General features: G+C 43.5%; 1 protein-coding gene across 1 annotated transcript; it reads right to left on the bottom strand.

Moving 5' to 3' along the window:
* Positions 1-24,400: 24,400 nt before the first annotated feature.
* On the bottom strand, positions 24,401-50,451 carry LOC104404470 (ventricular zone-expressed PH domain-containing protein homolog 1-like). Its single transcript, XM_010012905.1, has 6 exons — positions 50,412-50,451; positions 48,938-49,077; positions 44,882-45,016; positions 39,364-39,481; positions 29,500-29,636; positions 24,401-24,637 (listed from the first exon to the last, which is right to left on the bottom strand). Exons 1-6 carry the CDS (start codon positions 50,449-50,451, stop codon positions 24,401-24,403), a joined length of 807 nt encoding a protein of 268 aa, XP_010011207.1.
* Between the last annotated feature and the right edge of the window lie 14,182 nt (positions 50,452-64,633).

The following is a 64,633-nucleotide window of genomic DNA, read 5'->3' as shown; positions in this document are numbered from 1 at the left end:
AGCAACGCACGTAACTCTGGGTCTGCAGATCAGGAGACCCTGACCGTGCTGCAGCAGGGGATAGCTCAAAGAAGAAAGCCCAGGGCCTGCAGGCTCTGCTAGAGGGAACATGTTTGCAGTTAGCCAGCCATGATAATTTCATACATGCCCATGGGACGCCTGCTAGTCAGATATGCTTATCGGTGCTGTCCTGGCCTTGTGGGGCAGGCCAGGAGCTCTGCAGGGAGGGTAAGGTTGCAGCACCTCAGCAGGCACGGGCAAGGTTTTACTATTTTTTCCACTGGTTCAAGGATGAACCTCATGGTCTGATCAGATCATGAGGTTGCCTAACCCCATGGAACCAGGCCAGGCTGCAGTATAATAGTTGAGCAGAGCGGAGTAGTTCATTGCTGCCAGGGTTGTGGTAAAAGAGCTTCAGATAAAAGCATTTTTAGAGAGATACAAATGCAAGGTTTTTAATCAGGGGCAAGAAAAATGGTGCAGAAACCTAGCCTGCCAGGCTTCCAGGGGAATGGCATTGCTGAAGGAGGCTGAGGTGCCCGTAGTCTGCTCTTCCCCAGTGCGGGATGTGCAGTAGCTGGGTGTGGCGCCTGCTTTTGGGTCACGCTTACACTGATAAGTCAAACTTCACTAGTTTTACAAGCAAGTCTTTTAGAAAGATCAAGTGCACAGTACACAATGTTTGCTTTTTAGCTTTTTTTTTTTTTTTTCTTGTTTGGGGGTTGAGAGCCGGTCTGTAACTACCACTGAAATAGTGGTTCTTATAGAAATGGAACATTTAGCTGGGAGGTGCTGTACTTGCAGGTTCGTGACTCAGCATGGATTTTAGTTGTGAGGTTTAGTGTGCTCACCCGGTATTGCTGGTCCTTTCACAATCTCCCTCCCTTTAGCCATGTACAGTGTGGTCACTGAGGTTTTAAAAACAGTTTTGTATAGATAAAAAATCACACCACCAACCTCGAACATCACTGGCTTACTTTACTAGCATAACAGTCATCTGTGTTATATTAAGACATCCAAGAAGAGTCCAGTGCACCCACAAGGCTAGCACGAAGCGTCTCTGCCATGGCAAAACCAATTTACAGTCCACTGAATGTACTGAAGATTAAAACAATAGTATTAAAAAGGGAAGCTGGGGAAAAATTGCTGCAGTTGGCTCAGTTCTCTAACCCTCAAATTACTCTGAAGATGAAAATACCAGGTTCCTTGGTACCTGCAGAAGGCAAACAATGCTTTCCATTTTCATAGCAGTTAGCAGTGTGTGCCAAATGGGCTGGAAAGAAGGAAAAACAAGAGTCATGCAAGCAGCAGGTGTCACTCATTGCAGTGGAATTTGCCTACCTTCTGTTTTTTCTTCCATGCACACACCCATCATTCATTAATTTTAATTTGTTCCAGTGTTCCAGGTTACACTTCAGTGTTTTAAAAACCTGAAGAGAAAACGTATTTGCTTTCTTAGGTGGCTCAACCTGTCCCTACCATTCTTACCAATTCTTGATGGGTTTTGTGCATGTGTTTTTGAGTTCACAGCAGTTGAGCAATGCATTGTCCCACAGCTGTTACACAATTGGAAGTCTTAGCTATATTAGAAAGTTTTGCTGTAACGTGTTTAAAAATAAAGAGTGCAAACAGCCTGCAGTAGCCAGCGAGCTGGTACCTGATGGCTCCAAACTGGCAAACACGGAGTTACATTAATGTTTCAGGAGGTGGTACCCACATGAGTGGTCCGTGGGCTGTAGAAGTCCACCCAGATGTGCACTGTAGGCAACTTAGACCTGTTAAGGAAGCAGCAGACTAAGTTTGAGCTTTGTTGCCAGGATGTGGTACACTGATAGAAAACAATGGCAATCATTAATTCACATTCATGAATGTGAATGCATTAATGAGCCTAATTGTTTTGTGCCCTTTGTCCTGGAACTGTACAGTTTGTGGAAGCTCTTTCTTTGAATCAGTTGTACGCAGATAACTACTGGCATTAAAACGGATACTAAAATACATGTGTTTGGTGTCATGTTCACGTAAAGAGCCTACAGTCACATACAACATCTGCAGTGCTGGTGTCCAGGCAGATTTGGCAGCAATGCCGTGTTGCCTTCAGCCTTCCCTAATCATTCTTCCTCACCTTCTGTAGCAGCTGTGGCTGCTGATGCTCCCACACTGAGCAGCACAGGGCTGCCAGAAGGCACTTTTGGAGCAGGAGCCCCACGGCTGGCCCTCTGGTGGGGAACAATTCCCCAGGTACACGCAAGCAAATAAATGCACTTGGGACTTGGATACAGCAGCACATCACGTGTTCTGAATCTGCGGTGTCTGTCCCGCAGCCCTACCTTTGCACATTTCTGCAGCATTGTGTGATAAGGCTGTTGGGTTCTTCCATGCTTCCAGTTACTGTTACAGAGTCCAAAGCTGAGCAATAAACTGCATTGGCAGAGGGTGGCTGAGTTAGAAAGAAGGCAGCACCAGCTTCCGAGTGAGTCTCATGGGAAGGGAATTTTCGGGTATCCTAAAACCCCTCTCCAGTGGGCAATTGGACTACCTCAGTGCCTAAAATCCCCTGAGAACTTTACAGGTGTGTCTGCAAATGTTTCATGGAAGATAATAAAAGAACAGGTTCTTAGCAAAGAACTATTAATTGTAACATGCAATTACCTTAACAGAATAGAAAGGATTTGTTTGGAAAAATAAGTATCTGTGATGACAGTAAAAACCTATTAAACAACAGATGTCAGTATGTAAGAAAACAATGTGATAGGAAGTTAGGTAGTAAATTATTTTGAAATGAGCTGAGAGCTGAAAGTTTCTGCTGTCATATCAAATAGACCAGATTAAGAGAACAGAGACTATGGTTAGATTGATTTACTCATTGCATTCAACTAAGTTTTTACCTTGGAGATTTTAGAAAGTTGGTTAATATTTTTGTTTTAATCAAATCATTTAGGAGATTAACTTCAATTCTTCTGAATCTGATAAATTAACTGAGAATCTAGAATTATCTGCCATCTCAGTGATGAAAATAGGCATTATCAGCTCTATAAGGATTTCTGTTTGCAAGTACGCTTCCAGTAGGGGTTGAATCCTGGGTTTGCTTTGATACAAAGGAGTCTGGCACCAGAAGACTTGGCAGTGAAATTTCTCAGGCTCGAGAAACAGTGTTTCACTCTGCAAATTACGACTTGAAGGGGAATTAGTTAGGTACCTCTATAAAAGATTTATAGAGACTCCAATTTTGGACTCTTAAATTAACAGCTCAGAGGAACAGCGAAGATTATTTGAAATCGTTCCGAGAGGGTGGTTTCTTTAAACTCTTACTCACTGGTTTTGCAAGAGAAAAGAGGAATTCAGTAGCGTGAGTTACATCCTGCAGTTTGTACCGTGAATAACATGGTGTGAAACTAGAAGTGTATTTATGAATACAGCCTTTTATAGAAGTGTTTCTCTGTTTCACGTTAACTGATTCTTTACCTTCCACTCCTTAAATCTCTCACTCTGTTGGTTTCAGTGGCATTCCTCCTGGTGTTACTCATTTCTTGCTTACTCCAGTGAAGCTACAGCTGGTGACTGGCTTAAATCTTTTATCAAAAAAGGGTTAAAATACTGTTCCTGTGTGAAAGCAAACTCTTTTTATCCCCAAGGATGCTGTCATCTAGAATGTAAAAATATGCTGCTGAACTGGAATATTTGTGTTCTTCAAACCTTGTACTTGAGTTACAATATTTGTTGCCTTTTGCTTTCTTCGTAAAGCTGTATTTCTGTAAAAGTGTTTTACAGAGTTTGCAGAAGACTTTAGTGCAGACTGTGCAGCATTTGGATGCCAGTTGAAGCCTGTGTGTCTCATTTTTGAATTTATGGACTCAGGGGCTTCAGGTGTCCCGTGACAATACACACAAATTGTTTAGCCTTTCATCAAAGAAGCACAAGGCATTTGCAACATAAGTAAATAAAGAATGCTCACCATCTATGAAAATCAGTAAGCTTTTCCTATGGAGCTCACCAGCTCACCTATTTGCAAATGGTGGTTTGATGCATTTGCAAGTTGAATATCATGCTTAAAGTAATTTTAGTTCAAACCTGTTTTCCAGCACATTTAAAACTCGAACCTGTTTTTCTCATTGGGACACACTGGTATTAAAGAAAAAGTGTGTGGAATTTGGTTTATCAGACCTTACCATGGTCAGACAGCAATACAGCAGCAGCAATCATAGCCAGACGTAGACCAGCAAGAGCTCGTTTCATCTGCACGCACGTTATGTGCCTTAAGTACGCTGATTGGAGAAACAGAAAACAAGGTATGTGTCCAGCTACAACTGATGCTTGAAGTTAGTGCACCGGCCTTTGAACTGCAGCAGGGAATTTCTGAGAAAGGGCAGGGCTGGCAGCAGCAGTGCCATCACCACAAGGACAGGCCAGTCCTTCCCCCTCTGGGGCAAAATTGCCATTCCCATAATGAGGAGGCAGACAAACAAACCCTAACCTGTTTGATAGCACCTCGAGGTGGAAAACATTAGGTACATTTGCTCCAACAACTCTGACAATGGGAGTGCCAAACGCTGTCAGAGGGATTGGAACATCAGGTGACTGGATAGTGATGCCTTAAACCATGGCAGATTTATGCCTGAACACATGCCTGTCTGTGTCTCTAAAAGTCCCAGTGCCCAAAATGTGAAGATGCTGACCCTTAAGGCTAGACTGCTGTGCTTCCACATCTTGTGAGGCTGGCTGAAAGACGTTTAGCAGGCTTAGGTCTTCCACAGGTCATGTTTATCTATGGCATGGGCCTTGTGTGTTCACAAGCAGCTGGAGTTACATGTAAAAGGCAGACAGATCTGTGAAAGTATAACCATTGCTTTGCAACGGTAATGATAATTACCCAAAATGTGCGACAGCTATACACTGATGTGTCTGCTGCCAAGTAGTTCTGAGAAGCTGGCGGTTTCTGCTGTACATGGCATTTGACTCAGCACTATTAGATAATACCCAAAACTATGGAGGGCTATTGCATGAAAAAACAGGCTATTTCATGTCCCAGAGGTGTGCTGCAGCTCACAGTCAGCTGCTCCAGGCAGAGCTGCCACCACAGAGGCAGGTGGTGAGTTCTGCTCTCCCAGTCCCTTGGGGCAGCTTGCCCCTGGATCAGTAACACCACCAGTAACATCAGTAACATCTTTGGGAACAGGGAGATACCCCCAACCAGGCTTGATGTTATCACCACCAGCTGGTCACCGTACACTTTAAAGAAGTGGTAAGCTTTGCATGCATGCCTATGCAAACATCTGCCTCAGATCCATCCTGGGGAAGTTACCATGGGACTGATAGTATTTCCAGCTAAGGGTAAGAAAATTGGGAAAACAGCAAATGGGAGAGTATGACACTGAGCACAGGACAGATTCCCCAAACGCACAGCACAGCCTCTTGCTTCAGTGAGACGCTTTTGCACCCTGTGTCATCGTGCCAGTGAAAGCCCTAACTGACAAAGTGCCTGAGTTTGTCCTTGCCGTGCAGTCCTTCAGTGCTGACCCTCCTTGGGCACAGATGTGGTTCTCACAAATGTGTCACAGCTGAACAGACTGGTTGCTGTAGGTGTATGAACAAGGAAGCAAGGGTCAAGATATTAACCTGAAGTCACAGCAGAGCCACTAGCACAGAGCATGAGCAGAAGCAAGCACTGATGGAACGGGAAAGAACAGGCTGTATCCTGAAAGGCACACATCAGAGACAGATTTAGCTCTGGCTCATGCAGGAGGATATTTGTCACTACAGGGAAAGGCCTATATTATTTTTAAGGGTTGCATCATGAGTCTGCAGCTTTAAAGGACAGGGGAGGGCTTACCCCACTCTTGTGAAGCAGAGTTATGCACATGCAGCCCTCTGAAACCAAGGAGTGTGAGTTGGCACATACGAGTCACCAAGTTACGCTGCAAGTGCAGTATCTGATTTTATTGTTACTAGTTGCTACTTTTGTGTCCTGCAAACCCAGCATCACACATGCTGTCCTTATCTTGTGCCACACAAACCGCAGTCTAACTAGCAGACTGAGCCCAAGCGAGTGTTTCCTATTAAAATCTGCTTAAAGATTGAACAGGTTTACCCAGGAACTGTCTACCAGGGTCATGCTTTATAGGCTCAGAGCATCAGGAACCTTGTCTTGTTTTCTGCCCTTCTGGATTGTGTTAGCAGCCCTGGTTCAGTCAGTGAGACACTTCAGTCCAACAGCCACCTTGCTCTGCAGCAGGAGGCAGAGGTGATGCTCCCAGGCTGACTTGCAGTCTTTCCACCCGCTTGTCTAGGCTCCTCAGGCACAGCGAGGCTGTGAGGCATGTTTGTGAGCCTGAGAGAAGCTCCGTGCTACAGCAGTGAGCATGCTGAGGCCGCGGGACCACATCCTGCTGTGCAGGGGCCGTGGCTGGGGAGGTGGCCATCTCCTGAAACTTTATCTGATAGGCTGCAGGCACAGTATAGAAAAGATCGAGCTGCAAGCAGCCAGCAGTTTCACCAGGTGTTTCCCCTACACAGATACAGTCAGAACAGAAATGCTTCATCTCATGTAAATATCTAACAAACCTCTCACCGCTTCATCTATTTGCATATTTGTATTTACTGAAGTGTGGATCGGTGCAAAATGAGTATAAGGCAGGATTAGCATCAGCAGCACTCTCTGCACACAGGAGTTACCAGAAAAGGCTCTTGGGCTGTCTAAAACTTCTCTGAAAGGGGTGTGAGGGTTATCCAAGGGGCTGCACACCCTCTTCTGCTCTGTGACTGGTTTATTGCAGCAATAACTTCCACAGCTCTGTTAGCCTGAGGAGAATTCGTGTATATAAATACAAAAAGCTGCTTTTTATATTGAACAAATTGTTATTACTGCTAGCATCCAAGTACTAAATTAGCAGTTGGCAAACAGAGGAAGGCACAGAGCAGGGAGGTCATAGTGCTGGAGATGAGTTAAACATTGCTGGAGGTGAGTTAAACATGTCAGCTGGCCACCTATAGGAATTGCTGTATCTGCCTGTGAGCTGTTCAAGCCTTTCTTCATGGGTCTGCAAGCCCATGAAGAAAAAGCATTTAAAGCATTTTCAAGCGTCTTACTAACGTCAAGAGGTCTTTTATTCTATTTTTACCTCCTCAGGGAATGATTCAAAGCAGAAATACCAGGTCCATCAGGTTCTTGCCTCTTCAAATCTACTCCTCTTTCAGCAACATTATTTCTCCTTCAGCACCCAAGTAAAATCTTTACTGAGCTCCAAGTCAGTGGCAAATTTCCCACTGATTGCAGTGAAGTGTGAAATTCTGTCCTTGTGGGCATAGTGGGGCAGCTTAGAAAATAGCACAGCCTCTTAGAGTTTACATATCACATTGCCAAAAGTAACTCATTGGATAAAGTGGAAATTTACTAGGAAGACGCCTTTAGCACTCCTGATAGAAAGAGGCAATGCTAAACATGCTGCTCTTCATTGTAGCTTGTGATCTGAGCTATGTGAAAGCTCATATTGTAGCTCACAATCCCATGTGAAAGAGATTTTAATAATACACCTTGCCAGTGGTTATTGAACAAGCCTCACTATACTCTCTGAGGTTAACTAGAAGCATGAAGTTAATTCCTTTAGCCATTTACCGGTGATGAATTTGATGTGGCTTTGTTTATACAAGGCAACCCTTTCTGTGGGCTTTGTAAGTAGTTGTTTGCCATCTAGTGGGTTGATGCGATTTCACACAAAATCGTTAGGATGGTTATTTTTGTGTCATCCCCGACCAGGCACGGCAGGACAGGCAGAGAAGGGATGCTGGGATACTAAGAGCTTCACTGGCAAATGGAGAGGATAATGTATGGGCAAGATTTTCCTTATTCTTATGACCATCAGCAATATTAAATGCACACAGATATTGCCACTGATAGACCACAGGACATTTGCAAATAGAAGAAACTGGTAATTTGAAGTAATAAGTTATAGCTGTCATCAGTAAGCTCCCTGTACCCATAATGCAGAGATAAAACTGGCATATAAAAATAGACAGGGTGTATGTTGCCAGGCATATGAATGTAGACTGTGATACCAACATGCCAGGATATTTTCAGTACCAGTTAATTAGAAACAAGGGAAGACCGGAAAATTCATGTTAGCAGATCATTTGTGAGCATAGGTGGGTACAAATTGTTCAATGATTGACATAAATAGGGATTTCTACCATTAGAAGCAAAGTTTCCCCATACTGTATAATAATGTATATTGGAGTAAGGCTTTTGTTTAGTGTAATTCTCTTTAGTCTCTTTAGATTGTGTAATTCTGTCATTTTTGGAACAGATCAGAGTCTGACCTAGGAGATTCTTAAAGATATTATAAGCCTTATTTAGATTCTAGAAAGGCTGACTGTCATTTGCTAGCTCTCTAAATTGGTGAAAAAACCCAACAGGTTTTCAGCAAGTATATTAACACATCTTATACATTCTCCAGCGACCACCTTAGAAGCAGCTTGGCACCAAGCACTGCAGCAGGAAAAGCTGGAGTTCCCAAGGGGTTCACCTTTCCACTTGCACCAAACTGGGCACAACCAAAGAGGTTTGGCCTGAGCTGCAGCTGTTTGTTGTATCATGGGTAAGGCAGAAAAGCAGCAGCCTGGCTCTCTACCCCTGTGTAGGTGGCCCACTGACAGCATCCCTGCTGTGTTCAGAGGGATAAGCATGCTCCTTGAAATATCAGGCTGTTTTCTTACGCAACCCTTGTGTCCATAGGCATTTCAGTTTCTTCTGTGTTAGGCAGTTTGCAAAATTGATATCCTATTTCATAGCAAACAGAGCAATATCTGCAAAGCCCTTTCCTACACTTTAAGAGAAAGAAATACTTTACAGTAAATTACTGAAGAAAGGCTTTATTACAGGACGTTTTACCCGGCAGGAGGCAGCAGTTTCCTACAAAACCAAGCACAATTTAGGAACTTGATCTTGGTTAAAACTACATTTTGAAGTGAATTGATCGCGGGGTGGGGGAAGTGGGAATCATCAAAACAACACTCATCATTTGTCTCCAATGACTTTGATAGAGGCTTATCCAGGAGTTACAAGTGGATCCTGCACTAAGCCTCCACATAAGCAGGGTGGCAGAAGGTGCTGAGCCAGCTACATGGAAAGGGTGAAAAGCTCAGAGATCTTTAGAAGGGAAATTCCACATGTATCCTGCATTAGTTGCAAATAGGACAGTACTAATAATTTATTATGTCAGATTCAAAATGCGCTAATTTTGATTTTGCAGCCTTTTTTGCACCTGCAAGTGTTACCAGCAGAGTTGGAAGAAAGACCTTTTGACTTTCTTTTGTAGCAGAACAAGATTTATGCTGATTCTACACTCTTGAAAAATGCCTGACAACTGATTTTGGTGTTGCCGTGTAACCCACAGAAGTAACCAGCATAATTAATTTGTTCCCTTTTAAGCTAGTTGCATACATAATTATACAAAAATTCACAGTTTACTGTAACTATAATTTTTACTGCACTGGAGCTTAATGGAAGACCTAAATGATTCAGTCAGCTGAAAACATCAGAATCTCACCATATTTCTAGATGGTTGTGATTCTCCCATGCCCACACCACATCAACCAATATGATTTCAGGTTGGATGTATTTCACAGGCTGTGCTCTCCCAAATATTGACTCCTTCTCTCTAGTGACTCTGGAGCAGGATGAGGCCTGCCATATAGGTATTTGCTCCTTTGAGATAACTCCCCATGCTTTCAAAGCTCAATGCACAGAACAGTTAAAAACCAGGACTGCAACTCTCCTGCTTCCCTCACGCAGCCAGAGGAACAGTTACTGTGACTGAGAAACACAGCCTTGCAAGAAGTTAGGGTCAGCTGTTCTACCACCTCCATAACTCCAGAATGGCTGAATCACCTCAGAGAAAACGTTTGTGCTGCTCAGCATCCTGCTTCTGGCAGTGGTGGGATTCATTTTGAAGAGTCCAAGACAAAAGGAGGCCTCACAATGGCTTTCTTCAGGTAATTATCCAGCAAATCCAGGAGCTTCATTGTCTGCAGCAAAAAACCTTGTACTTTTGGGTAGGCTTTTCCTGCTGGGCATTTCTGGTTTGTGAGCCTGCATGACATTTTATCATCCAGCATCAACAACCACTAACCAGCAAACCCTGCCCACACTCCCCATACCCAACTACCACAGCTGCCCATTTTATAGCTCCCTGCCACCTGCAGTTTATTACCTAAGCCCAGGCACTCACCTCTGTATACCCACCTCAAGTTCAGTTGCTCCTTAGGAGGTGAGAAAACCTGGTTTGCTCAATCCTTAATGGGAACTTTGCAGACGGTTTTGGCAAAGTCCACCTGACCGCTTTGCAGTGCTGTTTTTCCAAGTCACGTTTTGGGGTGCAGCTGTGATTAAGGGAGAGTGTGCTGTGTAAGCTCACACAGCAGACCAAATCAGTTAAAGATGTCTCCAATAGGCTGTCCTGTGGCCCACCAGGCTTCAGCCTGCCTGAGCAATCTGTAACGTTTAACAAGCTGCTGAAATACACTGGTGGACAAAAGGCATTTCTAGACTTCATGTCAAGCTGTATTTGTTAACCCAAAATGTAATGATCAAATCAATGTGCATATATCTGGACCTTCCTAGAATTGCCAGGCCTGGTGGAAAATGCAGTGAGTCCATAGTGTTTCATGACATTCTTTGCAGGAGGCAACTTGTTACACCAGCAGCTGCAGATGCACAGTAAACTTAGCAGTACTTATGCCTCCTCGATGATTTATGAAGTACACAGAGACACATTCCACCTAGCCACATCCCACTGAGACTTTGCTCATTGTTTCCTTATTCAGAATTATATGAAGATCCATGAAACTTCTTCCTTTGCTCTTTTCTCTCTCTTTTCCCTCACTTACTACCTACGGCTTCATACCTGTTACAGTGGTGTTCTGGGGGATGCCTGAGATAACTTGGTTATCTCAGGGAAGCAAAGAACCTCTACCACTGTGGGGACACTTTATCCCATGGAATCTGTAAAGTTGGTAGAAAGGAGCTGGAAAAATCAAACCGGTGTTCTGTTGGGAACTCCTCAGTCTGGTGGATCACACAAAATGCCATCAGCGTAATGAGACCTTCTGCCAAAGATGCCATGCTGCATTATTGCTAGTGCCCTTGCAGCCATCTACCTGCTTGGTGGTACCTTCTGAAAAGCTACATGGCAGTGGCTTCTGTAAGATCTGTCCTTAAGAGCCTCCCTACCAAACAAATAGACAATGTCCACATATAAATGTAGGCATCTCTGCCAATTCTGGCAAGCCTGATCTTTCCTGAAACAAGTAGGTGACCGCTGTGTCACACTTTAATCCCATGTGCTCAGGTGCTCGCTTTCCCATCACCTCCATTAATCATAATTCAATCTTTTAGATAGAAATAACAGAGATGAACTTTTTCAAAGAAAAAAGTAAAGAGGAGTGGACTAGAGAAGGTGACTGATACAGCTATAGAAATGGAAAGAAATTGCTATACCATTATTAGAGACACAGATTTAAAGAAAGGAGATTGAAAGGAAGAGGCAAAATATGGCATACAGAAAGTCATCAAATTCTGCTCGCAGCCATTCATCTGGTTGAGGCTCTTTAGGTGAGGCCTGGTTTACAGGACTTGCAGCTGACAGTACTTTAGCTGAGATGCGTGTACATTGTGAATTCTTCAGGAGCTGTGAAAGTTTAGAAAGCCCATTAGCTGTTTTGTGAGGTGGGGGGAAAGACCTATTTTGCTCATATTTCAATGGACTTAGTTTGCTGTTACACTGGATGGTATGAAACTCTGTGCTACTCCTTCTGACTGAAATGGTCAGAATTAAGCAATAGAAAAGTCCTGAAGATCCTCTGGCATTTAAGTGCTTAGATGCAACTTCAGATTTCAGATAAGCCTAATGATTTTGAGTCATCTTCCCTCTGACTCTTTTGTGGTGAGTCAAGGAGCTCACATAACAGCTCCCATTTGCCTCCCATGCTTGCTGTGAATGCCCCCAGAAGCTTTCATAGTGCCTGCTGGGCTCACGTGTAAGGAAAAGGAGGCAGGAAATCTTAGTGCTGGATGACTGAATTACTTAGGTGCTTTCCAGTGCCTTCATGCTGCTATTAGAAGATTTGTGGATGAGGACATTGAAACAATCAAACAACACGTGTTTAAACAGTGGAACTCATAGTCACAGGATGTTGTGGAGGCCAAGAGTATGGATGGCTTTAAAAAGGATTGGGCAAAATCTCATTGTTAAACATAGTGTTTGGGAAGAAGCAGCTGGTGTTAGAGGTCTTTGAAGCGTTTACTGGTGATAGCAAAGAGGATGATGCAGGAAGAGGGTCACTTGATCTTATCTTCTCCTACGTTCCCCTTAAGCATCTGCTACTGGTTGCTGTCAGAAGCGAGATGCTGGGCAGCTGGTTTTCGTCTGAGACCATTGATCCACCCGTCACAACCTTCCCTACAGTTAACAGGCTTATGGGCTTTATAGTTTAGTACCAGTACTGATGCCTTACACATGGGTTTTATTTCTCATTTCATAATAGTATGTACAACAGGCTGCTGATAAAATCGTAATGTTTTCCGTCATCCGTCCCCACCTCTGTTGCATTGCCCCTGTCAAAGACAATTGGAGCAGCAGGAGGCTGCAAGTGAGAAAGTGAGCTGCTGTGATCCGGAGACTTAATAGATAGCAGAAAGGGAAGCCCAAAAGCAGAAATAAGCTTTTTGAAGAGCGCAACTGCTTTTCACATGCATTCCCCTTAGCGATTAAATGGTCCGAGATACAGCCAGATGTGAAGCAATCAAAAGAGCTGAAACAGTTTGCAAAAAATAATTTTGAATATGCACCTTCTATTCAATTTGCTGCTTTTTTGTTTATCCACAGGAGTATCTGGAAGGCTGCAAGGTGTTTACCAAACTATTGATGAATTCTGGCTGGAATAACTTTGCAGAGGCAGATGTTTCTCCTTATCCAATATTTACTTTTTTTTTTGTATTATTTTTTATTACCCTGTCCATCAGCATCAGCTGTTCTGGCAGGAAGCAGAAGCATCAGCAAATGGCCAGTAGTATGTTTGGCAAAGTGATGAGTGTAAAGTAATTTGTCTCCTAAAATTATCAGACATGCTCAAGGTAGGTGCAGGTGTCCTGCGCTGAGCTGTAAGCAATTCTAATTATGCTTGTGGCATCTGAATGACTTTGGCTGGTGCAATGATATGAGGGTGGCTCCTGTGGCTGCTTCTTGCTGCTCTCATATAGCAGGAGGAAGGGTGCTTCCTAACCTTTTGCCATTGCCCCATGAAGCATTGCAAGGCTCTGATGGCTCTAACCTTGGCATCAATCCAGCAGGACACCTTGGTGGTGTGTTAGTGAGCTCTGCCGGGGCTCAGGACTCAGCCCTGCTTTGGGGGAGTATTTTTGGTGTTATGGAAGACACGATAGGCAGATTTGCAGCTAAGACAGCGCTTAGGTTATGGACATGCATCTTTCAGAGTACCCAAGGCCTGAGCCTTGCTGATAGAATTTAGGTTTGTCAGAGGTCCCCTGGTGTTTCAGATGCGTAATTTACCTCTTTAATTAACCTAAGAGTTCTACATGGTGCAGTGCCAACTGCGGGGCAGGAGAGCTGTGGAGCTCCTCTGAAGTCCTGTCTGTCCTACTGATGGAAATCTCAAACTGACTGGACCCAATTATCCTGGGGACATATCGTGCTGGATACAGATCTGCAAGGCATATGGTGAAAATACAGTGAGCCCGATAGTGTACAACATCCGGCAGAGAGCCAATGTAGCAGTCACAGTCCTTTAGTCACATGGGATGTGTGGAGAAAGTGCTTTTGATTTTTTATAGTTTAGGTTGCTGTTGATGTTTTAAAGAAATACCTTGTAGGTATTAGTGAACATTGTGCTTTCACCATTTCTGTGAAGCCAGTGTTGGTCCTGATCATTTGCTAGCATGGCAGTGGGACTTCATTGAACCAGAGGCCAGAGCAGGTTAGCTAAAAGCATGGCTGAAACGAAAGGGACCCTGTTCTTTATTTCCTTATAAATTCCTGATTTATTTTAGATTCACTTCCTCCCTTCAAAAGAGAAGAGCGGCTGTACAGCACTTCTGAGGGGCAGCACGAGAGCACGGCAGTCACACCTCTCTGCCTGTCCCTGCTCTGTGTGTGTAACTGAACTTTAGTAGCGCTGGCATTCGTGGAGCACTGCGGTTCTTCATGAAACTTAACAAGTTGAGGAAAATAAACCAGACAGATTCCAACATATTAAACCCAACATAGAACTGCGAATGTTTCATCAACAAGAACGAGGCATCACTAAGGTCTAACAAAGAGAGCAGAATTGAGACCATGTAGACAAGAAAGGAAAGTATTCAGGATCCATGAAATGGGAAAGTGGAGCCTGGCAGGCTGTGCAAGTGCATGGCCAAGAGTCAGCACTGCCCTCGGTGTGGCGCTGAGCCATCCAAAATCTGGCGATGGCTTCTCTGTGTCAGAACTGAGGTGCAGTCATGGACAGCTGGAAAAACATAGGCTGCTGTTGCCTAAACACCACCTGCATCGAAGAAAAGGATCTTCACACTTGTGTTCTTCAAAGGGAAAACACCACCACTTGCCATGAATGTTTTCCCTTGGGCTGGAAGCCCCAAATCACAACCAGGGAGAGACCTCTGGTTGCAGGTCTGCTTTGCACCTTGTGACACATGGCCTTGTGACAAATGGCCTTTTACTGTTGTTTACTCTTAAATAAAGCGTCATTCCACCAAACACAGGTTTGTAGCCATTGACAGAAGTGTTATGTGGCAAGGCACTCATATTTTGCAAAAAGTAAGTAAAAACAAAGGACCCTCTTACAGGGACATATTTTCCATGAATAACTGCCAGTAACTAGAAAACAGGTTTTTTGCTCCTAACCTGGAGGCATTGCCGTCCCTTCTGTGATCATGCTGGGGTTTTTTTATGATCTTTAATGATGCACTGCACACTGAAATTAGGAAAAAGGCATCCAGGGGTGACTGTGGGCTTCAATGCCACCAACCTTAATGAGCCATCTTCTCTGCAGCTTACTGCCAGCAAAAGCATTGCCTGGATTTTAAAGACCCCTTCAGATTCCAGTTTCCCCACACTTTAACTGCAAGACAGACAGAAATCACATATTGAATTTGATTTCCCTATTGAGAAGGAGCCAGAAGAAGTGAAGGGCAGGAATGGAGGGCAGAGATAAAAAACTGGGCTCTCAAACAATAGCTATTGCTTAAACATGCTGGTATTTCTGTCCTAAAAAAGCCAAGTGATTTCAGCATGTACTAAATGTTGCCGTTAATTAAATGCCAGAATCACTCTGGGAGGCTTTATATCCACAGAAGGTGGACATGTGGACAGCAAATAAATCTAAATCTTTTGATATCTTGAGGCTGTGTGAAACCTCTCAGGGCTCTGTGGGGCTGGAGGAATCCCTCAGTGGGGCTGGGACCAGGACCGGCTTCTACAGCATTGCTGAGGCAGGACAGAGCCCCTGGGCTGGGCTGGGGTCCCAGGCAGGGTCAGGAGTCCCAGCTGAGGCTGACCAGGGACATCCAGGTCCTGACAGACCAACCCCAACAGAATCATAGAATCAACTAGGTTGGAAAAGACCTTTAAGATCGTTGAGTCCAATCTTTACCCCAGGACTGCCAGGTCCACCACTAAACCATTTCACTAAGGCCTCATCTACATGGTTTTTGAACATTTCCAGGGATGGTGATTCCACCACTTCCCTGCACAGCCTGTTCCAATGCCTGATGACCTTCTCTGTGAAGAAATTGTTCCTAATATCCAATCTAAACCTCCCTGGGCTCAGCTTGAGGCTGTTTCCTCTTGTCCTATTGCTCGTAACTTGGGAGAAGAGACTGACCCCATCTCACTACAACCTCCTTTCAGGTAGTTGTAGAGAGCGATAAGGTACCCCCTGAGCCTCCTCCAAACTAAACAACCCCAGTTCCTCAGCCACTCCTCATAAGACTTATTTTCCAGACCTTCCACCAGCTCTGTTGCCCTTCTCTGGCCCCGCTCCAACACCTCAATGTCTCTCTTGTAGTGGGGGGCCCAGAACTGAAGACAGGATTCAAGGTGCCAGTACAGGGGATGATCACTGCCCTGGCCCTGCTGGTCACACTATTTCTGATACAGGCCAGGATGCCATTGGCCGCCTTGGCTGCCTGGGCACAAGCTGCCTATGTTCCGCAGGCGTCCATCAGCACCCCCCGGGTCTTTCCCATACCAGCCACTCTGGAAGGTAGTGGCTGGAAACCCCTGTAGCACTGCATGGGGTTGTTGTGACCCAAATGTAGGACCCGGCCCTGAGCCTTGTTGAACCTTATACCGTTGGCCACAGTCCATCGATCCAGCCTGTCCATATCCCTCTAAAGAGCCTTCCTACCCTCCAGCAGATCACTCCCATCCATCTTGGTGTCATCTGCAAATTTACTGAGGGTGCACTCAATCCCCTCATCCAGATCATTAATGAAGATATTAAACAACACTGGCCCTAACACCGAGCCCTGAGGGACACCACTAGTGACTGGTTGCCAACTAAATATAATGCCATTTACCACCACTCTTTGGGCTTGGCCATCCAGCCAGTTTCCAACCCAGTGAAGAATACACCCATCCAGGCCATGAACAGCCAATTTCTCCAGGAGAATGCTGTGGGAGACAGTGTCAAATGCCTTACTTAAATCCAGGTACACAATGTCCACAGCCTTTCCCTCATCAACCAGGCAGGTTACCTTATTGTAGGAGAACAGCTTGGTCAAGCAGCACCTGCCTTTCATGTACCCAAGCTGACTGGGCCTGATCCCTCTGTTTTTCCACACATGCTTTATGATCTCACTTAGGATCATCTGCTCCCCAGGTTGAGCTCCAGGTCATTTCAGTGAAGTCGTCAAATAAATCAAGTCTGATTTTGCTTCTTTCTTCACCTAATTAGACAACAGGGACATGTACGGTATAATTGAGCCAACACAGTGTTACTGTAATTTGACATCTAGTTAATCAATGTCCAGTTCTTCCACTGGTGCATTATAAATATTTACTAACCAGTGCAGGCATGTTTCTGTGGGGGAAAGAAAAACAAACAAAAATCATAAAATTTGTTTATTTCCTGCTTCCTCCTAGCATTTCAGGATGAAAAGCCAGCTGGAGTACTGTCACTGCCCCAAAGCACGTGAAGTGACACTGCAGGGTGGCCACATCCTAAGCATCCCATGAGGTGGCTGCCCAGTGCGTGTCGCTGGAGGCATGGGTGATGCTGGATGCTGGTAGGAGTGGGAGAGGCAGCTTTTCTCACTGATACCCTCCTCACTGCAAACCTGGTGCCTGGAGTTTGTCAATGTGGAGGAGGGGGTTTGTGTTTCTGCAGCTGGACAAATCCAGTGATCGTTGGAAGCTGTAAAGGGACCACTACCACAGGCAATGATTGGAGTAAAATTCTGGCCCTATTAGAGTTAACAGAAGGTTTGCATTTGACCTCAGCTAGGCCAAAGATTTCACCCAAGGAGTATTAGTCATCAGTATCGAAATGAATTAGATGACCTGTCAACAAGAAGCAGGCAAGGTTATTCCCAGTGGCTGCTGAGCTCGGAATTGGAAAAGCTGGAAAAATAATGTCCAGCTTATTCCATTTATACCCACAGTGCATGCGCTGCCTGTATGCAATACCTAAGCATTTATCGCCTGTTTTATTCTGTTCCTGTCAAACACGCAGGGGAACGCTTTGTTCAGGGAGGCAGGAGGGAATTGTAGAGTAAAGTTTCCTTGGAAAACTTCCCAGAACTGGGCTCAGCTCTCATAAACAAACCCTGGCAAGGCTTTTGGTGTACAACCTATGGTTCATATTTCTAGGAAATATTGTCAAGCAGAGCTACTAACAGCCTCATGGAAGTGCACACAGCTTGGAGAGCTTACTGCCTGGCAGGCACGCTCCTGCAGTGCTTCCTTGGAAATTGTTGCTCAGTTGCTTTTGAGAGTGTGATCCACTTGAGACTTAGTAAACACAGCAGAAATGTCCCAAATTTTAATTTGAGTTTTCAAGCACAGGCAGTTAGCACTGGGAAGGAAACAACAATTTCATAAGGAGGTTTGTGGAAGACTGCTTTTGTTTGTCATCTGACTCCAGAAGGTATGATCCTGCCATCTGGGCATAGAAATATCCACTTGGGCACTAAGAACTGACCAGCGCAATGCAGGCGTCAAGTGATCAGAAACAGCCATTTGCAAAATCTTTACAAGAAAGAATACAAGAATTTCTCAGGGAATAATAGAACAAATATATTTGAAACAAAGAATAAGCTGCTTGTGAGCAACAGGAAAATAGATGTAGATAATTTTTTTTAAGAAATCAATGGTTACATATAATTTGCCTGGATAAGTATCATTAATCTTCGTATTTATCTCACAAACCTTTTACCATGGAACTACCTCATTCTCTGTGTTTCCCAGGGCTGTTGGAACCAGTGGTGTGACTCGTGCTACAGCTCAGCCTGTGCAGCAGGTTTAAGTGCCAGTGTAAGCTGCTCTTGCTTTACCCACTGTGCTGCCTGTTCTCCCTGAATGTGGCTGGATGCAGCAGAGATAAGGCAGAGAAACACGGCCCCACTGCTCCTCTCCTTACAGCCCCAGGCAGTCAAACCATGCAAGCTGTGGGGAAGTAAGGAATCTCTAATATCTATATTCTGGAGATGAGAGAAGAAGAAGAAGGGAGCCAGCAGCAGCAGGGGTCCTGCACTTTGCATGTCTTGGGTGCAGCAGCTGCCCTGAGCACTGCACAGTGCTTGTGGGGTTCCTACTCCAAGCCGGGCAGGGCACAGGTCAATCCTCATGATCAGATGGATGTCTTAGTGATGGAGTCCTCACAGGGTCATGGGTCTGCTGGGGGAGATTCATCTCAGGCTTACAGAGATGCAAACAGCCATAACCACAAAGAACACAGAAAGAAAGATGGCCATGAGAGCACAATTTTGAAGTAAAAATGTCGATGCTGTGCCATAACAGGAGGACTGGATGACTGAGCCCCAGCACCACAGCCAGGACCCTGGCCTGAAGCTTGCCTGCTTTCACAGACCCCAAGGAAATGGCACCATAGCTGCACCTGGGGAACTGGAGGGAGTGTGGTACCTGATATATCAGGTGGGTTTAGTGTCCATACGGCCAGGGTTGGTATTTATCCCTCTCTCCATAAAAGCAAGGCTCCTTCCCTCCACCCAACACTGCCTGAATAACAGGATTCTTCAGCAAAGGTGAACTTACCCCAAACAGAGAGACAATGACATCTTCTGTACCAAAAGTTGTGCAAGACGGAAGGCAGATTGTTTCCTGGCAGGGAAGATCAGACGCTCGGCAGAGTCCCAGCACTGCAGCCATGGAGGGCGTTTGCATCCCTCTTTCCAAGAGCACTGCCACACACACTGGCGTGCCCAGGGACCCTCCACTGGGGCCGCAGGGAGCTCTCTCGTCATCTTTGCAGAGGGGAGGATGGTTCCTGCAAACAAACCGAGAAAATGCAGCACAGCAAGGACTGCCAACATGCTCCCTGTTCCGAAGGCGGCTGCTCTTTAAATCTAGAGTGTTTCAATGCATGCTATTTAAAAAGGAACTAATAAAAGCTATTTATATGTTTGCTCAAGAAGAAAGTTTGCAACAGTGGGATTTTTTAATTTTCATTTTTCCTTAAAATCCCCCTGCTCTCATTGTAACAAGATTGATGATTTCTGTGTTTCTCCTTTTAGGAGGATGACTAAAATAAGTTGTCAGCTGAATTTCTCTTTTATTTTATTGCAAGTTTATGACAGGAGAAATGTGGCTAAACTTCTTATTTTGTCCAATTATTTTTTGACACAGAACCCGGGGTCTCTCACAGCTATTCGTTCTATATTGTTTCAATCACATTAAGACTGAAAGGAAGGATGTAAGCGACTAGTGATGGCCAAGTGCTCATGACAAAGCCTTGGGACAGTGGGTGAAGCAGAACTGTGTTTCCCCATACATGAGTTTCATGCTTAGACCTGGAAATCACCTGATGGTGAAGTGGATGCTCAGCCCTGAATCACACATCCCCATACTCTGGCAGATAGGTGACGACATGCGTTTGTACGTAGATACACACGGATCAGCAGGTGCATTAAATTGATTATGTAATGCGTAGGTAGCAGATTGAAACTTGGCATCAATGTTAAGAAATACAGACCATTTGTCTGTAAAAAATGCTTTTAGTGGCTGACTTACTGTATCATCAAACTCCAGTGACATGCCTCAGTGGGGGAATTCAGTGTTTAGTATAGGATCTAATTCTGGAACTTCAGAACATAAATCCACAAGTCCACACCTATGAATTAACTTCATTCCTGTTAGACTCAATGGAATTTCCTGTGGGTAAATTAAGGATTTATTGTCCCAGGTATTGAAAATTAAATGACTGAAATCTCCTTTCCTCATCTGCCAGAGAGGTCATGGAAATTTCCCATCATATATATCTTCTTTACCCTTGTACTGCTGCCTTTTAATTGAGGTTTGGCTCCACGGCTTCATTTACACCCAGGGGCAGCAGTCCAGTCTGCAGACCTGCATTGTTTGTATGGATGTAATACACAATTTACTGTAGACTTCCTCTTCACTCTTTACATGCTACATGATGTCCTGGCACAAAGGATGTCTGTATCAAGGCTGTGTCATCTCTGTGCATGAGCAACCCTGGACAAACTGTCCCATACCGAGATAACAGTAACTAAATAGTCACGGATGAAAAAGGCGCATTTCCTGCAACAAACCCATGCTTTTGGTCTTCAGCATCAAGCTAGGATTTGACTTCATGTGTTTTAGAGGTTATAAGTATTGTAATAGTGTATTACTGGCCCAAGGCACACATTGCCTGTTTCCATGTAAGCAACAGGGAGCCAGACTCTGCCCAGCCAGGCAACCTATGTAGATGTCCATAGATTTCCTTAGATAGGCGGGTCCTGGGTGGGCTTTCAATATTTCCTGTAATGAAATTTAGCTCTAACAAAGTTGTTCTGATCACTTTGCTACATCCTGTGATCTAACATCTCCACATTTTAGTTGTTACAAGAATTTTCAGGAATTTGAACATTTCAGCATCTCTCTGGAGCGCCAAGAGCAGCAGGAAGTCTGGAGCTGGTTAAGGCATTGCACAGGCCATTGACAGAGGTCTTCTCTTTCCTCTCTGACATCTTTAGCGTGAATGCGAATTTATATTTCAGATCTACAAACCTATGGCTGGCTTTAAAGCCCTCTCTGATTTTCCATCATCCAGGAATGCTTCAGCAACCGCTTTGTTCTCAGCCCCTGGCTGTGTGCTGCGATCTATCGGCACTTCCCTTTCCAGTCAGCATGGGAATGTTGGAAATAAAATATTGTGTTTTCAGACCAGGACTTGCTGACCTCTCGGGCTCGGATGCCGGCTCCATTGTTTGATACGTGTTAGAAGCCCAGGCTGGAGACACACTGCACAGGTCCCCAGGGCAGGAGGTCGCCAGGGCTGGAGGAGGACTCCAGTCCATCAGCACTGGGATGAACCAGGTCTCGGGAAATACTGGACACCCTCAAGCAAAGCAGAACAAATGTACATGAACTTCTGCAGGAGTCAGGGAAGGAGCATAAGGAAGGGATTACCAGTTTTGTTTCACTGTCTCCAAGATGATTTAGGGAAAACATGGAGAGTTGGAAAAGACATGATTTGGGATTGGTCTAGAAGGTACTCAGTGGCCAAGGAGGAGGGGGAGGGCAGCTTGGCGGCACAGGCAGGGAGATGGAGACCTCTGGGCTGGAGGGGTGGTTTGGAAAGGTAGTATCAGAGCTACAGGTGGACAGCGTGGTGGCACCAAACAGGTACATCATCCCTGCCACCAGAAGGTCATCACTGGAGCCTGATCACCCCAGATTAATCCAAACCAATTTTTAGCTTGTTTGCTTTTATTTTCCACCCTGCACTCACAGCACCCTGCCCATGTGTGGCTACAGCAGAACCACAGTGCACAAGGTCTCAGCATTTTTCTGCCAGTTCCCTACTGCACCGTGGTCCCCTGGGGCCTCCATGAACATCATCATCAGGTCTGGAAAATGATTAAAAATAATGGGGAAAAAAAACCCCAAGCAAAGAAACACAGACATCCCCACAAGTGCAAACAACTAAAACGGGCACAGAAATAGCAAACAACCTTTCAAAGTTTAGCATAATTTTAATTTCACTGTAAATGGAAATTCATTGCACTGGTGCTGCTCCAAGGTCCATGGTGTTTCTGCCCAAAAGGTTTGATGGTGCTTTAATGGATCAGGTAGAGAAATACCTCTGTGGAGCCGCCAGCTCTGGCTGCTGCGAGGGACTGGGAAGCCCTTAGCTCTGACCTGGCAGCAGAACTCAGGGGCCCCTATGGTACCATAAACTACTTTTTTTCTCATTCTAATTCAAGTTAATGCTTGTTACCATTCTAATTCAAGTTAAAAAGCATCTTACCTGTAATGTACCAAATTACAGTGCTCTGGCAGCCAGAGAGGTAAACACGAACAACACTTGGTGCTTGCAAGTTATCAAACTCCAAAGATACGAATATTTATATGGCAAGCTACAAGACTCCAAGTTTCAGATCATAAACCCCACTGAACAACCGCATCAAGGAAGCAGACACCAAACCATCAAGTTAAATCATTCAGATCCCACTCCCTCCACACTTCCTGCAGCCCCTGCCCATGGGCAGGGAAGGCAAGGGAGATTGCCTGCAGCTGGCTGGGCTCCTGGAGGGAGCCGAGCATCCAGCCCTGGGTGCCAGCCCTGCCCCAGCCGCTCTCCCAAAGCAAGAGAAGTTCAACACAGGCAGAATAACATTTCTGAGCTGTCTGGAGCCCCATTCTCAGAGCCACCCACCAGCAGCAGGGCCACGGAAATCAAGAGATCTGGCAACATTTAGGATCGTGGGAAAATCAGGCTATGAATTCAGAGGTATACAGTCATTCAAGCTGTACCCCAACGGCGAACCCTGATATGAGACATAAACCTTGTGACCACAGGGCACAGGCTCGACTCAGCAGCACCAGCACTAGCTTTACTCAACAGACTTTAATCGGTGTTTATTTTCCAGATCATTCCTCTCGCTCTTTGTACCCCAAGTGCTTTTGATGACACCTGGCACATCCCCGCTGTCACAGCTGCCCAGGCACCATTGCCACCCTCACCTGCCTCTGCTGCCCTCCAGACCACAAGCCAACACCAAAACTCACCCTGCAAACACTACAGGAAGTCGACAAGAGAATATTTCTGAAAGCAGAGCTGTGCTCTGCAAGCAGCTTTGAAAAAAGCTGTCTGCTCCCTCTGCTACTGAGTGGAAGACACCAATTACAGTAAAAAGCATTATACTAATTTTTTCCTGATTTTTCCCCCCCTCTTTACTCCACCTTTTTGGCAGCAACCTTTTGCAAAAAATAAAATACATTTTCATTTGAATTTGTAAAAATTCAGATTTTATTTCTGCTCAGCCTTGACTGGTTTCTGAGTTCATTTCATCACTCACAGACTTCTCATTCATTATTTCCCCCTCTTTTCCTTTTTTAGTTTCAATCTTTTCTACAGAACTTCCTCCACTTTGGAATGATTTGAGAGTGACACAGAAAAGCAAACAAACTGGGAATTTTCTGGTTTTGGAGAAAATTTGAGAAGTTACAGAATGGAGAAGACAATTAAAAAAAGAATAAAATAAAATAAATTTTAAAAATTACATTCATATAGGAAGGGGAGAAAAAGGAGGAAAATCGGAACAGTTAAATATTTTAAATTATTTTTCATCAGTATTAAATCTTTCAAATTGCTCAATTTCAAACCTGAAAGGAGCAGCACAGGCTCATATAAACAGTAAAAGAATAAAGTACACTGAGATTAAATAAGAAGGAAAATTACCTGTTTACATACAGACAGAATGTGACTGAGGAAAGCAGAAAGTCCTTGCGTGCTCGAATGCTCTCAGCAGCATCTACAGCCACTGAGACCTTGTGCCTCTCAGAAGCAGCGGTTGAGGGGCTGGGGCTCAGGCATGTTTCTAACCATGTTTCCTAGCTTGCAGGCCATTAGGCTGAAGAAAAAAGCTGCATTTCACAATGCAGTGGAAGCTGCTTAGACCCCAGCAAATGTCCTGGTGCCAGGGAGCACTCCTGGATGGTGGCACTCCATGACCTGCTTGTGTTAGACCTCTTGCTGCACAAAGCTCTTCCTGGGCCACACTAGCACATGCTCTTACCCAGTTTCCCGTGGTCCAGGAGCCAGAGGTGAAACAGGTCCAGGGTATGGGGTATGGCAGTGGGATGCTCAGTATCGGAGTGGTCCCAGACACCCTCGGTTTGCTGGCATGGCCATGGAGGTGCCAGGAGCTTTACAGGTAGGTAGTGGCCTCTCGGCTCTCCCTCTCTCTAGCCTGTGCGACAGCAACGTTGATGCACTGAAGCCACTCCTCAGCATTCTTCTCGTCTTTGGCCTTGAAAACATAGGTTTTGCTGTCAGTGAAGATCTCAAAGGCCCGGGGCAGGCTGCGGTCCCTGCGCTTCTTTGCCACCACTCTAACACTCTGCACCTTGCTGAGCTCAATGGGGCAGTCATTGGGGTCATCCTTCTGAAACACAGGGAAGACAGACAGAACCGAGTTCCTTTGGTAGAGTTTCCATCGTCTTAATAAACAGGTGATGTCTCTAGAACTGGGCTTGTAAATTTTGCTCGTGTGGGCAAACGCACTGATGGAGACTTCCCAAAAGAGCCTTAGGGGAGTTAGAAACCCTGTTCCCATGCAGTGCCACAGTCCCCCATGTGGGCTGTCATGGCCTACTGCACGCAACAGCCAAGGGTCCACGCCGATGCCCATGAGCTGTTCCCCTCAGCATCTGCACTTTTTAGTTCCTGCTTCAGCTGTTAACACAGGCTTAGATTTTCCTTTCTCTGGCTTTCAGTAACGGAGACCTCTGTTAATGGTGCCAGGCACAAGGCGTGCCAATGGCAAATGCTTCATAGGTACAAACATGTGGACTGAAGAAGGCTATCTTCTCTTAAGCAGTAATAAGTTGTTCCCCTTCTCAGAGTCTACACCCAAAAATGGAAGCAACAGCTCCTTTTATTGGTTTTGAAAACAGAACAGGTACCTTGAATCTGACCCAGGAATGTGAAGCATTTCTCACTGAGGAATGGAAAATACAGGACAGCTCCCTTGCAATTTTGTTTGAAAACATGTAAAATAGGTATGTCTAGGAAATCTCAGCACTGTTGTAGGAAACATGATGCAGGGAGCATAAGAGAGAATTGTACAAAATCATGGAAGTTTCCTGCAGGAGAAGAGGTTTGTGAGCTCATAAAAAAATGTACGAATTGGGTCTCCAGGTGAGAAGTTTAAGCCAAAGGCCCTGATTCCTCAAGCATATTGTTTTTTCCTGTTCAGCTTCTTACGCTTTTTACTAAGAGGAATAAGGCAGATTTTCCAGAAGCTTTCTGCTCCTATCATACTGGAAATATCTGGACTGTTCTGTGTAAGAATTAGAGATTAATTATCTTTCAGGAGCTGAGCATGACCCTGAACAGGCTGCAGTATGGGAACTGCAGTCTCCAGAACTGCTCTGCCTGCCCCAGCTTTGTGTGCTCTGCCAGGAGGTCAGGTCTGAAACGCAGGACCAGAACTGGGCAGGGAGACTTCTCCTGCAATAATGTCTCAGTCCTTCTGGGAATGAACCAGGAAAAATTTACTGCTCTAAGGAAAAACTCATCTGAGAAGACCTTCCAAAAGAAATGCCAAGCCCAATGGCTGTGATTTCTCTCTAGGATTTGATAGTCCACTACAATTAGAATCATGGAATCATTGAACCAACTGGGTTGGAAAAGACCTTTAAGATCAAGTCCAACCATTACCCCAGGACTGCCAAGTCCACCACTAAATCATGTCACTGAGGGCCTCATCTACACGTTTTTTGAGCACTTCCAGGGATGCTGATTCCACCACTTTCCTGGGAAGCCTGTGGTGAAATTTTTCCAGTCTAAACCTCACCTGGCACAGCTTGAGGCTGTTACCTCTTGCCCTATTGCTGGTTACTTGGGAGAAGAGACTGACCTACACCTCACTACAACCTCCTTTCAGGTAGAGAGCGATAAGGTCCCCCCTGAGATTTCTCCAGACTAAACAACTCCAGTTCCCGTAGCCGTTCCTTATAAGATTTGTGCTCCAGGTCCCTCACCAGCTTTGTTGCCCTTTTCTGGGCCCAGTCAATGTCTCTCTTGCAGTGAGGGGCCCAGAACTGAACACAGTATTATGGGTGTGGCCTTACCAGTGCCTAATACAGGGGGAATTACCACCAATCTGCCATTTTTCCACATCCACAACGAATATTCAGGATGTGTTTCCCAACTTTTGGAACAATTCTGTGTTGCATACATATGTATTATTTGTAGTCAAGGTCTCCTGCATTCTTGAAGTGCCATAATTTTCGGGCAATTACCTCCTTTCTGACTTGGCAAAAGAGGCTAGCACAAATCCCGCAGCAGTGCCAGCACTGGGTGAGCACAAAGACCCCTCCAGGATATGGGAGGTCCCTGGGCTGTGAATGGCAGTGACAGTGAAGAACCATCATCTTCCTAGCATGTCTCTGTCCTCTGGCGCTGCTTCTGCACATTCTGGGATGGGGCATTTATTCGTCTGTCTCATTCTTTTTTTTAATCAGGGGCCCTATTCCAGACCTGAGAAGTTTCCTTTAGATGGATAATTTTCCACTAAAATCTTCAGTTCTGACAAAACTTCCCATGAATAATGAAGTTCATCTCCACATTCACATGGGAACATATGAGCCATCACGGATTGCCTGTGCATGACAATGGGACCACAGCAGTGACCCACCCTCCCCTGCTTCCACAAACACCAGTTAAGGCTTTATCAACAAACTAAGATGGCTTTGCACTGAAATCCAACCTGCAAGAAACATGATTAGAGTTTTATCACAGAAAATGCAAAACAGCAATAGATCTGATATCCAAAACTTTGTACCCTGTGAACCAAACCCTTACAGTTAGAAGCCTAACTAGGAAAAATTATATACTCCCTTCCTAACAATCGTATGATTCTATGATTCATTACCATGCAGTGTTTGACCTCAAGTTGCTAGAGAAAGTTGACTGTACCCTAGGCACATTTCTGTGGAAGGAGTTTAACACAATTTTCCAGGAGTTTAGAATTTGGCTCTTTCTCGGACCTCTTATGTTTTGCTTTTCTTCTGCCTCCCCTTTACCCACTGGCCATACAGTTGCTTACATAGAACCAACATTGTTCATGTGGTTACTCAGACGAAGGGAAGGTTCATGGTGGGACTCCAGGAATAAGCAGGCACAGCCAGCTGGCCACCTCACAATACATCCTCTGTCTTAGGTTTGAATTTCTAAGTGAGCAGTGCGTAAAATCCAAACACCCACACAGCACCCAGCCCTGCTCCACAGCGCCAGAGATGATGGGACAGAGCTGTCATGCTCTGCCAGGCAAGCACCGTCTGGCTTTGATGACCAAAACAGGCACCAGATGCAGCTGGGCAGGAGTGTCTATGGCTGCTTCAGCTGGCCACAGCCTGGAGTCCTGCATCTTGCTATGCTTTTGGCACCTGTGTTCGGCTGGCAAGGTGCAGGGCTGGTCCTGCCACTGTGTGCCAGAGGTGCATAGGAGCAGACATCCCATGGGGTCTGAAAATCACACTTTTATTGTCCAAACCACTGTGTCCAGGCTTCATACCTCCAGCCCTGCTTAAAACGCTTAAAATGTTGTGTTTGTTGTCTGCAATAGTCAGCCCAGGGCACATGTACAACCTAAACCGGTGGGCTCAGGATTGCTTCAGGCAGCAACCCAAGCAGCAGTTAACATTGGGACTTGACTCTCAAATTTAGGCCAAAAATGTAGAAGTAACAGGATATAAAATATAGAAGTAAAAGGATATAATGCACCAGTTTAAAAGACTGATTACTCAGACACAATAACCATGCTGCTGTCCCCGGGAGGCTGGACACCAGCCTGCTACACTGACGAACCAGTCCAGGTATTTGTGTTCAACTTTAAAAAGAAGAAAAGAAGCCTTGAGTTTGCCAGTTAAAAAAGGGAAGTTGATCTGTTGAGCAAAATCTGCTGTTCAACTATCTGAACTGTCAGCTTCACCCGCGTGTGACGCATTGTGCATTCCCTGCATGAACAGGGGGAGCACTGAGAATGCAAATCTAAGGAGGTGATTGCATCCCAGGAGTAATCAAGGTATTCTGATGTGCCTTATGCCTGGCTTGTTTGGTGAGCTAATTAAAGCCATTCCGTTAAATACATTTCTATAAGCCAGTCAACTTGCTAAATAATGACAATTATTTTGACTCTTTCAAAAGTGAGCATCAGCCAGTACTGAGCTATAGTTAGGGTACATACCCGGGTTAAACTGTCTTCAGAATCTCAACCAAAACATCAGAAAAAATCACTAGAAAGTCAGGAAAAGGCTAATAATAATTTTCATTGTGAAAAGCTGAAGAAAGTTATTTTCTAATAATTGAGAAATAATAACTAATGAGGACTGGATTCAACTACCTGCTCTTCCATGCCCTGGGACACACTTGTCTCTGAGTCCAATCAGTATGAATTTCAAACAATTCCACAGGCATTTCAGCAGAATTTCTCTGAATTTAGATGAAAGCAAAAACCTCCATTCCTTTGGGAGAAAAACATTTCAATAGCACCTTGCTTTACACACACATTTCCTGCACAAATAACACCAATTATAATGCCATCATCTCAAGAGCAGTTGCTAATACACAAAAGCAGGCAAGACTTTCAAAAAAGGTGAACCATGACTTGATTATGGAGACTGCCCTGAGGTGTTCAGAAGGACCGGACTTTCTTGCCCCTGAACACTGCTGGTCCCATGAAAACTGGGCACCCAGAAATGACAGCTCACTTCTGAGCATGTTGGCTATGGCTGCTACGTTCCTTGCTATCCCATGCCATGCACTTTGCAAGTGGAAAAAATACATTTACCTCAGCAGAATTTATTGGATTTGTGTTTATACAAGGAAATAAAGAATCGTTGGTTGAAAGTGGAAATGATTTTTGAACCCACCGTAATTCCTTCAGGAACAGAAGCTTTTGCAATATCTGTGAGGTGACCCTGGGGTGCCTCGAGGCAGAGGGATGATGCTCAGGCACAGGTCACCAGTTAGTAGGGTACAAATTACAGCATCACAGTATTGAGCCCTGGGCATTTGTTAGCTGAACGAGAGCAGAGCCAGTGTAAGACTGGGCATTTGAAAAAATTACATGCTTTTGATCCAGAGAGAAAAATGTAACTAAAGATGGTGAGCAACCCCTTGGCTGAAGTTGGCCATGCAGCATACAGAGACCACAGGCAAAGCTGAGAGGTAAAAAACGCTGGGAAATGGTGTTAGGGAGGACAGAAAGAGAGAAATCAAATTGATGGTTTTCTGACTTACAGATTTTCCTTTCCGAAAAAGCAGCTGGTTGCCAGCCAGGGTGAAGTAGCGAGTTTTCCATCTTTTGATAAACTTCCACCTGACTTGCTTCTCTTTAAGCTTGCCTTCGATCAGAGGTTGGCCATCCTGATTTACAACTGGGGAGGTGAACATACAACGAGGGGGTTATTTCTGTCCGCCCTTTCCCTCAGCCAGAATCCAGGCTTTTCCTGTGATGCAGAAAAGGTTTTTTGCAGTTCTGCAGCTCCAAGATCACATTCCTCCCAACCTCAAGCATTCAGCTGTCACTTCAGAAAGACATTTCAGCCCTTAGTCATGTTTTGCTTGGGAGGCCTAGCAGATGGACCTGACAGCTCAGACTCTTCTATCCATCACTTCTTCTATTCCCTTAGCCATTGTGTACTTAACACCACCATTACACCTCCCAGTTCTTCCTCAGCCCTGCAATAATAAGTTATAATTTCATGGAATTGCCTCTGATGCTTTAATCCCCACTACAGAGCTCAGTACAATATTCCTGCAGTATTTTGGATAGGAATATTTTGAGGATATCACTCTCCATTACATGCAATAGCTTGCTTCATTACAGTAGCAAGCCTATGGAGAAGGAATTAAAAGCCAGAAGCAGGATGTCCACATGGGGCTGAGGGACTAGGCGCCATCCCACTGGAACAATTGCCAACCTCTCGTAGGTAACTCCAGCCCAGATATGTGACTTTTTGCTGAGAAAGGGGTTGGTGACTCCAAGGGCTTTGTCTCCCAGACATGATGCTTCCCATCCTTACCCTCCCAAGACAAGACTTCTTCCCTTGGGAAAGGGATGTTTGTTATCAGCTTTTCCTTATCCAGTGTTCAGGCAATAACCTAGCTCTACATTCTGTAGAGATCACTCACTGTTACATCTTCATTATTTTTTCTACTTCTCTCTTCAGGGATATTTCGAAAGTCATTTAACATTAGCGATCCATTTTGTAAAAATAATCCTTACAGCAAACACAGAGTTACTTACATCCTGTAGATCTCATAGCACCGACTGGTTGGTAATGAGACATTTTCTCTCACTTTCACATTTTTAGAATAACACAATATATTTTGACATCTGTATGGCAAAGGCCTGAGCAACTCACAGCTCAGCCCCAGGTATCCATCCTGCTCCCACAGGAGCAGTCAATATCTTTTCATCATGTTCCCCATTGAGGACATTGATGTTTTTACCATCTTGAGGCAAAATTTACTTACAAACTACTGTCGTATCATTGGCCAATAACACTGCCTGGCCTGTACCCTCGCTAGTAAGAACTAAACCAGCATTTCTGCCACACATGTCGCAGTCCTTACAGAGCCTATTTTAAATCCGGGATGGGTAACTGCCCAAGTCAAAGGGGAGGAAAGAGAAGAGGGAGAGACACAAAAGCTTCTGTCCCCCAGTGACCTGTGCTGCAGTGCATTGCCCAAGAATAATCTAAAATGCAATGAAAATTACTTAGTGTACAGTATCAGTGTTCAATACTTGCAAGTGTACAGTACAGCTCAATACTGTAATGACTGTAACTAGCATAGAAGCAGAAATACAGGCACACCCAGCTACTTTACCTTCAGCTCAGCCATTTCCCAATCCATTTATCTTCTACAGTGTTCTGAAAAGTGGCTTCAATTTCCCTTAGGAAAAAATCTTATGTTTGTCACTATAGATTTTCCTTCAACCAATTCCCTTAAAAATACAAACCAGATAAAGTCTCTAGGAAAGGGAAATAAACCCTTCTTTTTATCATATTATAAAATTATTGCTGTATTTAAAGTTACTTTCAGAATTCAAAGTACTGCATGCATATTGGGAAGCCTCGCACTTTCATTTACAGTGTATTTGTAAGGTGGTGGCCACCTCTGCCTCCAGTCCCGTGACCACAGTGCTCACCTGCCATCGGTATTCACTGGCCCTCAGCTTGAAGCATGTGAGGTTCTAGGAGCTGGAAGAGCATTCCCACATTCTGCATGCAAAAAGGAATATTGCAGCACAAGAAAAGTCCAGCAATCAAGGGGATCACCATGGGCTATAAACCACATCCATAGAGCAGCCTCAAGCCACCACCCTTCACATAAGGAGCAAACAATTTAAAAATCCTCTAATATCATGGCTGGGTTTCTTTTTTCCCTTCTATTTTTTACACTGATAGACAAGTCACATGGTCTAGTGTGAGGCATCTCTGCACATGCAGGGGGGGTTAGAACTAAACGATCTTAAGGTCCTTTCCAACCCAAACCACTCTATGATTCTATGGATGGATCAGATAAACTGAAGAGCAGTCCAAGGCATAAGCAGTCTAAGAACAGACGTTTCTTGATGTGTTGTTTGACTTGGAGCCCTTCCCAGCACCTGTCAGATGGTCAGTTATCCTATGGCTGTCAGTACCTTAGCTCAAATGCTTACTCAGTAACACAAATTCTTGAAAGTGTTCACTACTGCCTGTGCATGAGCCTTTCAGAGCCCTGAACATGGTAGGCTGGTGCCATGCTGAGGACATGCGGTGAGCAGGGTGGCCCAGCACAGCCATCAAAGGTAGCACCTGGGGTTTCAAAGGCTTTATAGCGTTTTGGGCACATACTTCTATTCACTATCTCCTGTCTGGTAGAGGAAAAACAAACAATGCAAATACAGTGCATCAGATTTAGATAAAGAATGTATTTTTCCCCAGCACTGTTTATACTGGCAGAGAGGCAGGCTTTGGGGGTCTTCAGTGTGTACTATTACAATTTCCTCATGAAAAACTATAAATATTTATGTCTCTCTAGACAGAGAGCTTTTGGAAGGAGATGGAATGAATGAAAAGGGTGGTAGCCAAGTTTCAGCTTTGAACTGCAGATGTGATTTCCCTGATAATAACCGGACACACTCTGCTCCTCGTAGCCTGCTTCAGCCCTAGCTTGATGCAGCAGCTCTTTTCTGTTCATTTTCATGCCAGTACCAGCACGATATACTGTCAGAGCTGGCACAGGACAAAGTAAACAGGCTTGCTTTCTCCCTGTGTAATTTTTGTCTCTGCAAAATGTCACAGATTTACAGGGAAGCGAGTCTGGGGCTGCACCCATTTCACAACACACTCTTTAGCAGGACGGCGCCGTGTTTTACAGTGTGCCGGAAACATGTCCTTGGAACAGAAGAGTTGGTTTTTTCTTTCTAAACAGTTCTCTAAGGCCGTATCAGAATAATACACAGAGTAACTTTCAAAGCATGATGACAACTGCATAAACATCTAGATAGAGCAAAAGGAGGGCTTGATATGAAAGGGCAATTGCTCAGTGGTTGGGTCTAGTGCATGTACCTGGCTCCCAGTCCCATGGGAATGGCTTTGATAACAATTCCAGTTCAGATGGAGTATGCTTTAGCTCAAAATAAGAAGGTGTAAAGCACAAAAAGTTCAGGGACCAAAAGGTATTGAGATGGTTGGTGGTCAAGAATACAACATGAGAAAGGAAGTGAATGTGTCACTTGGGCCTAAAGTGGGTTTTTATGGCCATCATCTTTCAAAACCAGGGTTTACCTAAAGAAATGCTGATCTCTTTTTAAACACCCGGTGGCTGGCAGCAATGCTAACAGATCACTTCTTGTGTACATCCACAAAGAAGCCTGTGGGGAATTCTGATGTCAGCTTCCAAAGTCGTCATAATGAATCTGATGCCAGTATGTCTGAGGGTCTGATTAGAAGGGAAAGATTCATGAAAGATAAGAACGAAGCTCTTTTCCAATATTTTTTTAAGTCCTTTTGCTTATTTTCATTGCAGTTGGCTTCACAGAATCATGGAATAATTCAACTAGAGGAGAGCTCAAGGGGTCTCTCATCCAACCTCCTGCTCAAAGCAAGGTCATCTATGGGGTCAGACTAGATTGCTCATGGATTTACTCATCTGGGACTTGAAAATCTCAAGAACATTTCTAGGCAAGCTGTTCCAATGCTTAATCATATTCATGGTGGGAAAGTTTTCCCTTGTAGGCAGTCTGAACCTCTCCTGTTCCAATTTATGCCTGTTGTCTCTTGTACTCCCACCAGACACCACTGAAAAGAGCCCTGCTCTGTCTTCTTATTGACCATCTTGCAGCTATGGACAGACTATCATGAAGACTCCTCCAGCTCTACTCACACCAGCCCTTGTCCCTCAGCCTCTCCCAATAGAGCAAAAGCATCAGCTCCTAAACATTTTGGTGAAGCCTGTCCCCATCCTTACTGGGGTTTTACTCAGTCATCACTGTACCCATTCAGTACTTGCTGTGTGCAGAGCAGGAGTAAGTGCATGGAGGTCTTTTAGCAAAGTACATCATGACTAAATCTGTATTGCCTCAGAAATACAGAGCTTTACTCTTCTTTCTGTACTCTTCCCAAAGCCAAATTCAGTAGCTGGTGACCCCCATTTCTTTACATGACAGAGGAGGGTTGTTTGAAAGAAGCATCTGTACTTCTAATACGGATAGAAGATTTTTTAAAAAATGCAATCAACTGCCAACTGGAGTGTGAACATTCCCTATACACATATTAATTATTGGAAAATTATGTATTGTTTTGATTTCTTCACTTTGCATAAGGAAAAATTAAAAGACTTCAGAATAATGATTCCAGAATGATTTTAAACTGATGTTTCATATGATTGTGCATATCACAGCAAACTAGTGAAGTATATTCTCCCTAATTTGCCCAAGCAAAGATCAAGATATGACATGATAAAGCCTACAAATAGAGATCTTCTGCATAGCAGGAGAGGGCATAATGTGATAGTGTTTCGAGAAAGACTAGAAATACACCCACATTTTAACAACGCTGTTAAATTGCCTGAGCAACAACTTAGGCATGTCATGGATTCTCCTTCATTTGACTTTTAAAGATCAGGTTTAGACATCTTCATAAAAATATGCAGAAGTAATATAGATCAAAGAGAAAAGATTTATTTGATATAAGCATTATTGGACTAGATTCTTTGACTGTTGTGTTATAGAAGGTCAAACTAGGTGATCACATCATCTCTGGGTTTAAAATTACTCTGTGTGGTGGTATACTGCCATGTATGATGAGATCTTTAACTTGAAAAAAGGAGTTAAAGGATTCAAAATGTTATATTTACTGTACATTTGTCTTTACTTTTTTTTTCTGCAGAACACAGAATAAAGCTAAAAATATTACCCAAACTCAAACCAAAAAATTATTTCCATTGAAATATAAATAAAAAATATTGCTTCTTACACAGTCTCAATATAGACACACTAATCCAAAATCAATTTAATGCTGGACGTGTCTTTTGGAATGATTTTCTGTTAGTTGTATCTTGCTTTCTTTGCAGAACTACAATGCATCAGACTTGAAGTAGTTTGGGTAACGAATAAAAAGTAAAAACCCCTCCAAACTATTCCAAGATGAACTCAAGACAAATAAAAACAAAGCATTAAATCTTGCATTTGATGAAACATAAAATCATCCACAAAAATTCAGTCCAATCACGAATGATCTCAATGATAATAAACTCCTGTTAACTTGGAAGATTGGAATGTGTGGGTGGCAAGCAGATAAATTCAATTAACCTAAGGGAATATGGATTCATTCTCTCATTAATCATCACATTTGGTTTTGTTGAAAACCTGAAAGAACACATTACTGAATGCCACTTTTTATAATTTTCAAACAGGCATTATAGCTGGGATATTTCAGTTCACTAGATAATCACCACTGCTAGCAAAACATAAATGTATTCAGAAGTTAATATGGTGTAGGCTATTCCGAGTGAATTGCTTTTTTAAAGAGGAATTCATAAAAACTCCTCAGTTTTATCCAAATCATTGCCCATGGGCACAATGTCTCTCCTGCAGCCCACAGGGATTACTGCAATTTCTTTGTAAGCTTCCAGAATAGGAATGTACTGCAATTCCCTCTCCAGTTATCAAGAGGTTTTACTGAATTTTTTTGTGCAAGAGCTTGTGAAGCCAACTGTCAATACAGGAGGTTATGTTGAAATGAGGTTCTTAAAGGCCAGTTTTTCCTAATAGGAGGCTCACACTGCATTTACCAAAATTTCAAATGTCTTTAATGGTTGTCATTAAAAAAAAAAAAAATAAATTAAAATAGCGTAACCCGGTTTTCCTAGCTCTGAGAACAGCTGCACAGTCAGGGCAGATACATGTATTTGAGCACGAGTAGCATTTGTGGGAATGCTCTTCCTGCATGGCAGGAAAAAACAATTTGGGATGACTTAATAGCACTTCTGGAAAACTGTGGTTGTATAAGAAGTACTTTGCAATCAGAAGAATGCATGAGAAATGTTCAAACTTTCTCTCTGTTAATTGCTACTTCGGGTACGTCCATCACATTGCTTAAGCATAACTGCCTCTTTCCTCACAAACTCAGCCTCCAAGCGTAGCTTAGCTCCAAAAATCCTCCCAGCTACATTCAAAAAAACCCCCCATCATTGATCTGGCATCCTAAGGCAAGATTGAGGCTTTAAGGCATAATGCTTTCCTAAGTCTGGAGGATAAATGGCATCTTGCAACACGGCATCCAAAAAATGCCACAAACCCCAACATTAACAAAAACCGAAAGACAATAACAGAAAAAGAATTTGCCTCTGAATTCCTTCTTAAAGAAGAATTTGGTTGTTAAACAGATTGTTGAGAAGAAGAAATTGCTTTCTTGTCTTTCAAAAGTACTTGAGATTTCAAAGGGTCTGTCCCACTGTGGAATGAAAATAAAATATATTTTACAGCCTTTGTTTCTTATCAATTCAAGGAGCCCTCGGAATCCTCCTTCTTGTGTCAGACCTTATAAACTCAAAAAGACTGTGGAGTGTCTCCTGCTCTTGTACAGCTTTTCCCAGTCATAGCAGCTCTACATCACCAATGCTAAGGCAAATTTGTCATTCACCTGCAGATTTTTATTCCATTAAGCACAATCTTCCACTTTCCCTTCCTGCACCTGAGCTTTCATTTGACCCATTCAATACTCTATTTTCTTGGTCTTCTAAAGGCTTTTAGGGTTGAGAAGCAAATCAAGGTATTCACAATGTACCTTTCTTAAAAATTTTCTTTAAACTGAGAGAAAGAAAGTAATTGCTCATAAAAAGGACAGTTACAGTCCAAGAATATTCTGTGCTTAGTTCCTCCTGTTCCTGACCATCCTCAGAGTCATGCTTGAACTCTCAGCCCTGGCTCTAAAACAAAGGGTAAATGATGATTTTGAGATGTTGATAGCTATTAACATCTTCTCCTGCCTCTCGTGGGCTATTGTAGCAGAGACAGCTGGAAGCTGGGCAGGGAGGACAGGTTGTGCACCCTTCCAAATGGGGACAGGCAGGCAGACCTGTGGGCAGTGACAGGCCTGCAAACTCCAGGCACCACCCTCTGTGCTTTCAGTGCTTGAGGAGGAAAAACCCCCTCCCAAATATCCAGGCATCCTCCATGCTCTTGAGTACTTGTGGTACTTGAGAAAAAGAAAGCAAAGTCTCAAGTTATTGTACCTGCTGAGAATTCATCATTTTGCTTACAACCTTAGTGGTGTATTTGCATTTTTTTCCATTGGGCTTTAGTTGATATCATACAGATACAAGGTAGAAAAAAGGTAAACCTAAAGAAAATTATTTGTTTTCTCACTTCTAGAAGAGGTACTATAATTTACAAGGGCTTATATAAGTACCAGTTTATAGGAATGAAAGTCTAATTTGTACCTTGACCTGCTGTCAAGCTTGATGAGGTCAGCACCCCCTTGCCCAGCTGGCCAAGTGCTCCCACATTCCTACATCTCCATGCAGAGTGGGTTTTTGCACTTCTTGTGAAAGACAGCACTGCTGCACTGCCATTTGACAACTTATCAGATTAGAGAATAAAACTTTGAATATATTAATCTCTTCTGTTCACATCAGTGTGTAAATGGAGAACTGTATTTACACACCCAAGGAAGATGGAACAGCACATGCACTTCATTGCAGCTTTTTCACAGCAGCTAAGGGAAAAGGTGAACCCCTAGAAGAGATGTGACCTTCTCCCGTATCTCTGTGGAATACTGTGGTATCAAATCTACAACCTACAACAGTGCAAAGTGATTTTTCACCAGCCTGAAACAACGAATAGGTAAGAGATGTGGCATGCCAAACCCCTGCTGAAGGCTTTTCCACAGCAGGCGTTATGCTCCCACTTCCTGAGGACCACTGGCATCAGGCAGAATATACAGTTTACCCTACTCAAGACATCGGCTCAAGTGCTCTGCAAACAGACTCAAGAGCCCCTTGTCAGTGGGACAGACACAGTCATGCTTTCGTAAGCTCTTCTTGTACTTACCAAAGAGTACTGAAGAACTCAGCGGGAATTGCTGCCGGCTGTCGCAGTATTTTATGGCTGTTTGCCTTGAGTTCAGACCTATTTTTTGAAGGTACCATTTGTATACTGGTAGTACTGATGAGGTCTGGATCCCAGACCCAACTTTGTGCTCCCGGCAGCAAAGCCACAGTGCTGTGTCACACAGACCTCCCTGCACCGTGTTCTGCTTCCAGCCCTTCTTAGACCTCTCCTTGGAGGACACGGTACTTTGGCATGAGAGCAGCAGGGAAGCAAGGTGTCAGCTGTCCTTTGATGTCTGCAGACTAGTGTCATTAGCAAAACCCATGGCATCAACAAGGAATGGTGCCACATGTCACCCCAAGGATTGCCTTTTCCGCCTTCCTCTGGTGTTGTCTCTACTACAGCTGCTCTATCAGCATAATCAATAGCATGCTACAAACATTCCCCTTTTTGGACTAGTTAAATATCTTTGAAAACTCAGGACAAAGCTATTTTATCAAGCTTTGAAATTTTAAGCAAGGTACTCATTATTCATGTAGCTTGACATATGTCTGTCACTGATGTGATGGACAAACCACAGTAAAAGCATGGTACTGAGATGAAATTTCAGCTCAAAGCATGATTTCTTTTATGGTCATTGAGTCCTGTGAGAGTTGTGGAAAAAGGAAGATGGTCCCATGAAACAAGCACAGGCAGCCTGTGCCTGCAGGCCTATGGCAGAGGCTGTGCCGCTCTTGAAAGACTTACTAAATTCAGGGTTGATGAAATATAAAAAGATGCTAGCTGTTAAAATAAATAGCTGAAACAGCCAATTATCCAAAGGCTTGGCCAAAATATTCAAAATTCTTGGCCAGAATTGTGCAGACTTTTACAGAGTGGCAAAAAACATCTAAGAAAAAAGCCTCTGAATTTCAGTGCACTGATAGAAAACATATGGGTATCAAAAAAAAAATGTCACCAGGATCTTTTACCTGGGAAAAAGTGTGTTTTCCACTCAGCCTGTTTTTTCATGTAGCTGAAGTAATATGGCTGTTGTAATATGGCAAACATTGCCTTGTTCCTAAGAGGATGTGTACTATGGATTCAATGATATTGAAGCAAATAATTCTGAGAACAAAGATGGCATGAATCAGGTGTCGTATCTATGCCAGTGTCCTCTGACATGTGGCACCTGTGCAATCTGCAGAGGGCCTGGTACAGCAGATGCAGCTCCCTTACCTGGACACTGCAAGATGGGTGCAGGTCCCTCACATGCCCCACAAATTAGTTGTTACACAGATTTATGAGTCTACATTAATTGTGGATTTTATCCCTGTAAGCACACACCAAATGAAGTTTGTGCTTGACTTGCTCATCAGTAAAGCTGAGACCAGAGTTTAATGGAGAATTCCAGTTAAAACAGACACTGCCTGTGCTACGCTCACAGTTTGATTTCCCTTTTCCCCAGTCTTCGCCACCATCATCAGAGACACAGCATTAACTGAGTTGCACTCCATCCTCCACCCACCACAACTCCCCCACCACGCACAGCCCACCAGGGATGAAGGCAGATGACTTACCTGTTGCCTTTTCAGGGTTATTGCACATGAAACACTGCCAAGTTCCTGCTTCCTCGCTGTAGCCGAACAAATCAAAGAACCTCACTTCTGCCAGGTGCATCTGCACATGGTCCAGGTCCTAAGCCCGTAATGAGAAAAACCAAACTTACTCATGAGGTGAAGCAGTGCATAGTTGACAGCTTGTAACCCAAATCACAGAGGGATGCATAGCTGATGCCAGCTAGTGTCCTTTCCCGTATGTCTCTTGCAGACAAACAACCTGCTGGGGCAAATGTGCTCAGCAGGACGTATCTCTATCATCAGTAGTAGCTAATATATAAATCACATATTAGTCTGCAGGAGGCAGAGGGCTGGTCTGGGACTTGTTGTGTTACTTTAACAGTGCTGTGATCAGTTTTCTCAGCAGTCCTGCCCAGCGCATTTGCCAACAGCTGAACCACCTTTATTACCTCCATCCCTCTCAGGATTTTTTCAATGATCCAGAAATCTAGCATGGTCTCTGCTAACACGCTGCAGTGCTGGGGTCTTCCTCCTGTCCAGCTGGACCCCGCATCAGAGCAGGAGTTAGTGGCTGGGGACCACTTTTTTTTTTTTTAAGAAAAGTAGGGGCTCTAGACACAGCCCCCTGTGAGAAGCACTAGTACAAATGTTTAATATAAATGTTAATATGAACATTTCCAAAAACACAGCAACAACAGGACTGATTTAACTCACAAAAAACACACCTAGGAAAATGTGACATTATTCTGCCAGTGACAAGCCAGGAAAAGATTATGCATCTGCCAAGTAAACCAAATGTCTGATAAAAGAATCCTACAGAAAGTATACTTGCAGCTTCAAGTATGGGAAAAGCTGGAGGATACTCCTTTTGAGGCAATTAATAACCCTCTATAATTCAGTGTATTCCAAATCCCATTATTTAATTTCAAAACAGATTATGATCTCACACTTAAACAAATGTTTGTGTAAAATAACAGCAACCAAGTTATTTCAAACATGAAGGGAATGGCCAGAACCACTCAGAAAACACATGAATTCATTTGCATGGGGTCTTCACAGGTCTGCAACACTGCATGCTGCAGCCCAAAGAAAACACAGATTTACACAGTCAGTGGGGAAAATATCATCGCTTGACAGGGCCATTAGTTCATAGCACTGAACAAGGCTGTGCAAAGGATGCAGTTGTCTGATTTGGGTCTTTTCAGACAAGCTGTAGTGAAGGAGAGAGAGCGGGAGGCCGACTGGCTCAGGGAGCCCCAGCAGCATGACATCGCTCCTTCCCAGCCCCTTTCAGGATGGGGAACAGCCAGGCAACAGCTGTTTTCACAAGAACTGAAACACCCAAGACCACTTCAGACCTCTGGACATTGACCCAGATAACAAGCTCAGGTGAGCCAAATGTTGAGTTGTAGCTTAATGGGAGCTCTCAGATGCCCCCACCATGCCAGAAGCCATCTCCCAGTGGGTTTTAGTCTGTCTGAAGGAAGGATGCTAAGGCAGAATGGGAAGCATGGCTCACATCATTGGAGAAGCTCCAAACAACAAAGGTTTTCTTCACTTCCCACAAGCAACATGCAGAGAAATGGGCTTCATAACACATGGGAAGATGGTGACCACACAATGAAGGTCTTGGACACGCTGGCTTTGTTTGCAAGAAGGTGCCACAGGGCAGCAGCCTCACAGCCCAGCTCTTCAGTCTGTGGCCATGTGGGAGATGAGTGGTCAGGCTGAAGCAGAGATGTCCCCTGCTCTCCGTGGCTGCCTTGGTGGGCTCCCTTGTAACACTCAACTGTGCAATTCCTTATGCCTCCTGCGCATGTTCACCAGAGTCAGTGCTGCACCCATACCTCCATGCAGTCAGCTGCTAGGCTGCCCCAACCCAGCACACTCACACTGGCTTGTACCAGCAATCACAGATAAAACTTGGTTATTTTGCTCTGTAACTGCTCTTTATACATTGCTGGGTGTTCTTATTGCTGAAGTTCCTGTTTTCCTCCAAAGAGGAATTCTATACATTCAAGAAATTTAGCTGGCTGCTGTGCACAAGCACTGTGCAGCTTCTCTCTGTATTTCTCCAGCTGCTCTGTCTGCAGTGGCTCTGACAGTCCAAGTCCCTGCCTCCCTTCAGATACTTTGTGCATGGTGTGGGATCCCCAGTAGATCCTCCCTGGCCTGGAGGGACAGACCACACCAGCCCACCACAGTCTCCTCCCTACTTCAGGCTCCCAGTGGAGGGGCAGATTTCCCTTCAAGAAGGGGATGGCAGAGCGGAACACAGCCAGCAGTGCACCCTGCCCCAGCGTGCTCTAGTCTTCCTCCTGTATCTGGGAGGATTCAAGATGGGCAAAATAATGGTACCCCTCTCAGTGGGCCAGCACAGGACATTATAAGGACACATGGATGACTTTCAGTTTGGTGGACTGTTGAAGTGGAGACTGTTGAAGCTGAAGATGGAGCTTCTCCATCCTGTGAAGAAAACTTTTAGCAGCTGCAATGAGTCAACTCTAGACTGAAAGCAAAATAGCACTGAAATATCAGTGCAACAATCTTTCTTTTCCACTGTGTACTCAAGTACACTTGAAAATATCTTCAACAAGCCACTTATTTCAAGAAGGGGAAGCACAGGGGACAAAAGCCTAATTGGAGAGAAAAGATTTATCTCATCACCATGCTTCATCATCTTGAAAACTTCAGTGACTCCACTGTGAAAATATGCCACTCCTTTGTGCTGCATAAGCCAAGATAGCAAACGAAGGAAAGGAAAGAACAGGACTAACAATGGCTTGAAAATGTTAATTATTCTCTTGCAAGGCTGCTCAACAAAAGACTCTCTTAGAGGCATCGCATGGGGCTCATAAAGTAGCCAGCATTTCACTCTTCTGACACAGCATGAGTCAACACAAAGAATTCAGAAACAAGCTCAAAAATGGCTTAGTTTTTGTAACGTGGCCTGCGTATACTTTGATAAAGAACTATGAAGCAACTAAACGGAAATCTGTAAGGATGTACATCTGGAAATGCTTTACTTCTGGCACATCTTAAGCCACGTTGTATAAATATTTTTTGTGGCATGAATAGGCTGCCTGGTGAAACACAACATGCTTTCTGTGAGCCAGGTATTTGCTGCAATTCCTTGCACACCCGTCCTGGGCTGAAATAGAAAAGTGCTTACAGTGATGTAAATATGAAAATATTTATCCAAATTTACTCTGGAATAAACCATTGGTGTTTGGTTTGTTTTTTTCTCTTTCCAGGTTTGCAAAATGCTTTAGAATCCATATTGGAGTTAAAAAAAAACCAAAACCAAAACCCACATTAATTTATTCCGGATTGGCCACAGGGCAAACAGGGATTGCAGAGCAGTATTGCAGCACTGGTTTTGCTGTGGTTCCTGCTGGCTGCTGAGGGTTGGACCTTCCCTGCATGCTCACAGCACAGAAATTCCTCAATTCTGATAAAGCATTCTGACATTGCTATAACACAACACATGAAACTTCATATAAAATGTAATAGATGACGTTGATGCTGTATTCACATCAACAGATTTCGAAACATTTCAGATTAAAAGTGTTATGCTTATTGAAACAACCACAGCCCCATAATTTTGCTTCTTGCTCTACTGTCAGAGGAATAACATTAACAACAGTCATGATTTTGTCAAATAATTTCACAACATTAGAAGTTCTATTAGCAATAGGAACAAATAATGAAATGAAAAAAAATCACATTATAACAGAAGCTTAGTCTGTCAAGCAAAGTAAGGACTAGGTCATGGAAGAAATATTCCCACTAGATTTTTTGGGAAATGTAAAAGCCAAAGGAAACAGCAGACCTAGGTCGCATTCCCGGAAAACTCAATGGCACTTTTCTCAGTAAACTGAATGGAAACTGCACTAGAAACAAACCCAGGTTCTGTATTAATAAGCGAAACCAAAACTGAGAAAGTAAATCCAGCAGCATACTGTGGAGGCCAAGACTGAATGTTAAAGTCTTTTAAAGTGTTTTACATCTGCCTGATCCTCTTCAGCCTTCAAAGGCTCTTAGACAATCTGCAGCTCCCGGAGTTTCCAAAATTCAATTCACTGCTTGATTCACTATGTCAGTGAAGATCAGTACCTCATTTTCCAGCTCCAATATTTTGGGAACTCAGAGATACTGTTACTGTCATGGAGTGATGAAAGTTCCCAAAATAGGCCAAATGCTGGTATCAGAGCAGTAGTAGGATTATGCAACCAATGCTCTGGAGACTAATCCCATTTCTAGGGTGTTTGACATGTCTTGTAGACTTTTGTGTGTAGTGCACTACATCTAATCCTACCCATGAAAGCATGTTCTTTCATAAGCTTTTTATTCACCCCAAACTCCTTTACACTCCACCAGCTCTGACTTTTGCCTAGTAGATCTTGGCACAGACTCAAGTTAAACCAGTATTGAATAGAAAATGCCTTTGGATGAGCCATCTAGGATTTCAACAGCAGCTAAAATACTTAGTGCGAGCTACACTGTGTCTAAGTAAAATTGGCCCATAAGGTGGGTCTCAGATGTGGGGGTGCCCTACTCCTTGTACAAGCCACAGCACAGGAGTTCCCACTTCAATGCAACATTATCTTGGCGATTCAGAAGGTGTTCCTAACAAAACTCCTTTTTTTAAATCAGCCATAGCCTTGGTAAATTAATCTTATTCAGTCAGATATCTTCATGTGTACACTATTCTGTGAGAGAGTGTTTAAAAATCATGTTTGACAATTCATTTCATCCAGTTAGGCTGGATGGAGATGTTCAGAAATAAATAGATATTTGTTCTACAATCCTACAGTGTCGTTTTCCAAGAAGCCTGATTAATAACTTTGAAATAGCATACGCTGAAATCCCAGAGACAGTAAGCAGCTTTGAAAGATTAATCTTTTAAACTGATGGGGATAACTAAAGATGCATGTGCAAATGATCATTTCCATAAAATCCAAGTCAGTGTTTAACTAGGTGAATTTCCAAGTGGCTGCCAAACAGTCCATAGTGGCAGCTAATCTGAATCTAGAGTTTGAAACTGCGACCAGGAAAAAATCCAAATGTAGCATCACCATTATTCATCATGTTGGGAACAATCCACAGGAAGCAAGGAGGAGAGAGTGGAGGACTAGCCCGAAGACCTTTCAAAGCATGGTACAAAGGAACACCATAGACCCTCTGCAGAGGCTGTAAATATAATGGCTGGTGAACATTTTTCAACCTCCCCACAAACGAGTGCTTCTTATAAAAGGGACGTCAGAGGCACGCACCATACGGCCATCCAGGAGAAGAAGACTTGGCATGTCAGCAAGTGCAAATGCTCAGGAGATGCCGGAACTGAGGCAAAGAAAGGAAAGGGGCAGGGAAAGGAGTTTTGTTTTTCACAATTTGAGCACAACAAGAGCTCACTGTAGCTGTTGTAAGGGTCTTTGTTCAGCTGTTCTAAAAGTCAGGGCAAAGTTCTATTTTATTTTTTTTTTGTCCTGAGGAAAAAAGAGCCAAGACCACTTACCTTTTGGTGTGGAAATGTAGACTGAATCATGGCAGTTTCAAAACTATGCATCCCCTTAAGCTGTGTCTTCTCCCACAGGGCTTTAAGGACTTGCACACAATTACTCTGTACAGACAAAGGTTCTGCAAACAAGCTCTAAAGTAAATGTCAAAAACAGGATTTCAGGCATTTTTCACTTTGTTGTTAACAAAGAGTGTCTCATTCCTACAGGGGGGCAGGCATGTGGATAACTGGGGGTTAGTTCATTTCTCTGTAGGAGTTATGATGGATCAATATGCACACAATTAGATATATCCTCCAATATTTCATTTCCTCTGGGGCTTTTCTCGTTTATTGTACATTACATGTCTTTACAGTCTGTGGCTCACCAAAGATGATCTATTAAATACTACTACTCACAGCCACTTGCATGTCATTTTTGTATTGAAATGCTATCAAAACACTAGCAGCAGTGGCCTCTACGAACCAGGTGCAGATCTCAGTGACATGCAACTTTCTGGAAAAGGCACATCATTTATCAGTTAATGCAAAGAGATGCTTAGGGCTGCTGCAGGGTTGTGTATGTTTATTTGGACCTGACTGTAGCTCTTGGTCCTTGGGTGGGAGAGAGTAACAGTGCAACAATTGTGACTGAACTGAACAGACAGCTGGATGAAATGCAAAAGAAAACAACTCCACTGAACACATTCAACGCTGATTTTGCTGGCAAAGTACAGAAATTTTCAGCCTGTGAACATTCACAAAACAAGATGAAACCTGTGTTGGGTTGAGTGCTTTCACTGCCAAAGCTCGCTGTCAAAAGACAGCAAGGATACAACCTTATACTGCCTTGAATTATTCTACACAAAGTCAATGTTGCAACACCGCTACTGTGGCTGAGAGAGCTTAGCATTTTTACCTCTACTACATCTATTTGCATGCAGGAGCCAAATTAAGAGTGCACAAGCAAATCTGATTTTCCTATTTCCAATATTTGATTGTGCGATATGAACCATGAACCTACTTTTAATGTAGGTTTCCTGGATGGACATTCCTCCTTCTCTTTCTAAACAGAAACCAAGCAATCCTAATCCCACTGTTTGGCATCCAACTGACACAGACGCGCTTCAGTAAGACTCAACTGGGAATTTTACTGTGGCTGAGGCAATGCATTTTTTCCAGCTAAACTGTCAGAAACAGCCAGATCATTTTGTTCAAATTAAAAGGGAGAAGCAGTCAGCTTCAGGCAGCCACTTGGCACAAGAAAATGGCAGCCCAATTAGTTTGTGTTTGGCAAATTTAAGAGTGACTCTAGGTAAGGTGTTAGAAAGGGACAGGTCAGGCAGCCCCTTGCTTGCTGGTGCTACCATAGCAATGTGACCCTGCCCCGCTTGAGGAGGGAAATTAAACCATTAATCATACAGCATTAGAGGATTATTTTAATGAATGAATCTGTGAAACAAAGAATGCTACTGAATAACCTCTCTAATATCAACACTTATTCCATTTTTATTCCATTTTTTAATCATCACTTAACTGTATCTCAGATCTTCATTGACATATACTTCTCTTCCTATTGCCCTGCAGTAATAATTTGCCATTTCACAACTTCCATCCAAGGGGTTTGAAGCATGATAGAACTACTCTGCAATATTTTAGAAATTAAATAGAAAGCAAGGTCATGAAGTTAAGAGTCTGTTCTGGAGACCTGAGAGAAAAAGTCTCTCTTGCTTTTGCAGAACGCAGTGATAAAAAGAATATGGAGCGACTGGCAAAAAAGAAAAAAAAAATATAGTAACTGGCATTGAAATAATCAGAAACTGTGTATTAGTCATCCGTCTGTAAATCTATGACAGATCTGTGGAATACTATATTTTTATCACCAGCCTTTCATTTAACTTATTAATAACACACTATAAATACATTTAATGTCAAATTTATCTCTTGTACAATTTCACAGGCTTAAATAACATCATCCCAGGGCTGAATTTAGGGCCCTGTATTTAATTTAATAATAGTTATATATCCAGTACTTAAAAGCTTTAGGATTTCAAACAAAAGAAAATCATAAATTATCTGACATCTAACACCATCCTGATGCACAGCAGGCTCAAACACTCAAGTGCAACACAAGAGGAACCTTTTGCTTAGTTCTCTTCCCCCTTCTCTCCCCCCTGTCCCCACCCCCATTGAAAAAGGGTATTAAGTTCTGTGTTTACAGCATGCTTGCAAAGATAAACTAAACTGTGACGCATTGAGCCTGGCCCTGGCAGCGTGGGGGAATTCTGCTGGGGGCTCCTTGGCATGGGAGCCCAGGGCCAGGGGTAGCACTGGCAGAGCTGGAGCAAGCTAACAAGACCGTAGGGAACGAGGAGCTGCAGTGGGACAAATGCAATTACTCAGCCCAGAAGCAGGGAAAGCAGTGGACAATGGAGGGACCAGTGTCTGGGGACAGCATCTGAAGGAAGCAAGACCCAACAGAGGCACGTGGGGACAGGGAAGGAGGGCAATGGGCACCCCAGTGCAGAGGAATGGGGAAAGAAAGTAATATATCCCCTGTGAGCTAGGAACTATGTGAAGCAAAATAGTCCTGATAAAAGATGGAACTGGAAGGGCCAAATTCAGAGTTATCTGGGAAGGGGTTAAAGGGAGAAGTTTTTCAGTGAAAAAAATGATCAGGAAAAGGCAAGACATGAGGGATTAAAGATGGAATCAGTGCTTATGTTGTCAGTGCAACTGATACAAACCATGAACCACAGACAGAGCAGAGGTCATTGTGTTAAAATGCAGTGTCAGGGGCGGCGGAGTCTGCACAGTGGCAACTGAGGAACACCAACCCTGCTGCCCCTTTCCTGTGCCTGCTCTTCCTGACACATTTTTGTGTGGTTTTGTTCTTTTGTCCATATTTTACAATACCTGTTTTTCTCTCAACAGGAATAAAAGGATATACTTGCAACATAATTAATTTATTCTCTCTACGTCCTGTTAAAATTCAACCTCTTTCTTCAGGTTTTCATTTACAGCGTAATTCACCTCCTTTATTTTCTTTGCTTCCTTTGCTCTGCTCTGTCACTGTCCTCTCCTTCCCCATCCATTTGGAAAGGTTGGGGAAGGAGCCCACTTCTCAGCTTGGCTCCTGACCATCCGCGTTCCTCATCTACAGCAAAGGCCCTATCCTCACAAACAGCTTACACAGGCACCTGCGGATCCAGAGAAACCACTTCTTGTACTGAAACACCCAAATATTCCTACTCACCTGCATTTTTTTGAAAACCTTTTTTTCGTATGTATTGCATATAGGAACTAACACAGGGAAGAGTGATTTGAGCAATTAAATTAACAGTATAACTTGCTGTGCATGTTTTAAATTTCAGATAAATCCTTTGTATTTCTAAGGTTGCTTTAGGGTTGGTTGAACTGCGGTAAAGAACTCTACATAGGTTGAGAAACTGAACCTTAGTAGTTTAACACAAACCCCATCTGTTTAATCTTGAAGTATGAATGCAGTGATTTCTCTTACAATTTCATACTATTTGTAACCTATTAGGAAAGTCCACATAGGTCCAAATACTGGGCTGGATTTGGAAATAGTGTTAAAATGGGAAAGTAGCTGTAGGGTTGGTAGGGCAATAGCAATGATCAGATTTGCAAATCCTGCTCAGTCAAAATATCTGCAGTAAAAAATCCCAGTGGGTGCTGCACCTCAAACTTCCACCTGCAGCACTGGGGTTCATTCTGTTCCCTTGCAAATCCACTGCAATGCTCCTGCTCATTTGCAAGGCACCTGGGACTAACTGGAAGTTTTGCCTGAATGAGGACAATAAGGTTTAGTCCCATTTTTTAATCCCCAGACTTTGTAATCTCACCAGACAGTTTGACTTTGTTGCGTTTAATAAAAATATAAAAACTCATAAAATGCAAAATCATTTCAACCCACTATAATGACTTTCTGAGAAATCACAGGAGTCACAAAGCACAGTGGGTTAGAAGTGTACTTAAAGAGATTAAGCATTAAAACATTCTTTCCAAGTGCAACGTGAGCAATATAGAGGTGCCATGAATTCGTATTGCACACACCTGCTGGAAGAGGAACATGATATGGATCCACAGTGAAGGCTGCTGGCTGATGAGGGTAAAACTGGATTTACTGTACAGGCAGTAATGGTCCTTCAGGGAACAGCTGAAGAACAGCTTTGCTACACAGCTTCTAACAGTATCTAGAAATAAATATACAGAATATTAAAATTAACTACATAAAAGACAAAAAGTTAACTGTCCATTACCAGTGTGAGGGCATGCGTATCTCAGTCTGGGTCAACTCCTGCAGCTTTCAGAAGGGCGCTGTGGTATTTGCACCCTTAAATTAAACACGAGCCATCTAACAGTACTAGAGAAATTTAGTCTCCCGTGCTCTAAATCTTATATAGTGATCATTCACCTCCAAAAGCAAAAGGTGCACAAGACAGTGCATAGTCATGCTGTTTATCTTCTCTGTGCTTTCTCATGCATTTGGTACCAACATTTATCTTACCGAACCAGACAGATCTGCCAGAACTGTGCATCACTTATTCTTATTTAAAGAGTTTTTTGGATAAATCATCCCTTATTATCAAACAGCCTTATGGGAGCCTGGTATCTGTGGGATCCTTGCTGAGACTTCATGCAGCTAAAAGCTGGTGTCTGTAGGGGTGGAGAAGGGCATCTCCTAGGTAGGAATGGGCTCATTCACCTTCTGGTAAAAGCTGCAATACTTCCCATTTGCAATGGATTCCCCAGGGGCCAAAAGGTGCATAAATTGATTTACAACACTATTGTGCATGTAGCATGTTTTCTGTACAGGCCATGTTATAAATTTATCACGCAAAATACCACCATTTCAAAGAGAATCAGTGAGTATTTTCCAAGCTGTGGGTCACCGCAGGGAGCCAATTTGCACAGCCCTGCAAGAGCTCCCAGCTGCAGGCCATCCCCCCGTCCACCCAGGAGCTGCAGCTCCAGAGCTCAGCTCCACCTGAATGTGCCCATGCAGAGATGCACTGCCTACAGCCTGGTTTCTAAGGGGTCCAGGTCCTACAACTCCCACTTCTTATCAAGCATTGTGCTACAAGTCTGCTGGTCATACCCGATTTTTACATGCTAAGACAGGGAACTGCAGCTTTTGCAGCCATTCTCTGAGAGGCAAAACCCACAAGGCACAGGAATCATTGCTGCTGCCACACTGCAAGGCACAACATGACACACTCCAATCAGCAAACCAGTGCAAGAGCAGCCACCGCCAGAGCCCGCTGGCCACAATGCCAACACAGCCACAGACTTTGCAGCAAAAAAGAAGGAGAAGAGAAGGCATGGAGCTCCAGGTCCAAATGGACAGGAGACTGCAGATGCATTCACAGTTACACACCAGGAAAGGTGGGTAATCACCTTTGAATGTCCATTCACAGCTGTGATTCAGTGTCACCCACTCAACACAGAGGTTTTTCTCAAAAGTGCAGTTTGGTTTGCAGTCCCAGCTCTGGGCACTACAGACAGACAGAGCATCTCCAATTCTCACCATCTGTCGAATACTGACCATTTATGCCATCTGTGACCATGTCACATGTTGATAAAAATCCCCCAGTGGTTACATGCAATCTGAAGATGCCATTTGGGATCAGCTGCTCAGTACAGAACTATATGCTACATAACGTTACCTGGCTCTGAAGTTCCCATGCTGGTTTTAACTGGAAATGAAGCCCTTAAGATGCACAATTCTGCTTTTGCAGAATATTGACCCTGAACCCTCATTTTCTGTGTTTGGATGACTACTTATAACAGCATTTTAGGTATAACCTATTCAGATTCTTTTACTAACTTAAAATACTGGTGGTATTTTATAGACCCTTTGCACAGGAACAAGCAGCTATCTGAGGTAAAAAGGCATGGAAAACAAGAGACAGAGATCCTTAGATCATGACCTTGATGCAAACACAGGAGAGAACTGCACCCTCTTCACCTAGCTGTAGAGTTGAACTTGGAAGGGGAGAAGAACAACAGTCCCACCAGCTGTTTCCTAGCTAAAGGCAGAAGTGACAGACAGACTGACAAGCTGCCATGCAGTGGCTGATGAGCCCACTAGATCTATGCAGCAAGCCACTGTTGCTCACCTCTCCTAGGGTCCTGGCCTGCCAGCACCTACAGGGCCAGAGCTGAAGTGTTTTCAAAGAGAAGAGAGCACAGTGGTGGCTCCTGCAGCATCCACAGAATGAATCACCAGTTGAGAAGGCTGACTCGGTCCAGTTGTGCAGGCAGCATTACTCAGAGTCTCGTGCTATCTGGTGAGTCACTGTGAGGTGAAGGTGTAGTAATAAAATGCTGTAAGAAAATATCCTAACTGGAAAAACGAGTTGCAACTTTTTAGAGGACATGGCTAGCAGCAGACAGTTTAAATAGCACAGCCTTCTGGATCTACTGACAATGAAAGCCAGGAACAAGGAAGACAGATATCAGAAGGCCTTTCGGTCCAGCAACAGACCATTTTGAAATACTTGTTGGTTTTAACATTTTTCATCTAATCAGGACTTGAAAGCATAAGAGAGAAATGTAATAAATTCAGTATTTCACATAAACCACAATGTATGAGGAATGAGTTTACCAGAGGCACAAAAGGCTGGGTCCCTATAGTGGAAGTATCAATGGACCAGATTGTCTCTGAAAATGCAGAAAATTCAAAACTGGGATGTTGGAAGCTGTCAAAGATGCTACAGAGAAGCCAGATGGTTGTTAGGGTGGGAGAAAAAACTTCAGAAGCTGGCAAGTGGAAACCACTCTGACATCCTTTGACAAAGCTGTTTAAATTGCTGAGTAAAGAAGAGCACCAGTGTCAGGACGGGGCTGCAGAGCTCATTGAGACTCCACTGAGGCACAGAAGGGATCTGAGATGTAAAGGCATAGCAAGATTAAAGTTAGAGTTCACAAAAAATAGTAGAGTCACTACACATGCTGTGAGGAAACACACAAGCCAAAGCAATTCATAATATTTGGAAATGAGCACAAGAACTAAACCAGATTGTAGCAACCATAAAGCAAGGGATGACAACAGCACTCCTTCCTCAAAGGAACTCAAGCAACATTACAGCAGATGAAACTTGGATTACCTGGAAACCGCTGTGTTCATTAATCTTTAATCACAGGCAGGTGCAAAAGCCAAACTGGGGGCAGAGGGAGCAATAGTAAAAGCAGAAGAAAAGCCACAGGCACAAGGAGGTCAGAGGGTCAGACCAGGTGGTAAGCTCTCCTCCCAGAGAGGGAGTTCATGAACTAAGTCAAAATGATGAGCTGAACAGGGCTGCAAGCATCACCTGAATCACTCCCCACCAAAGAGACAGGAGGAAGGACCTAGACCAGCCCTGGCTCCCCTAGCCCACGGGTGAGCCAAAAAGAAACCCCATCCATATGCGTCTCTAGAGAGTGCATTTTAGCAGAAGACCACTTAGAAGATGTTTCTTTTCCTGTGAGACAGTAATGGAAAGAAGACCTGAAGTGGGGCCACTACTTTTGGCTTCAAATACACCAAAAAGATAGGCACCCTCAGTGGTGTTAGGAAATATAACACTCTTTTCTCTTGTGAAAGCCTGAGAAAATGAATATATTACAGGAGAATGTTGCCTTGAAGGAGGAAAGAATCCGCACAAAGTGGTGGCTTGTTGCCAAGCATTGGGCATTTGTAGACTGCTCTTTGAAGAAAACGACATCAATTGTGCACATTGACTAAATCCTGTGGAATGTAGAAGTGTTGTTTGGATCGCGTCAATTGCCTAAATGCAAACATATTTTAAGATCTACAGTGGGACCATATTGGAAGGGTGTGTATGACCGTAAGCTTTCAGCAGTAGAAAGCCAGGGCTTAGTTAAACCAACAAAGATAAAAATACTGCTAAACTGAGATAACTGTTCTGAAAAGAAAACTGACTTAGCTGCAGATCACAGACACATCATGCCCATAAGCAGTGCACTCACCTTAGCCGGAAAAAGATGGGACGTAAAATCCAGTACTCTTGAAGCAGTAGCTATGGGGAAAATCTGAATTTTACCTATTTCCCAAACCTGTCAGTGTTCATGTTCAAATAAAGGAGGAGTTTGAGAAACCAAAAGGGTAAATTAGAGCAACCATGTGTCCTGGGACATGTTAAAGCAGAAAACTAAATTATGTCCATGGAGAGAAGGGACTTTTTACAAGGGCACATAGTAATAGGACAAGGGGCAATGGCTCTAAATTGAAAGAGGGAAGATTTAGATTAGATATTAGGAAGAAGTTCCTTACTGTGAGGGTGATGAGGCACAAGAACAGGTTGCCCAGAGAAGTTGTGGCTGCCCTGTCCCTGGAAGTGTTTAAGGCCAGATTGGACAGGGATTTGAGCAACCTAGTCTAGTGGAAAGCATTCATGTTTCTGGCAAGACAAGTTGGAACTGGATGATCTTTAAGGTCTCTTCCAACCCAAACCCCTCCATGATTCGATGATGCTCCAAGGAGGCTGCTGACAGGATGCTCTTCCAACAGCACGATCCAGACTAAAGACCCTGTTTTATGCATCACAGATGATAACAAAACTTTAACTTCAGCAAACTGAACCAGAAGTAGAGGCTTGGTCTTGGTCCCTGTGTGTGAAAAGTTTAATGCTTGATTATGGGAAATCACTGTTAGTTAAAAGAGACTATAAACCACTTACTGCCACTGTGAAAGGAGCTGGCAGTCAATGCCTTCCTCTTCAGTTAGTACGGCAGTTATTTTTTCAGTTACAAATTTCTGAATTGACGTGAAACATGGGAGACATTTAAAGGCTGCTGACAAACATTAGAGTGCATTTAGCAACTGTGCAAGGCAGCAAAGTCCAGAGCTAGATTTCTTATAACCTACAGAGAGTCCACAGTAAGTCCACATTGAGCTGATTATATCCCACCTGGGCAATCTTCCTCAGAAGTCACTGCAACTGGGAGCAGAAGGCTGCAGAGGTCCAGGACGCCAGTCCCCAGTTAGCAGTGAAGAGAAAGGATGCCCAGTGCTACGTGGAACTGTGTTTAACGGGACTGTAAAGGAGGTTTCTAAATGCTGCAGAACAAAAAATTGCAAAGGATATATGGAGACATGCAAAACCCTAACAAATTGCTTAGCAAGACATTGTGGATGACACTGAGAAGAATCCTGAGGCTGGTGATACATGCCAAAATAAATGCAATTTCAAGGGCTTGAGTCCATGCTGGCTGAGCAAAAAGTTAGTTCCTGGAAAAAAGCAGCATTCATTTGTCAATACCAACTGAATAAAAGCCTCCTACTCAGACACTCTTCAAACCTTTGGTATGAGTGATTACTCATAGCTATTTCTGCATTTGATGTGCTGAATTTGGCAATATCTGATAACAAGCCAAAGTTTACTACGTGTGTTTCTCAGCAGTTTGCAATGAGCTATGAGTTTCAACATAGAACAGCTAATCTCAGTTATCCCAAGGTCAGCAGAAAGTGGTATTTAAATAATAAACCTATTCTGATGAAGATTAAGATGACCCAGATACGTATCTAGCACTGTTACACTATATTTTACTCAAGTGCAAACCAGCACACCAGTGCTGTAAGAAGCCAAACCAAAGCACTGAATGTTTCTAGAAATGGCAATACTACTCTTGAATTTTCCCACTCGTGGAGCAATTCTGATTCAGTCTATTCACTATATCCTACTGTAGCAGAGTAATAACATTCACTATAGTTTTTTATATTTCTAGTATAATACTGTACTTTTATAATATCCTATTCTAGGATCCCAATGAACCATTATTTAAACCTCAACATGTCCATCATGGTAGGTCATTTTTGCTGTACCTTGTGGGTAAGTTAGAAGTGTGGCATGATCATTTAGGAACAAGGCATGAATGTAACATATACATGTGTGTGCATGTGCTCAGACATACTCTAACTGAGTGAAAAAAGGGGCTTTTAAAACCATTGCAGTACTTACGAATTGCGTGTACTTATGTACTCAGTAGAATATGCAGTTTAAGAAGATACATTTTGGGCTTTCCTAAAACACATACATAAATCAGGTGAGCTTTAGGTAAGGTATGTTGCGCACTTTTCCCAGTCCATCATAGCAAGTTATATAAAATACTGTGAAACAAGCATCAACCTTGTGTAATCCCAGTGGATTTCAGAGGAGTAAGAGTACAGAAAATACAACATAGCAAGACCAGTTAACAATGTGAGATTGGAAGGCAGTCTTTTCTAGAGAAAACAACTCACTACATTTGCACTTGGCAATGCACAGCAGCTGACAAATGGAAATCTGATGGGTGAGCAGGGATCAGGTCTGTAGGTTTAGCTAGGAAAGGGGAGCATACATCAGTTTTCACTAGGAAGAACAAAAATAAATCACTTGCAGGCTTGAGTTAGCAAAAAAGCTTTGAAGATGGAGCCTAGGAGGGTGGAGACAATGTAGTTCCCTGAATCTCTGTGTAATTCCATGTGTGGAAACATGCAACCACTCACCCTGACTTTGCATGGTACGGAAAGATCAATGTAGCCTCAAGAAACTTTCAGGGTATCAGTAAGATACAACACACGGGAGAGTCCTGTCCAACAAAACCTGCTTGCTCTGCAACAGCTCCCCAGTACACAGTACATCTTGGTGAGTGCTGGTAATCCAATGTTGATGGAAGGTCCTTTTGATGTGCTTTAGAGCAACGAAGTCCAAGTTATGGCAAAGGTTGATCTGCAGCTCTTTAAAATAATTGGTCAAAAGTATGTAAGGGAGTGAGGAAGGAAAAAATTAACTAATTTCCCTGAGGACATTAAGCCTAGTACATTGGTCACGTTTAAGCTACACATTTACAGACTCTAGACTCATTTTTTACTTTAAAATCTATTGCCTCTTCTAAATGTGCAAAGCAAATTTGGAGCAGGGTGTTGATGCCGATTTCTATTTCACCAAGTAACCTGTCCCACCTGACATAAGTTAGGATTTATGGAAACACCATTTCAACCACTAGATCTGTAACTCTAATAGCACTCCTATACTGCACAGGCTCACAGAGGCTTTGACTGTAGAAAAAGAAAAAAAAAAACAACCCAAAATGAGACAGACTTTGTCTTATGAGTATTTAAGAGTGCTAGCTCTTGGAACTGGATGATAGATAGGATTGTTTTGTTTGGAGCAGGAAAATCCCTTGTACATGTCAACACATCAAAAGATAACACATGAGGAGGAAAGGGACAGCTCAGGGACAAGATGATATAACACCAGGTATGTCTTTATTGTGGCACTTACTTAGTATAGACAGGCCTGGGTAAATGCACACATCGCCCTGGTCTGCATGCCAGTCACCTCCATAGCCATGCCATCACTGTATTACTGCCATGAGAAATGAGCTTCTTGTGTACCCATGAGTGGCTGCCAGCTGAGCCACACTCTGACTTTCTCAGAGACAATTATGGCACACGTACATCTCATCAGTGCTCCCATTTGTGACATCAGAGAAACCAATTTCTCAGCACCTGGGGTCTCAGCCTGTGGATCCCACATGCAGGTGGAAAGGTGGCCAGCCTGGATCTACCCCATACTCAGGGAGAGGTCAGCAAGCTCTGATGCAAAGCAGGTCTATTAGGTGAGAAGTCTGAGTATGTTGATGAGAGTTTTGTTTAGGCTAAGCAGCAGCTCAGTTAACTCAGCAAAGGAGAAAAACTTATATCTCTTCTTCATCTCATTAGCAGCAAATCAGTATCTGCTGCTGCTGCGTATCTGGGGTAACACACTGCACAGACAGAACAAGCGCTTCTTTTATCCAATTACCATGAGTCATTCCTATTGACAAGCACCTAAACCAAGACATTTTAGAACTCTGTGCATCCCTCCACTCAAGCAGCTCCTCATCTCAGCCTCCCCCTGGGCATCGTACCTGGCTGCACCCACATCCTGCTCTCCTGCATCACTGGCAGCAGTGGCTGGTGAAACTTGGGCACAAATTCTCCATAAAGAATGATGAGTTTTCCTCCTTCCTCAGCTTGGCTTTGGCTTGGAATGAGGTTCCGAGTAATACAAGGAAAGGGATTTAAAAAGATGAAGAATGTGTAAAAGGCAATGGAAGGCACAAAAACACCACAGAGTCACCAAATGCCTCAGAGGGCCGAGACTGATCAAGGTCCCAGGAAAGGCTCCTTCAGTCAATAAACATTTCTCATCACCTCTGTTGGCAAGTGTCAAGGTTCTAGCAAGAGAATCAGCAACAACTTGTTTTTCCTACAGGAAACAAGAGAATATATGTTGCAATTTTAAAGTTCACTACTAAGTGGTTGTGCCTGGGGAAAAGAACAAAAAATATACACAGAAGAATGTCAGCAGAGTTGTTAATTGTTGTTTATTCCAATTTAATATGCTGGGCTAAAACTGGAGGTTCATAGGCAAGTAGGTCCAGAGTCACTGGTTCTGGGAACAATTAATGCGTTAGTTGATTTACATTGGTAAACCTTTACTATTAAATAAAATCTGTTAATAGGAGTAAAAGTATGCTCATATATTTCCTGAACAGAATCAAACCCAGCCACAAACATGAAACCAGGGAATAAGAAGTGGATACAACTTTTTAAATTTCAGTTTTAAGCCTTTTCGAGCTTCCTCGGTTTCCTTTGCCTGATCTCTTCATTTTGGTTTACAAATAAGTGTGCAAACAATAAATATGTTAATAGGAGAAAGGGGTAATTTTTAAAGCAACCAGCTTCAGGAAATGCTGGTTTATATTTTTTTAACACTACTAGCTTTGCATGCATGCCGTAACTCAGTCTGATAGATTTCACCTCCAGTAAGTTACCCAAAAATCAACAGAGAAGGCGTAACTATAACGGTTTCTGGACAGCCACCACAATGCACTTAATATGCAGAGTCCAAATCTGAGTGGCAAAAGCCACATTTGAAAATGTACAGATTAGCTTAACTTTATAAAACCTTCTAGCTTCCTTCCCTTCACCATCAGGGCAATGAAAAACCCATGTCATGTGGGAAGGTACAACAGGAAAATATCTCTGCCACATCGTCCCATCTTCGAAGCAAAAGTGTATTTACGTTTCTGCTGCCTGTATCGATGACAGGCATGCAAAGAACCCATAAGGTGTATACAGGAAAGTGGGGTTCTGAGAAAACACCCCACTCCTGCCAATGCGTGGCTGCTGTGTCCCAGCCACATCCTTCAGCTGCCTCTGCCTAGCACCCCCAGCCTGGCTGACCCTGCCTGCAAAGTGGGGTCAGGACACAGGAGGAACCGTTATATCCATCCTGGTCCCACCTGGAAGCTCAGAAGTCAAAGTCCACTGGTTTGACTTTTCCCCAGGACAGTGATAACACCACCCCACCAGGAATCTCCCAGCTACCAGGTAAAGTGCATCTGGAGACAAGCCTGTTTAAATTGATGCTTCCAGATTAGGTGTCAAGCACACATGATTTCCTATTATCACATATGCAAGGGCAGCAAGTTATGAGTGTGTTCATGTTCCTATTACGCTCCCAGTTGCGCTGAGAGTTTCTCCACGGTCTAACAATGCATATCACCATGAGCACAATGGCCATTCTGTGAGTCAGCACTCCCATTCTCACTGCCTGCCCTCACCTTTGGGATGCATTTGAAATAACAGTCCTGAAGAATAAATTGCCAACTAATACTTTTGTTTGGCCGAGCAGCAGCAGAATTGATCTCTGGAAATGCTGGCCTGAACCTATGCAACTTTGTGATCCCACTGAAGGACCAGAGGTCCATCTGTTCCAAATCAGCGTTTGGCTTATGGAATGCTGGAATTTATCAGACCGGTGCAGGGGCAAGCACAGCAGGGGAGCAGTGAACTTTTCCATCTAAACCGTCATATGGTACCGATTATCTCTCAGTACAGCATAAAACGTAACAACAACCAGATTTAGGGCCAGCATAATGCAACCTGTTTCCCCTGCCGCTGCCTCCTCTTTCAGCATTCTGTTATTAATCCCACAAAATGTTTGCTGTTTGTTTCCTCTGGTAGGGCACCTAGGAGCCAGGAGTGACTCACTGCTATAAAATGGTTACTTTTCATTGGATGGCATTGCATTTTGAATGTGGCTCCAGTGACCAAGGATTGAATGATCTCCCTGTGCTCTATCCTTTTAAAAAGGCAGCTAGGCAGGCTGAAGATGTGCAAATCCTTCACAACATCCCCTACACGCAGTTATTATAAGATGCTTTCTTTCCAACATCTCACTTGACACTCAATGATCTGAGCTGTAGGCATTAATGGTGGTAGTTTTATCCCATTTATCCAAAGAGCAAGTAGAACTAGAGTGGAAAACAAGGACCTGCCCTCAAATTATAACCAAATCCAGCAGCTGTACAGGCTTGTATCTGGGAACCATCTGACATAAGCCACTCCCAGAGGCAGAATACACATGGCCATGCATTTTAGCCACCATTCTTGTGTATCTGGGAAACAAGAATAAGTCAGAAATCATCCAACATGTATGAGACCTAATAATTACCCCATGCAGTGGTAATTGAGTTACATTCTTTTGAGAATGGACTCAGGTCCCAGCTGGATGTTGTGGCACTCCCGAAGCCAACTCTGGCAGGTCATAACACAAATAATGCATAATACAGAAATGCCATCTTTCACCTAAGCCTTTCAAAGCAACCTCCTCAAAACACAGCCAGTCCTATCTCCCTAGAATGGTACATTGAGACCTAGAAAAGCAGAAAGGCTGAAAGACATTTCATAGAGCACCTACTGAGGCCAGTGGAGAAACTGCAAATGCAGTGTGGGGATCTTGGACACGGTCTCTCGTTCTTAACCACTGGGACTCCAAAACTCCTGGAACTCCTGCCCAGCGTATGCTGAAAAACAGTAACCAAACTTGGAAGTGTTCAGGAAATTATAGCTGCACAAGTCTGGGCCACTGCTATCTGCAGAATCCAGAAGGTACCGATAAAATATAAGATCACAAACCATCTGGAAAAATATGGGCTGATGAAAACTGTTTGCTTAGCTCTGTGAAAGCTAAAGCTTCTCACAAATATGGTGGCTTTCTTTTTTCTTTTTTTGATGGAAAGATCCACAGGATTAAGAGGATTAAAGTGATGAACATGACATAAAAGAATGCCTCAAATTGCTAAGGTACGGCAGAGATGGGAATCTGGGCAAAGTGGTTCAAACTAAGCAGGAAGTGAACCAAACCATCAGCCCCAAACTGAAACAAACTAAAATAAATGGATTTTTGTGGTTTCAAATGCCTTCTTTCTGCCCCAGTTTAAATCTCTTCTCTGACTGCAGTGCTAGTTCCAAGATATTCACTTATGCATATACACACACATCTGGTAAGCTGCTGTAGCTTGTCTGTTCTTCAAAACGCCCTCAACTTAGCTATTTTCTTAGTAAAAGACATTTTGGCTAACAGCCCAGCCTTAACCCTACTTCTGCTGTAGGATCATCACCTAGTGCACAACTCTTCTCTGCTTGAAGCCAAAAATAGTAAATACCAAGTGAGATAAGAGAGCTGAGGACATGTCAATTCTTCAATGTGTATAGGAGGCATATTCAAACTGTCACAGTCAGATCATGGATCCACCCTTCCAGTTCTCAATCTGTATCCCTTCACAGCTGTAAAACCTAACACTGAAGTTAATATTGCATAGATTTTGACATACAGTATAATTCAAACGAACTTATAAGTCAACAAGGAGACTGAAAAAACACACCCTGTAAAGCAAAAATATTTTGTGAGGGTAAGCCCTACACAGCAAATGTCTGACTCAACAGCAAAAAAGAAAGTTTGCAAATCACAGACAATGTTACAGAGCAGAGGATGCAATCAAAGACACGCAGGGGACCTGCTCATTGGATCTGCCCCCTTATCCGCACTCAGGGTCAAGAGTGCCTGTCACATCAGGAGTTGTAATACTTTGGTTAAGAAAACAAATTTTCTCAATTTTCATCCTTTCAAGGGATGTTCAAATAGCGATTCTGATTTGAGTCAGAAAGTCCCGGCAGTACCTTATCCTGGTATTAGCTTGCAAAGGGCAAGTAAGAGAGCTTGAAGTGAGAAGTGCAAGAGTAGAACAAGCACACAGCAGTAACTTCCCTTCTGGTACCTCCATCCATGGTTCTGGCATTTCCAGAGTTGGGTGGTATTATTTTGATAATCCTTGAATGGCTCTGATCCCTGAATTTACCTAACAACTTTTGAAACCAGACACCCTTTCAGCATACTTATGTACTGTAGCAATCAGCTCTTCCATTTAATTACATGTATATAATTATGTGTTGAGGTGCCTGCTGTGTGTATTTTGAATTGGCTTCCTAACAACTTCATTACACGTTCTCTAGTACTTGTATTAGGATAGACAGTGAGCCATCACTCCCAATTAATCTTCTCAGTCCTTTAAGATATTAGAAAACTCTGTCATCTGTCTCTTTTCTGGACTGTGGAGTCCCAGGCCATTCTTCATATGGAGGCCCCTGAGTATGCTCATACTCCTGCTTACTAGTCTCCTTTGTCCTTCAAGACTCAGGCTCCACTTAATGTAGACAATGACATAATGATGTCATTTGATGTATCTAATTTTCTTAATAATTCTTCTCTTACTTTTTTTCCCCCCAGCTACTGAGCACTAAACTGAATGTCCTCTCTCTTTCTGCAAGGCAGTGACTTCATATGTGGAAAACCTTCAGCAACCTCTTGTTTTCACTCCTACTGCTCTTGGTATCAGTGCCCCCATATCTGGCGTGGGCTGTACACACTAATTCTGGGTGTACCCAAAGGCATGCAAGCATCTTCTGTTCTCACCAGTGTGTCACCACAGCATCCTTTCAGGGATGCCATCCAGTCTTGCTTTTATGCAGTAAGGCATTCCCCACGTTCACAGACAGTCCTCCCAGAGGTTGGACATCATCGTCATTAGAAATGCAAGCAGGGATTTGAATTCTGTTTAAGTGAACAAAATTTGGCCCACTTGTTATTCACAGGCTGAGAATGTTGGGACTGTTCAGCCTGGAGAAGAGAAAGCTGTGTGGAGACCTCATAGCAGCCTTCCAGTATCTGAAGGGGGCCTATTAGGATGTTGGGGAGGGACTCTTCATTAGGAACTGTAGTGGTAGGACAAGGGTTAACAGGTTCAAACTTAAACATGGGAAGTTTAGATTGGATATAAGGAAGAACTTCTTTACAGTGAGGGTGGTGAGACACTGGAATGGGTTGCCCAAGGAAGTGGTGAATGCTCCAACCCTGGCAGTGTTCAAGGCCAGGTTGGACAGAGCCTTGGGTGACATGGTTTAGTGTGTGGTGTCCCTGCCCGTGGCAGGGGGGTTGGAACTAGATGATCTTAAGGTCCTTTCCAATCCAAACCATTCTATGATTCTGTGACTTTATAGAAATTCTTACAACTGACATTAACGCTCTGTTGACCTGTGTGTGAGCTACCGCTTGAAAACCCAGGAAAAGTATGACTAACACAAAAGGGTATGTGAGGAAATTTGCACTCTCTATTATTAGCACACTGCAGTGTTATTTTCTTGTGACACAGTTTGCCACTATTTTCTTCGAGTACTCTGTTTCATGGGAGATTGCTCTTAAGTGCATATCTTTTAATATTTTCCATGGTTTACATATTAAATTTCCAGTTCAACAAACTATATAAGCAATGTAAAATTGGCCAACTATGTATATTAATATTTTCTAAAATTATTTTACTGTTTTCTAATCATCTTATTTGAAAAGTATGCCCTACACATCTGAACAGATCTTTAGAGTGTGCAGGAATTGCAGAAGTCCAATAACTGAAAGGTTTTTATGGGGTGATTTATTTAATATCTGAAATACTAACAAAGCTATCCCCTGCATAATGAGCCAGACTGCATTTCTTCAACGTATTTATAATGAGTCACATAAATCTCCTGATCTGCACATGTGTCCCTACTCAAAGAATTTCCCTAAGAATGCTAGTTGAGGATTTTCAGGAAATTACAATAGTTTGAATGAATTTAGAAATAGTCACATGCTTAGAACATATCATAATAAGTACTTCAGAAAGGAAACTGAGCAATACATTTAGAAATACATAGCTTATTGCATTTGATTAATGCAAGATCATGCCACTCAGCACTTAAAAAGCCAGCTTGCTCACTCTCATGTTTCCACTGTAATTTTATGAAACAAGAGTTTTATCATTAATTGTATCTAACAACTATTTCAAGGAGTAAATGTGGAATTTAAGATATTTAGGAAACTCTTCAGAAACATAAGCTTTTAAAATACATATAGTTATATCCTTTTTAGGGGTAGAAACTGCTTTTCAACTTCCTGACCACTGAAAAAGTAAACAAACAAATATTTTATTCACAGAAGTTGGTATCTGATGGACCTGAAGTTATGTAGTATTAGAAGATGAGGTGTTAAGTGACTGCAAATCAATTTAATTTATGGAGTCATCTACTCTTTGGAATCAACGTGGTCCATTGAAGGGCTGAGCTGTAAATAGTTCACAACCACCAGCAAGTGGTTAGATACACACAAATTCATGTAAACAAGAGGCTCATGAACCAACCTAAAGTATTTACTTCAAAGAGGAATATCAAAGACCCACCGAGCAATGTATCACCTGCCTCCCCCGCAGTCTCACAAACCCAGCTTTCTTGCACTTGAAAAAAAGTACCACCCCTGATGAAAGCAGAAAATATTAAACAACCCCAGGGAGGTGGCGAGATAGGATCCAACCCGACCACTGGGGATCTCATTCTGTTGTGCCCTCAAGGAGCTTTGTGTCTAGACTGGAATGTGCTGACCTGAGGGTCCTGATTAAATAATATCATGATAATAAGGAAGGAGACACATATCTGCTCTACACCAGCCCAGCAGGCCAAGAAGGAGGCTTAAGTATTAGCATGTGCTTGTCCATACACCTGTGTGGTCGAGTGCCACCCATGGCACACGTAGCCTGTGGTACTTGACTCTCCACAACTGTCCACACAGCTCCATAACTTACAGCCTGGAGCCAGCTGACATTCCCCTTGCTTTTCTGCTCTGCAGACATGCCCAGAGGCATTTCCAGCCTTAGCCCACAGCATCTCTTCAGCTCAGTGTGACAGTTGCTGCCCTTTCCCAGAGAGCTCGGGGTTCATTCCCTATGACAGCCAAAAACTCTATAGTTTGTGGGTCAGGGTCAAAGGGAGAACAGCAATGGGGGACATTACAGTGGGGATCTGCTACAGACCGTCTGACCAAGAGGTCTCTGTGAATGAAGCGCTCTACAGACAGATAGGAGCAGCTTCACATTCTCAGGCCCTTGTCCTCATGAGGGACTTCAACCATCCTGATATCTGTTGGAGGTACGGTACAGCCTGGCATGAGCCATCCAGGAGGTTTCTTGACTGTGTGGAAGACAACTTCCTTCTGCAAGTGATAGAGGAGCCGACAAGGAGAGGTGCCATGCTTGACCTTGTGCTCACCAACAGGGAGGGGCTGGTGGGGAATGTGATGCTCCCAGGCAGCCTTGGCTGTAGCGACCATGAGATGGTCAAGTTCGAGATCCTCAGGACAGTGAGAAGAGCATGCAGCAAGCTCACTGCCCTGGACTTCAAGAGAGCAGACTTTGGCCTCTTCAGGAACCTGCTTAGTAAGGTTCCATGGGATATAGCCCTAGAGGGCAGGGGGGCCCAAGACTGCTGGCTCATATTCAAGGATCACCTGCTACAGGCTCAGGAGTCTTACATCCTGACCAGAAAGAAGTGCGGCAGGAGGGCCAGGAGAC

Source organism: Nestor notabilis, unplaced genomic scaffold (assembly GCF_000696875.1).
Source record: "Nestor notabilis isolate BGI_N333 unplaced genomic scaffold, ASM69687v1 scaffold8584, whole genome shotgun sequence".
NCBI classification, from domain to species: Eukaryota; Metazoa; Chordata; class Aves; order Psittaciformes; family Psittacidae; genus Nestor; species Nestor notabilis.
The sequence above is the reverse complement of the archived record's forward strand: the minus strand, read 5'-3'. Positions and strand labels throughout refer to the sequence as shown.

Excerpts from the sequence above, each read along its gene's own strand:
- LOC104404470 (XM_010012905.1), bottom strand. The coding sequence starts at position 50,451 with ATGGTCACAGATGGCATAAATGGTCAGTATTCGACAGATG. Across the intron at positions 49,078-50,411 it reads TGGTCAGTATTCGACAGATG|ATACTGTTAGAAGCTGTGTA; the intron begins GTGAGAATTGGA and ends ATTTATTTCTAG. Across the intron at positions 39,482-44,881 it reads CTACATTTCCACACCAAAAG|GACCTGGACCATGTGCAGAT; the intron begins GTAAGTGGTCTT and ends TTACGGGCTTAG.